General features: G+C 29.2%; 5 protein-coding genes across 14 annotated transcripts in view; all 5 read right to left on the bottom strand.

Annotated features, from left to right (window-relative positions):
* The window catches only part of LOC132942790 (uncharacterized), a 14,680-nt gene extending 4,100 nt beyond the window's left edge, over positions 1-10,580 (bottom strand). Inside the window, exons 1-4 of one of the 7 annotated variants that reach the window (XM_061011430.1) lie at positions 10,336-10,580; positions 5,486-5,591; positions 5,326-5,417; positions 140-249 (exon numbers count right to left, since the gene is read on the bottom strand). In XM_061011430.1, the coding sequence (XP_060867413.1) occupies positions 140-249; positions 5,326-5,417; positions 5,486-5,591; positions 10,336-10,497 (470 nt within the window). In that variant the 5' untranslated portion in view covers positions 10,498-10,580. Of the gene's footprint in view, positions 1-139; positions 250-5,325; positions 5,418-5,485; positions 5,592-5,709; positions 6,104-10,093; positions 10,223-10,335 lie in introns of those variants that run through there. The other 6 variants (XM_061011432.1, XM_061011431.1, XM_061011436.1 and 3 more) reach the window with 6 other exon arrangements.
* Positions 10,581-15,674: 5,094 nt separating this feature from the next.
* LOC132942403 (E3 ubiquitin-protein ligase RBBP6) lies at positions 15,675-31,379 on the bottom strand. Of its 3 annotated transcripts, none has more exons than XM_061010731.1 (18): positions 31,106-31,379; positions 30,781-31,003; positions 29,922-30,009; positions 28,789-28,831; positions 28,669-28,713; positions 28,517-28,605; positions 27,659-27,776; positions 27,470-27,594; positions 27,259-27,413; positions 26,955-27,185; positions 25,784-26,264; positions 25,546-25,709; positions 25,304-25,466; positions 24,927-25,133; positions 24,670-24,840; positions 24,493-24,591; positions 23,370-23,483; positions 15,675-18,377 (listed from the first exon to the last, which is right to left on the bottom strand). In XM_061010731.1, the coding sequence occupies exons 2-18, from the start codon at positions 30,944-30,946 to the stop codon at positions 16,028-16,030; spliced, it is 4,809 nt and encodes a 1,602-aa protein (XP_060866714.1). In that variant the 5' UTR covers positions 30,947-31,003; positions 31,106-31,379; the 3' UTR covers positions 15,675-16,027. The 3 variants fall into 3 exon arrangements, with proteins under 3 accessions (XP_060866714.1, XP_060866713.1, XP_060866712.1); XM_061010730.1 differs by having other exon boundaries at positions 24,670-24,861; positions 30,781-30,997; positions 31,106-31,378; XM_061010729.1 differs by having other exon boundaries at positions 15,676-18,377; positions 24,670-24,861; positions 31,106-31,378.
* A 786-nt stretch (positions 31,380-32,165) lies between these two features.
* Positions 32,166-35,192, bottom strand: LOC132942810 (uncharacterized). Its single transcript, XM_061011461.1, has 2 exons — positions 34,914-35,192; positions 32,166-34,201 (listed from the first exon to the last, which is right to left on the bottom strand). The coding sequence occupies exon 2, from the start codon at positions 34,100-34,102 to the stop codon at positions 33,443-33,445; it is 660 nt and encodes a 219-aa protein (XP_060867444.1). The 5' UTR covers positions 34,103-34,201; positions 34,914-35,192; the 3' UTR covers positions 32,166-33,442.
* A 1,629-nt stretch (positions 35,193-36,821) lies between these two features.
* LOC132943094 (myb-like protein Q) lies at positions 36,822-50,218 on the bottom strand. The gene is made up of 5 exons (XM_061011899.1): positions 50,059-50,218; positions 42,088-42,414; positions 41,009-41,152; positions 38,720-38,917; positions 36,822-38,607 (listed from the first exon to the last, which is right to left on the bottom strand). Exons 2-5 carry the CDS (start codon positions 42,409-42,411, stop codon positions 38,065-38,067), a joined length of 1,209 nt encoding a protein of 402 aa, XP_060867882.1. The 5' UTR covers positions 42,412-42,414; positions 50,059-50,218; the 3' UTR covers positions 36,822-38,064.
* Positions 50,219-64,709: 14,491 nt separating this feature from the next.
* LOC132942879 (mucin-2-like) overlaps positions 64,710-72,089 on the bottom strand; it is a 16,277-nt gene continuing 8,897 nt past the window's right edge. For both annotated transcript variants that reach the window (XM_061011571.1, XM_061011570.1), the window contains 3 exons: positions 69,908-69,982; positions 69,736-69,788; positions 64,710-69,663 (listed from right to left, as the gene is read on the bottom strand). In XM_061011571.1, coding sequence (XP_060867554.1) covers positions 67,045-69,663; positions 69,736-69,788; positions 69,908-69,956 — 2,721 coding nt within the window. In that variant the 5' untranslated portion in view covers positions 69,957-69,982 and the 3' untranslated portion in view covers positions 64,710-67,044. The remainder of the gene's footprint in view (positions 69,664-69,735; positions 69,789-69,907; positions 69,983-72,089) is intronic.

Genomic DNA, 72,089 nt, shown 5'->3' with positions numbered 1-72,089 from the left:
TATTATTAGCACACCAATAAATATTAAATAATTATAGGTACTATTAATACCACTATATTATTATGTATGAATATAATATGTTATGTTCGAAATCAATCCGCTATAATATATAATATATTATAACATAATATGTACTTACGAGAATGTATCCTGTTCTAGTCCACGCAAATACTCTTGAAACACGTCTTCCGGCAAACACGTCTTTCCCAAACTATGGGTACGTAGTGGATTTCCCAAGGCTGTGGTGCCCTAGAATAATTGAAAGAACGGTGTTAAGTACTAAACGAGAGGAAGTATATATAATATCCACTGAAAGTATGCAACGATTGGCCACTGCGTTGTGTTAGAATTACTGGGTACCTATTTTTAGACAGAACAGAGTGGGATTTAGTCGAATTGGAATGGTGTCAAAATAGTGATATGTGGGATAGACTTTCATAGACGAAGCATTCAGCAAATCACGATATACCCAAAGATAATTATAATATATGCATTATGTTATACACGCTCGTGTATAATGCACAACAATGTTTGATTTTTCTGTATAATCAGTCACGTTAATATTGATAATGATTGTTGATTAAATATTTCCCATGAAACCGAAAACTCACGAATTTGTGTTGCCACTGAGCCATTTTATTTTATCGTAATCTACAGAAATAATATAGAAAATATTTTTTAAATAAAACACAAATTAAGAAAAACTAGAGAATTATTATTCAACATTTCTTCTCAAAAATATTAATCGTGCCACTGATTTAATGATAATATGATATATGAATTCATTAGGTATACATGATACATTATTTGAGACAACTATCTTTTTTATTTTATGTGTAGGTATATACGTTGAAATCTGTTAAGAAGTTCAATCACTGGATGGATTCTTCTTTCAAGCCTCCAACCCATCGACTACCACAGCGCTTGTACTTACTTATTATTCATTATTGTAAACAAATTAATTTACAGATTGTATAAATAAATTAATAATATAACAAAAAAAAGAAGAAGGTATATACGTACTATTTAATGTTTGGGAGTATAATAAATGTCGACACATAAAAAAATTAGTTTTTATTATTATCATTAAAATTAGTTGTAGCCTAAACGTAGTAAAAAATATTTATTTTACTCTAAATAATGCCATAAGACATACAATTGAAATTTAAAACATTAGGCTAGTCACTAGTCAGTAATACTTCAATATATACAATACGGCGTGTTCACCAATGAAGGTACCACATAAAATTTCGAACGCATGAGATTGAATTTGGTTAATTTATTTGCACTTATAAAGGACTTAAAAAATTGCTATCGTTTTTTATTCACGCATGCGTAGAAAATAATTGTTTTTATTGTTTTACTATTACATTATAGTTTTAAACAGCTAACTAATAGTTGTAATGATATACATATAATATATATATCATATATCAATATATACTAATCTCGACAAAGAAGTCGTCACAAGGATCAAAAAGGTAATATGTAAATATATAACATAATTCAGTAGTTAATGATTGTATTAGTGACGGTAACCGTTTACGGTTATTTCTAGTCATTTTCTAATCATTAGTTGTTTTTTTTTTTTCACATTTATTTATCGCATCGGCCTACCCACAATTTTACAAGTCTACGTGATTTGTTAAAACTTTTACTCACTCTCATACAGTCAATCCTCATAAGTTGATGTTAAAGCAATTTAAAATATTAAAAATACGTAGGCACATTTTTTTTTATAAGCATTTGAAGTTCAAATTTTGATAAAATTTGCCAAATCTATATTTTTTGCAAAAATAAATTCAACCTACTGTACCAATTACTAACAGTAACTCTACTCAGAATCGTTTTTCGTATGCAATGATTTATCATTGAATTCAAAAAAGACTTCTAGTACAGTGATCCCTCTACCCTAGATACCTACTGAACGGCCGAGTGGTACCCACTTTCCCACCTATTATAGATTCTGAGCGGAGCGATAAATGTATTATCCAATTGTACACAATGGTGTTATTTATGTCTGTTTACCGTTTACACGATAAGTAGTCGAAATAATGCTTCGATTATCAACTTTAGTAACTTTTATGGTGGAAAAGTGCATCAAGTTAGTAAAAATTCTCAGTAAGTACCTAGTTTTCAAAAGCGTTGATAAAACAAAAAAAAAATATGAAAAGGGAATTTTTACACAAAACCAGTTTTCAACAAAATCGGTTTTGTTTTTTAGGTGTAACTAAAACAGAAATACGGTAGATACATGATTATTTTCACCAAATTTTTATGAGTCTATTTTCCTGACATGACGAAATTTTTAAAATATTTTAACTCTTTTTGGTCATTTATAGGCATGAGAAACTTTCGAGTTTTATTAATTTTTATTTAACTGATGTCGATAAAATATTTTTCACCCGGTAAAATTACTGGAAAATTGAATACAAGGTTTTTCATAAGTCGTTATAAATTAAATTTAAAAACTCTTGTCATTAGTGGGCCGCTTTCGGGCCGGGTATGGGCTAGTTTTGGGCATTCATTAGTAGCTGATAGGTAATATATTTAGGTACCCTCTACATATTATATATTAATTATTTAGACATTGTTGTCTCTCAAAAAAATGGGTTATTTATGACTAAACTAGTAAGTATAAAATTATGTAAAAAGGCTATTGAGATAAAAATGCAATTGTAATGTAATTGTTGGCGAACAGTTTTCAGTTTTATTATGGGCCGGTCAAAAATTTTGCCCACCCCCTCTCAAAAAATCAAAAGATGCCACTGAATCTACGCATTTTTATTGCTCTAAAAAGTGATGACGGACATAAAAAAAGCCTGCAGTTACTGGATGTTTTCTCTGCTTGTACTGCGAACTCAAAAATCGGTTAATCGGTTAATTTGTATTTAACTATTTATTTATTAATATTTGGTTGCCATGGTAACTATAAAGCAAAATAGGTAAAGAAAAATTTGATTCACCAAAAATGTTTCCGCCCCCACCTTATTTAATTTATAATACTAAATTAATATTTGGCCCATTATTTTTTCTCTTGAAAAGACAAAAGAGGTTTAAACAGCTGAGGTTATTAGTCTTGTACATACAATATTGTGAGTGTTACATTAAGGATTGCATTTAAAATATACAAGTTTTTAACATTTAAAAATATTTAAATCATATAATATAAACTATAGTGCTAAACATATATATCGTTTATTGATAGATTAATATAAATTACTAAAATGTTCAAATTACCATATCCCTCATTTTTCAAATTCACTGGCAATGGACCTATTATTAATCTATCATTTGTACACTAAGTTATATAACTCAAAAATAACTTGTTTAAATTTTGATTTTGGTAAGTACATCATTGTCCGCTAAAAAATGTACAGTACAAAATTGGGGCCAAAAAACCGAAGTTAATGCCACAAACCATTCCTTAATTAGTACTAAAAAATTAGGTGCCTTCATTTAAAATTTCAAAAAATCAGATTTTGAATAACTGCATTATTGAAGAAGAAAAGAGGGTGAGGAGCATGCTTGGTGCATTACCTTGTATATATTAAAAAATACATTTTTATAAGATTAATACTCTTATCATTCCACTCAGAATGTTAAATAGTGGTTGCAACTTTAAAAAATTGTTTTTATGCTCCGCAGTTAAAAATTTGAAGTTTTCAAAATTGTTCCTTTATAACTTTCTACAGTAAGAAAATCATGAATTGAATTCAGTGGCATACATACAAAATATTTCCTGTTACCTTGAACACACTATAAAATATACATACAGATTATTTGTTTAGAAAATTATTCAACTCCTAACATTTTGATTTAATTCATAGCTCGTAAAATCCAGACAATAAGTGAAACAAGACAACTATTTTGCGATCATACCAATAACATTATTTTCTGGCTATTTTAATGAAAATGCAATAAAAAAAATATTACACGCATATACCAGTTTTTTTTTTATTTAGAAATGTTTTATGTAACAGCGACAATAACATTAGATATTTCCATCATTGGGTTATTGCCAATTACAACTTCAATTACACTTTTGAAATACATTAAGGTCTGTTGAACATTTTATATTAATTGAGTTGCAAAATAATAATGCATTTGATAAGTAGAAATAATATACTATAAATTTACCTTTTTCTATATACGTATATAATATTTATCAGTCTTAATGGTGGGGGGGCAGGCATTGGGAACTTTTATCTTTAATCTTTGTAAAATGTTGGGACATGTACTCACATATTAATTAGTTTTTATTATAATTAATGATAAATAATATACATGAAGCGTGGGCTCCAAATAGCTTAACAAGGCTCTGCTGGTATTGTATTATTTAATCTCGAAATGTAAATTATCTCTTTCATAATAAAATAGAATCATTGATTCATTTACTAAAACTATAAAATGAACATAAGTACATAATATTATCTAATATCTATATTACAATACAAAATATTGTAATAAATAAAAACAATATTTTATTTCTATATTGTCAAGTGTAATTAAACATAATAAATATTTTGCCATTTTTAAGTAACAAACAAATAGATTGATGATATAAGTAATTAAAATCAAAACATATCATTGAAAAATAAAGATAATCTGAAAAATGTTCAGGTTGCTTGATTTACATATAATATTATATAAATTGTCACAATACGCTTTATCAAGACAATTTCTGATAATAGAAATTATTATAGTAAATGTATGTAAGTTAAATATTATAGTTAAGGGTATTTTTATTATTTTATAGAACTTAAATGTTCTTTAGTGGATTCTTCAATGTTGTATATCTATTTTATAATAGATTTTGGATATTATCAATGCTTAAAATTGCTTATAATATAGAACATATATTATATAAATAATCCTAAATACAAATTACAAATTTGATTTCTGAATATTAAGTAAGTATTGATGATATGTGGGTAGTTGATATTAATATATTTTAAAAGTAAAATAGGTACCTACTTAGCAAGAATTATTTTTATTTTTATCAAACAAAGTTTAAGTTGAATAGTATAATAATACCTATGGTTATTACAATATCATACCAATTATACCTATACCTATTTAGAAAAATTATTTTAAAACTGTTTTCAATTCAAGTCAAAGACAACATTTATCAACAATTTTTTTTTTTTTTTTGAAGTTCTAATGAGCCCATGTATACACATATTTTAATATACTAAATATAGTAAAATAAATCAAAATAAAACAAAATTTAATTAAATTAATTTATAACTTATATAGGTATTTTACTTAACCTGAACCTATAAATTACATTGAAATAAAATTCATATAAAACATAATACTCACTGGATCACATACTGATATCCCATTGGAGCCAAAAAAATACTCTTTACCGAATACTATTATTGCGGTGTGCCAAATACCTTCAATATTTTTTTCTGCAAATCATTTATATTTTGTATAGTAGAGATAGGTAGTGTTTATTATGTATTATTTAACATCTTACGTAACAGTGACTGGCCCAGGGATTTGGCCATACCACCGGTCAAATCGTAAACATATAATTGGACTTCTTCGCCTGCTTCTCCCATTGCTGCACGTACAAATCCACTCTGGAAAAATTTGATTTGGTAATAACAATAATATTCAGTACGCGGAGCAGTTATAAATTTTCAGAGAAAACATTCAACCGTAAACGCGAATGGCGGTAGTCGATTCGAAAAAATTTACCAAAACAGGCAGCCAATTGGTAACTTGGACACTTACCAGGAAATTTGCAAGTCAATTGAAAGGTCAATATATTATATATGGTTCAATAAATGTTTTGATCTGTACGAGTTTAAGACCGATGGGCAAAAGTGGATATCAGACGGTGACGCAATTCACGATGGATAAGTAGAAAAATGTGTTCTTAAATTTTTGTTCAAACGCAATGACTAATGGCATCGATGATAATCAATTCACAATCTACTGCGGAGTACGTACTGTTCGGTTCGGCGGTCACGGATGTTACTTGTTGTATATTTGCAACTATTCTATCACATCGACGTAATAAGCAGACAAAGATCGCGGGGTCCGAGGAGTGATATGCTAAAAAATTGAATGGATCATAATCAGGGCGCGATCACACACCTACGAACTCCAAGGACACTATAAATCGCCATTTAATATTACGCGCCAAAAAGTGCACGTGTCTAAACGCTGCCGTCGCATATATTATTATTATTATTATTATTATTGTTATTATTAATATGACTATATTTTTACTTCGTCTGTCTGTCATGTTATTTTTTTTTATAAATTATATACGTATTATGTATACTTGAATACCTATTATAATATATAAATACATTCGCCTTGGATTTTGCTGCGGTCTGCCGCCACCGAACGACCAAAATAACAACCATTATAAAATACTCTTATGATTGAGGTAAAAATTAAAATCCTCTTCAATCATCACAAATCACTACATATCAATATATTATTAATTAATAGGTAAACAATAAAAAATTATAAAATAGTTCTTTAGTGCTTAGATGGAGGTTTGAATGATTTTATGTAAAATATTTAAATAGCTATAAATATTATAATAATGTTATATAAATGTTTGTATATATTTTGTTTGTATTACTATTGTTTTGTAGTTAAAAATGTATAAAATGTTCAATTTTTATTGCTAAGACTTGAAAATTGAATGCAAGGTTCTTTATGAGTACTTCTAATTGAAACCTATACAAAACTAAAATATATACCTATATAATTTTTTTTTTGCAGTCAATTTAAGTTTAATTATTGACAAAATTAGATATATTTTAACGAAGAATAACGGTTTTAGTTAGTTTATTGTAGTTAAAATATATTATTAGTGGGAACTTCAAACTTTTACGATGTACCTCCTCAATGATATTTTAAAAATATTTAGATTCATTTTAAACTAGATATTGCCTATTTAGGTATACCGTATATAATACATATTTAATAAACATTATCATAATTCATAATCATTAAATTATATATACCTATTGTATACTCAATGGTATTACTAATAATAAACTAAATTACTTTAATTACTATAAAAACAGTATAAGTAAATAATAAAATGTAGCCAATGTAGGTACTATAATATGCTTAGCAATATAGGCTAACGATCATCTTCGCTCAGAATCGTTTTTCATATACAATGATTTATTTATTTATGTATCATTGAATGCAAAATTAACTCATTCAAAATTACAGTAACTTAACCACCTAGGAACTTAATAATGAGGTACACTATAGACTCCTACTGTGCAGAAGAGCAGTTATCCTAGCCCCTAGGTACTTATAGCCTATAGGCTATAACGCTTGATCGTTTTTTGCTTTTACTGAAGAAAATGCTGCGTTCAGAATTAAACGTTTGGCTTTAGTTGCTTTAGCCTAACTTACTCAAATTGTTTCAATTTAAAATAATATTTTAAGTCTTTTTTGTTTTAATTTTAACTTCTTTATACTTTAAAATTATTATAAGCGTAAGTAAATACAATTTTTTAACTTTCTAAAAACTTCAGGTTTTTAAAGAAATTTATTGTCTTAATATTTTAAAAAATAGCTGGACAATATTTTAAATTCAAGAATTTTTAAAAAATGTGTATTTTTTACATTTATATGGCGTGCAGTTTATGAGATTATATAAGTTAGTTATTAAGCAGTAATTGTAGACTATATATCTCTGATGTAACATATAAATACGTTACAATGAGAAGTTACATAATAGAGAGCAGATACTCATAATTACTATCTCTGATATAGTGACGTATTATATAATATATTATGTTGGACGTTGGTTGATCTAAATCATCTAATGGTAGGGTATTTTTAATTTCATTTTTTGTTGCTAATATTCTTTCATTTTTTTTTAAACCATTTATTATTCCTATCGGTAAAATAGAAAAGCCTTTAGTTGACAAATGCAACATTAATGTCTATTTAGAAACAAAGATGAACACTTGCAGAGGAAATCAACAATGCACTAATTTAGTCCGACGACTGAAACAAATCTTACTCGCGCAGATATTATAACCTTTTTGTACTTTTGTAGTTAAATTGGCATTTAACGGAATTTGTGTTGGTATTTATTTTCTGTAACTCTATGTATATCAATATTGTATAATAATATGTGTATAATTATTGCCGTGTATTATGATTATATTATGATTTTTTTATGATCGAAAAGTCGATAAATCCAATTTCAGGAACTATATAGGACAACATGATAAGGAAAAACAGAGATATAGAAGAAGATTACAGAGAACCAATTAATATAGTAGGAAATCTTAGACGTCATGACTCAGGACTATCATGAGTAGATAGTAGGCTGAGCTGGGCCAGGCATGCAGAATGGCTCATTGATTTGGCCAAAAGATGGGAACCAAACACAAAACGGCCAAAAGGATGGCCTAGGGAACAATAGAGATCTCTACATTGAATTGGCAAAGCACTTTTGAGAGTAGAAAATTGAAAACAACTATTGAATGAATGGGATAAATATGGGAGTCACTAGCCCATTTGTAAAGGGTAGGGAGAAAACTCAGTATTGTTCTATTCTAGGTATATAGTTTTAAATTGCGATTTATAAAATATTTGATTATTTTTATAAATTTGTGTTAAGATAGAACATTTTACACACCCATATATTTTTATCTGTCAGAAAATTTTAGATTCAGTATAATTAATTTCTTCAGTTTACTTTGTTATTTTCAATATTACGTTTACCAATATATTATCAAATTTTAAGGTAAAAATATTACTTTGGACTCCCATAATCTTTTTATTATTTTAATTATATACATATACCTTATGTTAGACTTTTGAAACACCGTGTATTATAATTTTACAGCAAGATATGAGTACCTATATTTTCCTATTTTAAAATTAAAAAAAAATCCAATTTTAAAATGTTCATAACTTGTTTTAAAATTAAAGTATAAAAATAAGCCTATATACATAAGCTTTTAATAATATTTTAATCTTTAAATTTAAATAATAGGTCAAATTAATGTATAATATTAAAAACAATAGAGTAAAATGGATTATTTTGTACGTAAATTGTCTATGTTGTATGTTTGACACTTTGATGGAGACAATATACTTACGGGTTGTCGTATACGACGTCCGCTTGGATAATATGTATAATGGATAGACAATTTTAATCACATATTAAGACAACAAAATATAATACAAATGTATTAAAATGTAACCATCTAAATTGATATACGAATTTAGTAATAACTGATAAGTATGAAGTATCTATATTCTATAATCTATATGACTATATGTATAATAGGTATACAATGTATACTTAATGGATTAGCCGCGCATTAATATACAATTGTATTGATAGGTAGGAATTAATGTAGTCAGAAACAGTTTAGGTATAGACAAATTAACAATATAAACTAAGACATTCTTAAAAAGATATACAAAGCGTGGGGGTGACATTCCCCTTGACCCTCGCCCCTATACCCTGGGCTGAGATGGATTCAACTAGTGGTTGCGGTTGAACCTTAACAGCCCGTAAAAAGTCAAGAAGGAGAAAATAGCAGTAATGAAAATTTGAAATTGAAATCCGGCGGCAAAACAAACGTAGGCGGTAAAGTTCGTAGATAATATGATGGTATATATAACTACCAACTTTGTGTAGGCGGGACTACGCTTATCGGAGATACACGATTATATTACGCGATTCGTTATAGGGTCTATAAATTAGGATAGGTAGTTGTTATAGTCATGGTTATTATTATCGGAGAAAAATCGTATTAAATAAGTATAACTACGAACGTGTAAAATATAAATAGTAAATACATAATATTATATATAATATAATATTATGTACATCAGCTCTTATCTCTATTATATATAATTATGTTATTAAATATTTTAATATTAGGCAGGTATGCTGCGCTGGCTGGCGGATGCTGGGTACGCGACACTATACAACCAAAATATTATACGATTGTGACTTATGAACATGGATCAACCGAGCAAGTGAAAATTAAAAAAAAACTACAACTCGCACCGATCATAACACGACGAATAATACACATTTATAGTAACGTTATATTATGATATTACATACCTATGTACAGTATTGCACTAGGTTAGATATCTTTCATCCGGTTATCTTAAGTCCGCGAGTAGGATCAAACGCCGTCGTAAATAGTTAAAATGACGCGAATTTTACGATATGTGTCACTGCCGCAACACTTTGATCTGCACTCGGGCGACGACGATCGTACAATAAAATATATCGAAAATAAATAAATAGCAGGTAGCTACGTAGGTATATTAAACACTATATAATATTATATAGTACGTTACCATGAGCGTACAAGTGGGCGAATCGTTCAGTGCTCGTTCGGACATCAGAATGTTTGCCATTTTAGTTAATTGCACCGGGTCGAACGCTGCCGTGGCCGAATATCGATCGACGACAACGCTCTGGAGCAGCATACCGCTGAAGACGATTAATGTAAATCGCATAATATTATCGTACCCGACGACGCCGACGGCCCACCGAGATTGCTTGTACTTACGCGATAATAACGTACAAAATATCGGAAATAAGTATATTATACATTTATGCGTCTTAAGCCCACGTTGTCATAGATCGCGCGTATACCTCTCATAGATACGTGTACGTCCATTTTTTCGTTATTTTATCGATTCGCATCGGCGCAACTGATCAAATATTTAGTCTAACGTAGGTAAACAAACACGTGAGTTATTACCGTTTTCTACTAAAAAGTTCTATAATAATAATAGTTTATATTGCATTCTGAACAGATCACGTCATAGCCACATGCCCACATATATATCTAATGTAAAATACTAAAAATATATATATATAATACAATGTTATAATATTAAGAATACCTACTTTGAAAATGGGTTCAAACTGTTTAGAGGAATAAGTACTCAAAGAAAATAGGAAAAAAATTCTCCACGCTTACAACTATGTATACGTGCCTACTTTAATATAAGATACCTACCCTACCCAGGGGGGCTCTACTGCCCTTGGGTCCGCCCCTCCAAGCTGTATTCCTAAGCAATTGTATACTGTTAAAAACAAAATTACTAAAAAAATTTAAAAATCATATAGTAATATCAAAATTTTCTGAAAATTATGACTAATGCTCCACTCCCAACCATGTCCCTGCGGAGCCGTCCCTGACCCTACCTATATAATTATATTAAATTAGTATTTATAATAAATGTTATTACTTACATAATACATTGATCAAATATAAATTATTATATAGTCATATAATACATATAGCCATATAGGTAAAAAGAAGGTATAAAATAATAATTTTGATAGTAAAATATGTCAAAATATTAAGATTTCCGAGTACATTAAACCATTTTATTGCCAATTATTTTATTTTATTATTTTTTCACTCAGTTTTAGGTAATAATGTTTATCAAAAAATCACATTTTTGGATACAATCATATTTAATTTAGTATAAAAATTGTTAAGTTCAGTTGTTATAATTGTAAAAAGAACAGTATGTTTTGGCCGAAAACAGTGACGCCCAAAAATATATAAACCTAACTTCTTAATAGTGTTATAATAATTTATAATATATACCTATTTTAATTAAATTAAATTATTTATCTACACTACTTATTAAATATAGTAGGTACCTACATACTAGTACACACCACACTACCACAGTACTACTAAAATAACTGTCAATTTCACTAAAACTATTACGGATTTAATTTAATAAAAATGACAAATCCTTAGATTATTTTCTAATACCTTAGTGAAACACAGTAGTTTGTAATAAAACAATTTATTCAAAATAAGTGAAATAATATTGTAGTAACTAGTAATACCTTCTAGAAAATTAAAATAGAACTAGGTAATCTTGATCAATTTGGTGGGCCAGTTTTCTATGTTTTTCAGATGAAATCTGCTTTAAAATATCGAGTAGTCTGACAGACATAAAATTTACTTTCTCTAGAATTAGGTTATACGAACATTTGCATGCGAAAGATTTTTAGCATGGAAGTGTTCCACCCGACGGTTTTTAACAGGACGTATATTCTCGGTGATAGTATGATAATAATAATATAATATATATGCACGAGTGATCGATGCAGTGACCGCGATAACATCCTTAATTATTACCTACTAATATAATTTTTATCCATGGGGGGACTTTTTTTACGTTCTTTGGGGACAGTCTTAGCTTCTTTTGTCATATTCTGATATTCATAACTTTAAAGCGGGACTGTCCCTCCCAAAGTCACATTATATAATAAAGTCATAGGCAAGGTGGATTGACCCATAAGTTAATTAGTAGTTAGTACTCACAAGTCACAATCGTATCGGTGCGTTATGCGTAGATTGGCCTGCAGCCGTTGGTATAACCGGCTACCTTATATTATAATTTTACAGTATGGCTACAAAAGTCCATATAAATATATAATATACGACATAAAACAAACAACAATTATATATTATAAAACAACCGTGGCGATCATCGCATACGATGTATAAATAATAAATATATTAATATACAATTTAAAAAAATTACTGAATGTGGTACATGATGCATACCTTAAAGCAAGGTCCTGCAACAAACTATCCGACGACATATTATACAGCAGCCTAGGACCAGATCTTCCAACACCAAACATATTCGCCTTTCTTCAGCAGACAGTATTGGATAAACAAAATAATTATCTTTACTAATATAATAATATAGTAATAATATTTTATAAATTCCAAGCATGTATAACTATAATAGCAAAAGCTATTAGTTATTAAACAATATCATAAGATAAAGTGGTGATTCGCACACACCATAAAATCATAAGATAAATTATAAGAAAACGTACAATTAGCGCCTATAATTTTTATCAAAAAGGAGAATACGATTTGTTCTCACTCGAATAAGCCTAAAAAACAGTTCGCACTCTTTAACGAACTTGAAGTTTCTTGAACAATTGAACCCAACTGACTAATACTATCTATAGGAAAATATAATTTAAAAATTTAATATATTGCATTACATAATAATTAATAATCATTAATCACAATATTTAAAATAAAACACAAATACGGACAATGAGGAAGGTGATATTGTGTGTGTGTGAGCGTACCGACATTCTGGCCCATATCTCGTTATGGTGTGGCAGAGTGGAGCGGAGCCTATTACCGATACTTATCTCTTTATAATAAAATAGTTTAATACAAATAATAATAACTATACTTATTTTAAATAACAACAACAATTTTATAGTTATATAATTATAGGTATATTATTCAGTTTTAGTATTTTTAATGTATGAATAATTATATAGTTGTTTAGTATTAAATTATAAATACATCAAAATTTAACCTATTCCTTCTTCCTCCGCTCATCGACCACAATATCGCATAATATAAGTCTGTAGTTGAATATGGGTAAAATAAAGTGTTGTAAAATTAAATAATGTAGGTTTAAATAAATAAATATATACCTAATATATATTATAGTGTAGCCGCTTGCGCTCACCCGTAGTGCGTACAATAGCGTTGTCCAGATTTAAAATGCTAGAAAACACAAGTCGTCAATGCGACAATGCCATAATATATTAATTCTATCATAGAGTAATACTCTATGATTTCTATAAATTTTTCGTAGAGCCATTAAACAATGATCGACATGATTACATGAATCTTATCTTAGTAGGGATAGTAGTATAATACTATTATATGTACTATATGTACTCAAGCAGTCAAGCACATTATTCAATTATTGCATGATAATCGTCAGATAAACTTCGTATAGGCGCCGTTTTCCCTTGATTTTATTTTTGTTTTTCCCGGCGCTTTTGAAAACTACTGGAAATTTTAAACCTAGGAATTGTGACTTCTCGAATGCACCAACTAGATTCGCTTTCCCATCGGAAAAGTAAAGATACTGAAGTTGAAAACCGAAGCATTATTTTGGCCTACTTATTATCATTATCGTGTACACTGCAGGCACAAAGTATAAAAAAAATAAAAAATACGTATCATTGTAAAATCAATACATTCATTGCTCCGCTATTTTGAACTATTTATAGACATTTTTTTTCTCTATGAATGTTGATAGTTGATTAATAAGTTTCACTTGGTCAAAAACGTTGGACATTTAATCCAAGGCTTATAAGTTGTTTATACTGGAATTAAAAAAAAGGTTGGTAAGTGGATGTTGTTCAGCTGTACAGTAGGTTACAAGTGGGTCACTGTATAATGGATGGTATTCAATTTGAATTCAATGATATAATATAACATACGAAAAATGATTGTGGGTAGACTAGTGGAGACAGTTATTGTCAGAGTGGATATTCGTATTCTATATTGTTATAATTTATTACTATTACGTATTATTAATAAGTTAGCCGGTAAATTTAATTAATATTACCTATAAAATTACAATGAAATAACTAAATCGTTTTTCTTAATAATTTAATATGTAATTTCGTATTTTCGTCCAAATTTGTATATAAAATAACTATAAAAAAAACTGTTTTTATATTTTTGAGATATTTTGGTTACAAAATAACCTAATTACGTTGAACCTTGTTTTAAATTTTCCATCCTCAGCTATAAAAGTTGAACTTTTTATACATTTTTAACTACAAAATCATTTTAAAATTTAATAAATGTTGACAAAAATCGAACTTTAAATGCTTACAAAAAAAATTGTGCCCATGTATTTTTAATATTCTTTTTAATATTTCCACACTTTTTGACCCAACAAATAAAATTTTATTGACATTTATAGAAAAAAAAACTAAAAAAATTGAAACAGTTCGTAAACAGCTCAAAAACAGTCAAAATATTTAAAAAATGTTATCAAGTATAGGAATTGATAAAATAAACTTATGATATAAATTTAAAGTGTCTACGGTTATTCTTTTTTGAATTGCAACGAAATAAGAAAATTGCTACTTGAGAAATTGAGTGAATATCGTTTTGTCAAAATTCGAACTTTAAAGTTTAAATGCTTATAAAAAAATGAATAAGTATTTTAAATATTTTTCATCTGTAATTGTAACAATATATTAGGAGCCTTGTATTAAATGTTTAAGCTTTTTGACCCAACGAAAAGAATTGCATTGATATTTATAAAAAAAAAACTAAAAAATTGGTAACTGAATATGTCCGTAAAAAGCTCAAAACAAATCAAAATATTTTGAAAACTTGATCGTATATAGAAAATGCTAATATAAATAATCAGTGAAAATTTCATGTACCAATCTACGTTAATTTTTTTAGTTACACAAAAAACCGATTTCACTTATATTTGATTTTGTTTTTCCTTGCGCTTTTGAAAACTTTTGGGAATGCACCAACTAGATGCACTTTCCCATCGAACAATTAACAATAATCATTAATTAGACCGTCTCCGCTCAAAAACGTTTTTCCATATACAATGATTTATCATTGAATTCAAATAAGGCATCAATTATTATAGTAACGGCTCACTCAATGATGAGGTACACTCAACGCAACATTAACTATAGGGTACTTGCTCACTTTCTTCTTTTTAAAAACACATATTAGTAGTTGATTGTGATAGTAACTTACTTAAAAAAAATCACTACTCATCTAAATAAATATAATATATTGTACTATAATATTATATGAAAAACATACCATTTTACTTATTAATATAGAAGTGGAAAAATTGGTGTTCAAAATTGGAAAAAATGGTTATCTAGTACACAAATTTATTCAACATGTCTTTAACATAATCACAAATATATAATGTCATCGTCCATATTTACAAAAATAATAATATATATAATTAAAATAATAGTTATAAGTGATGTTCTTATACATAGTTACGTCTTATTTATAACGATATAATATGTAAAATTGAATAAACGCAGTTTAAATTAAAATATGTACTAAAAGACATTTAGTAAAAAAAAAAAAAAAAATTGGAGTAGGTAGATAATATGTATTTTTACAATCAATGACTATAGAAAACGTAATATTTGGACATAATAAATCGATTTTGTTTTCTATCTATGTTTAGTCTTTTTCTTCTTTTTCAGTGGTTTTTTATGAACTTTGTGTTTACGCTGGTCCTTCTTCTTCTTTTTTTTATGTTTACTACTATTAGCATCATCAGACTCTGATGATGAATCTGAATCGTCAGAATCTGAACTACTGGCTAATTTCTTCTTTTTAACGTGTTTCTTCTTTCGTTTTTTTGTCTTCTTTCTCTTTTTGGACCGAACTGGTGACGAATCCGATGAAGAGCTTGAGCTGCTAGAGCTACTTACTGAATCATCTGATTCTTTATCTTTAGGTAATTTTTTTATTTCTTCTTCGTCATTATTGTCGAACCTCTCATCACACACTTTACGGTCTGGTTCAAGACGACGGTTTTTACGTTCTTTTTTCTCAGTTTCTTTTTCTTTTGGTTTCAATTTTTTCACCACCTCTTCCCGTTTTTCTTCTTTTTTCTTTACTTCTTTTTTCTCTAAACGATCTTCTTTTTTGGATACATTTTTATGTTCTATTGTACGATGATGTTTTTCGTCTGGCCTTACTATTCTACGAGTTTCAGTTTTCTTTTGTTGGTCTGATTTTTTCTCATCGTCCCGACGAGAAGGTCGATTAGAAGAAGTCGTTCTTTCAGTTTTAGCATTCCTGTCTTTTTTTAATGAATCCCTTCGAGTTTTGGGAGACGCTCTGGCTTTTCTAGGCGGTGGCTCTGGAACGATAAGTGTAGAATGCACTCGCACAGGAGACCTAGAACGAGAGGCTTTCCGCTTTTCATTTCTTGACTTGTAGTGCTTATCATCTTTATCTTCTACTTTATCACCAAGTCTGTCTTTAGCTGATATACGTTTTGCACCGTCTTTATTTTTTTTATCATCTAATAAATCTGATGGTATTGTTATTTGTATAGAATGACCCAATTTTCTAGCTTCTCTCTGAATAGATAATGAATCTGCTGCAGTATCAGATTCTAAATTCTTTTTATCTTTATGTTTTGATGCGTAATCCTCTCTTCTTGACGACTTTTCAGGTACTGTTTTTGTCTCTGATAATTTATCATTAGATCTCCGTTCCCGGTCAGTTCTTCTATCTTTAACATTTTCCAATTTTTTATCCTTCACATCAGGTCTCTTATCTTTATCGACATCAGTTTTTTTATCTTTAGAATCTTTTGAAACATCATGTTTTTTATCCTTGACAATATCTTGTTTTTTATCTTTAACATTGTCAATTTTTTTATCCCTACTAGTATCAATAATTTTCTTTTCTTTTACATATTCAATTTTTTTGTCTTTAGAAACTTCAGACTTCTTTTCCTTCACACTATCTGGTTTTTTCTCTTTAGTTAAATGTTTTTCAGATTCAATTTTCTTGTCTCTAATTATGTCTGGTTTTTTATCTTTGATGCCCTCAGATTTATCTACAACAGTTTTCTTACCTGATATATCTATTGTTCTAACAGTTTTTTGGAATATAGCGTTTTCAGCTCGTTTTAATACTTCATTAGTTACAGAAACTTGATTACAATCGTTATGGGATTCTGAATTGTCTACAAGGCTTCCTTCTTTTTGTTTTTCCACATCAAATTTATCATCTATAGTATTAGTATCTTCTTCGACTTCCCATTTTGATCGTTCTGGCAATTCTGCTAAAACTTCTGGTTCTTTTGGTTTTTCTTCAACTGTATCTCCCAAAGTTTCTTCTTTTGATTTCATATAAGTGTCAGTTTCTTCAGTTATTTTAAAACTGCCCCAACTAGTGTCCACTGGTGCCACCTCATCTAAGTCCCCATAAAGACCATCTGAGACATTTTGGAAGTTTTTAATTTTAACCTCTTCTTTAACTGCAACAGATTCGAAAGGAAGTGGCGATTCAGATGTTCCAGGAGCAGCTGGTTCTTGGTTAGTTTGATTAGCCCCTTCAATTTCAAGTTTAATATCACCCTCACTGATTTTATTTTCTTTTTCGTCACTTTTTTTACCATCATCTTTTTCTTTTTTCTCTCTACTTTTTTTCTTCTTTTTCTTGTCTAAATCTACATCCTTTTTCTTTTTTCTTTTTCCTTTATCTTTTTTATCTGAGTCTTTATGATTCTTTTCAGGAGATAGTTTATGTTCTTGTCTTTGTTTTTCAAGTTTATGATGTTTGACAGGGGATTGGCTTTTAGATTTCTTTTTTTGTTTATCTTCTTCCTCTTTCTTTTCTTTTTCTCTTTCTCGGATTTCTTTGTCACGAATTTCATCCCAATCACGCACTAAATTTGGATCCATTGCATAGTGTGGATCAAACTGTGCATAATTGTTAGTGTACTCTGTTGAACGGTCAACGCCTATTTCGTAATGCCCTTCAAATTGCCCACGAAACCTGTTAAAAACAAAACAAAAGTAAATTTGTTAATAAACTATGTTATATGTATCTCATTTTCAAAAAAAAAAAAACTCATTCGAGATTTTAATAGGCTTAAATGTTCACATAATATTAGGCCAAGATGTCTCTAAAAACGATATGATTTAAATATTTTTTTTAGTTTATACTCGTTGAAGCCCAATACTCAATACAGCATTATCTGATATTTATTTTGATGTTGTAACAAAATATGGAATTTATTTGATCCTTGCGACTAAAGATGTAGAATAATGTTCGATGTAAGGTACTGCACTGTTGTTGTACCTGTAAACTTCTATGATTTTTTAGGCCATTATTTAAGTAATAACATAAGTTTTAGATTTATTTCTAAATGGCTAGAAAAGAGAAAAGTTGATATGATTTACCTTTTGTCCTAAAATGGTTCCAAAATTGGCTGGAACATCTGCATTATTTTGACAGGACAAGATGATTATAAAATGGATAAGTATTATTAATAAGAAATGTAATAAGGACAGTTTGATGAAGGACTTATTTGGTATATTTAAGTATACATTGAATAATCATAGGCCAAAAGTACCTAGTATGACTCAAAAATTACTATTAGTATATGTGCATTTAAGAGTTATCTCTAACTTAAAATACATATTTCAAGGTGTCCAATATTGAGAATTATATTATTCCTGTATAAATTAAAAGATTTAAATATCAAATATATAATTCAAAAGTTGAAAATAATCAAATTAAAATGTTTATGATTACGTATAATGAATAAGAATTAAAATAAGAAAATTATTTATTGAACAATGGACACTTGAAACATGCGGCTACTATGTTAAAGGAAAACTTAATTTGGATAAAAACAATTGCATAGTCTACGATTACTAAAATAGTTAAGAAACTAATAGATTAAATATATTATTAATAATTTTTAATAGTTTCTTAGTATATTAAATAGCTATCAAAGCATATAATACAGAAATTGTATAGTATAAATTTAGATTAATTTAAAAGTGCTTATAACATTTGTATTATTTAACAAAAAAAATTTACAAAAAATCTGCCTACACAAATTAATATAGCTTCATTCAAGTGTTATAATTTAAATGATTACAAAATATTTAGCAAAAATATCAATTTAAACTATTAAAAAAAACAAGAATATGAAATACAATTGTAAAAAGTAACCTGTAAAAAAAAAGCATATTATATTTTAATAAAATTATAACAATGTAAGAAAAGTATAACCGTACACAGCTTCATCGTAATATAATTATTGATAATTAGTAATTAATACCAATTTTTTTTGAAATGATAATGCAAATTTCTTAATATTGAATTAAAATATCAATTTACAAAAACCATCAATGTAAAATTTAACCACATTTTATTGAAATCATAAAATAAGATTATCATATATGAAATGTTTATGTATGAGCAACATTTTATAGATATGTATAAAAAAAATCCATTATAATACATAATAAAGTTTACATTGGATTCATACTTAGAATTTTCTAAATTATGTTACACAATCAGTCTTAGTATAAAGTCTTAGTCTTATCTGAGAAACATTTGTTTGAATATATAATCATAACATGAATAAAATAAAAAAATAATATTCTAGCAATAATGGGACATCAAAATTCATTGAATATAATTTTAAAAAAAGTACACATTTATCACAGCTTAAAATATCACAGATACAATAAAATGATTAATTAATACTAATAAACCATACAACATTATACAGTGAATCACGTATATTAAATCAATATATATATATTATATAATATACACATATAAAAAACATAATTAAGCTATAATTATTTAATCAGTCAGTTTACAGTTTACAATTATTATTATTATATTATAACTAGGTATGTCTATAAAAAAGATGTAAAAACCACAAGTAGGTAAAACAAAATTAACTTTATTACGTATTGATATAATGCAAATTAAATAAATCAATAAATATTAGAAAACAGTAGTAGGTATTATAAAAATGTAATAATTACAATTTAAATTTAAAAATAAATCAAAACATTTCTATTAGAATGTGTATTATTTTGTATTTTCCAACTTATGACATTTACCAACAGTTTGTATTATTATATTATCACAATATAAATTGTATTTGTTTTTGAGTTCCATTAAAAATTTAAAGAAAAATTTTAATTAGAAAGGATCAATATGTTAAATTTAAAATAAAACAAATATAATAATTATTTTTTTTTTGTAAAAATAGGACACTCATTTAAATTTCCTAATCAATTTATATTCAATTAACTTTTTTAATAATTCAAATTAAATGACTCAAAGTAAATGGGTGTTGAAACGACAACATACATAACCCAACCCAAATTATTTGGGAATCACCAAAGTAGTTGTCAACTACTAATACCTTATTAAATTAGAAGAGTAAACTAAAGTGCAAGTGGGTATTTGACCTGAGGCGCTCTCTATATGGTAATCTATAAGTTAATGAACTACTGATTAAAGATTTAAAATAAATCAATGTATCATCTAGAAAAAATATGAGTGATAGGGGCAAATGTCTCTTTGCTTTTGTCCCTTAGGCCGCCACCTCAATTACTTTCATGCAAAAGTGGAAGGAGGGAGCATAGTAACTAGTATCAAAATATTCTTCTAACTGATAGTAAGAGTATGAATAAAAACAGAACAGTAATATAAGCCCAGAAAAAAAATAATTTGACTGTAAACGAAAGCCACCTATATATTATAACAAATAAACCACATAGCCTTTTTTTATCACTATTTTTTTTTTTTTGGCTTTGATTGAGTTTTATATGGATGTTATATGTCAAACCTTTATGAACCAAATTTAATGTTTTTTAATAAATTATAAATTATTCTTTAGTGTAACAATACATGTTTTATAAATATTGAACAGATGTCAACAATTATTGTATATATATACCAAAAGGTTAGGTTAATTTAATTTAAATATAAAATGCATAAATTCGGAATGGTATATTATGATTTTACCATATTAAAAATGTATGGATTGGATAAATATAGTGAATGATCATAAACCTCATATTTAAAAAAAAAAAAAAGAAATTTTAGAAAATTAGTATTGTAGTATAATATTTATTTTAAAAACTATGATAACCAAGTCATTCTAATAATTTTAAAATCAATTTTGCAAGGTTAAAATACTTAAAATGCTAACTTAAGATAAGCATAAGACAATTAATGAGTACTAGAGACTGCATTAAATCTGCCCTTCTCTTTTTCAATGATAAATTATTAATACAAATATTTTCAAGTGTAAGCTTGGTTTATCTTAAGATTGGTTATCAACTAGTAAATTAAAAAATATGATTTTGTATGTACCATCTTTATTCAATATTATGCAATAATTTAGACTATTTTTTCTAAATAAAAAAAATTTACAAGTACAAGACAATAAGACATTGACTGAATAAATCAATGTTCCTTCATACCATTTAAAAATTTAATAAAGCAATTATTATGAGCACAATGTGTTTAGGAAAATTACCTTTTCACCAGCAGAATAAAATTTGTTTTTCATTTTGTGTTTAAGACTTTGAGCAATTATGATACAATTTGTTAAGGCAAGAGACAATATTATTTGTGAACCTAAATATCCGATCCTAACCTAAAATAGTTGGGCTAAGACATCTAGATTCTAAATTGTTGAAGAAATGAAAATTAGTACATGTTCGTTTATCACGGTGATTGCATATCATGTTATTTATTATTTATTAACGCAGTACAAATCAGTTTTTTAAATTTAAGTTGTTTTGTTTTACGAATAAAAATGTTTACAAATATTTTAAAAATGCCCATAACATGCAAGTGTCTATAGTATAATTAAATACATATCTGAAATCAGAGAATATTTTCTACCAATGGAATTATTTTATTTTGTAAACAGTGTGAAACAAGGTGTAGATGGTATTTTAATTCTAAATTTGTAATATGTTTGATGTGTTTTATCAAAAATAAAATAAAATTAGCTGCATAATTTGACGATTTTGACTGCATATTTCAATCATTTTTAGTGCAACAAGTTTCTAGCCCTAATTATAACTTAAGAGCTCAAATAGAAAATAAACATTGTAAAATCCATTCCTTGTTTTGCTCAGAATTAAAATCAAAATTATTGTTTACATAGGAAGTACTATTTCAATGCATTTATTAATTATTATAATTTTATTAAATTGATATTTGTAAACTATGTACAGTATACAATTATTAACTAACGATAAAAAAAATATAGATCAGTCATATTCATTTGACATACGCCATATTTTATATATATTATGTTGGCGCCTCATTTCAAGTATTCTAAGTATGACTGTTAGCTAGCTAAGTATTATTATAATTGTTTAAGGAAGCTTTTTTAACTTGACTCATTTGTAAACATTATTTATACACTCTAATACGTGTTCGTTTATTGGAATAAACAAATAAAATCTTTAATGAAAACTTAGGTATTTAAAATGTGTAAGATTTAAAGAATAAAAATTATTGGAAATTATTTCAAGTTATAAAATGCATGTTTTATACAATCCTTTATAATATTCTATATTTACACACCAAAAATTAAACTACAAGTTAAGTAGCTAGTAGATCAAAGAGTAAAAATAAAATAAAACAATTGACAGTGAATATTCTGTTGGACTAAATTGAATAATTCATAAGATTTACAAAAACATAAAGATCACTATATTTTATCACAGAATCGATTCTTGAATAAGTAATAACATTTTCATATAAATTTAAAAAAATATAAAAAAAAATAACAACACCTAATAAAATATTTATGATATTAGCTGATAAATAATTAGATAGTTGAAAATTAATAAAATTTTGAATTAAAAAAATTCATGTTGGCAATAATGATTAATTGGGTTTCCTTCTTGTGGTAATCTACAGTGTTCGAATATGAACTCACTATCGGTACTAGATACTGCAAAAACATTTACAACAAAACTGTACCTGTGTGATTGTTGGTATGGTTGTGAAATTCCCTTGTTGTTCCAGGTGCCTCTACCACGCCAATTTCCACCCTTAGGTCCAAAATTTTCATCTTCTCTGTGATAATTGTTAAATCTAAAATAATAAATATAGTAATTATGAAAATACTAAAAATATAAAATATAAATTAAAGACACATTGCACAAGCACACATGCAAGTGAGATATAGATTAGCTAGTTTAATTCTAAATTATATTTTTTTTGAAAAATATTTATGTACACATTTAATATTACAGAGCAGTTAAATAAAAAGTGGGAAAATAGGTAACTGCTCTGTTGTACATTAGGGGTCTAGAGTGTTGAGTCACTATAATGTATGTGTTAAATTGAAATTCAATGATATCCCAAATGAAAAATTATTCTGAGTGAAGACTTTTTAAATTATAACAAAATAATATTATAACATTATTCTTTGTTAAAATATCTAATTTCAATCTTCAATCCTTAGCCATAAAAATGTAATATTTTGTAATTTAATAACTATAATATAATTTGCAAATAGTCATGATTTTTAAAAATTTGAAATTCAAATGTTTTTTAAAAAAAATTGCACCTATCTTTAATATACATTATAATAGCTATAATAACAATTTAAGAGAAACTTTGTGTTACATTTTAAAGCTTTTCGGATTACCTAAACAGTTGTTATTGACAATTATAGAAAATTTAAAATATCCATAATAGTTCAAAAGTTAAATTAATAAGAAAAATGATACCATGATAATATATTTTGGTGACAATTTGAAGTATCTATAGTAATTTGTTTTTGAATTGCAACAAGATAAGAAAATCAATTTTTGATGAATATTGGTACAATTCTAGTTTTTGCTCATTTCCCCCCTTTTTTTTTTAAATAAAATCACCAGGAATCTTGTACTTTTGATAAACCTATTGTTTTGAAATTCGAATACTTTTAACTGGTGTTTCTTGTACTAAATGGGAGGAAGAAGTAATTATTTTAATTCAATAATCAAACATGAATAACAAATGTCTGACCCCTAGCACCCTTATATGTTTTACCATAGTTGCGCTCATGAATATTAATTAACTACAGGATACTAATTTGTATTCAAAAAATATATACCTAACGGGTGAAGAGTAAAAAGATGGAGATCTTGATCTGAAACGAGGTGATGGTGACATTCGGTTTCTGTGAGTTAGAGATCGAGATCTTGAGCGAGTTCTAAAATTAAATATGTACAAAGTATAAAGTATTGAAATACAAGTATAGGTTATTGTAACTAAAGTGATTTAATTTTACCTTCGATGCAGAGATAAAGATCTGGATCTTCGTCCTTGCACATCACGACTTGGACTACGAGTTCTTCTCCTTGATTTAACTGGTAAACGTTTTACAGGAGACAAACTCTTCTTGCGTTTTCTTACTGGACTACGAGAACGTGTTCGGCTACGTCGTCTAGGAGTTATTGATCTATTACGTAGTAAAGGTGATCTATAATGACCATACAAAATTATACATGTATAATGATATAATAATAATTAATTTTATTTAACTACCTTGATATTGATCGTGTTCTATGATTCATAATCCTAGATGGTGAACGACTCAGACTACGAGAACGTTCCCTAGACCTAGACCGAGATAAAGATCGAGATCGAGATCTGGACATAGAATGACGAACTCTCATGTCCCGACGTTTACTGTCACGCTCTCGAAGTATTCGCTGAAATACTGCTAATGGATCATCTATAGTTCTTTTATTACTAAAATAATAAAATATAAATTTAGAACTTTTGATACTTTAATGTAAGTTTTAGTATTTTAAGAAAATTTAAATACTAAAAAAAAATATACTAAATATTATAATTAATAGGTACATAGAGTTAATTTAATTAAACAAATAAAAATTCTACATTTTCTATTAAAATCTTACTTCATATAATTTCCCCCATTACGATAATCAGGACGATAATTAGAGCCCATTGGCTGTCCACGAGTTGGTCTTCTACTATATCCTCGATGGTAACCTCGACTTCTCATATCGACAGGCATATTATATGGATCATAATTAGACATGGGTGGTGGTGGATAGTAACCTATAAAAAATAATTAATAGTCTTAATTTTAAAGTAAACATTTTATACATACAAATTAAATATTATAGATAATACTTACCAGGAGGATAGCCTGTTCTCATCATTGGTTGATGAGGTCCAGTTTGGTTATCGAATTTATCTATTTGATGACGGTTGGACTCAGGAGGATGCATTCCTTCATCTGATGAAGCATTAGCTGGACTATTGTTTCTGTCTAATCCAGGTGGTGGAGGATTATGAATTCTAAAACAAACATTTGACTTGATAATTTACTTTTGGCAAATTTAATATTTATATAACTGAATAAAGTAACTTACGGTTGCATTTGATTATAGCCATCAGATTGGATCGATGGAGGCGGATGAGCAAAAGGAGGTGGTGGTACTGAAATATCTGCGGGTCCTACGGGCAAACAAGGGCGCATGTGAGGGTGAGGGGGGATAGATAAAGATTGAGAATTATAACGTGCAATATGTTGGCCCCGATTTTCTGTTGACTTTGTAACTGTATGTCGCGTATTTTGAAAAGGATTTACAGGTATGTAAACATTTGTATTATTTGGGCGACTATTATTATTCACAGACACTGGCGGAACTTGGGATTGAACTTGGGGTTGACTGGTTTTAAATGTAGAATGATTATGAGAATTATTATTGATTGTGCCAATTGCAGAGTAGTTATGTTGAGTTTTATCAATAGGGTCACCAACAGCAGCGATTTTTTGATAAATTTCATCTTTGGGTTCTTCAATTGAAGGATCAGACGGTGGTGATTGGGTGCTAACTGGAATGATCACTTCTGAAAGTTAAACTCTAGATGATATATGTAGATTAATTTGGAGTGTAATAAGAAACATATAGGACCAAAAAGAATAGGACCCAGGATGAAAGTGTTAAAGAATATTATACTTAGAATTCCTTTTGCGGGTAGCAACATACTAACATATAAAATTAATATTTCTGCTGGAAAATGTGTTGGAACTATGAAAAAAAAAACTATTATCATGCATATTATGTTAAAAATCAAATATAACCAAGATAGTAACCTGTTATATAAGAAATTAATTAAGCTACCAACATTTAAATTGCATTTAGTTTTACAAAAAATAAATCAAATGCCAAATCTGCATTGTAGTAAGTACATAAAAGTTTACAATTTCTCAACAAAATATATAAATTGAGTTTTAGTTTTTTTAACTTTATAAAACATATAAATCATATAGCATAAAAGATGTTATTTTATATTTAAAATTAATCTTCAACATTTGGATCGTTAGCAGCATAAATTATAATTTTCATTTAACGAAAAGTACACAATCCAGATGTTAATTTGAAGTCTTCAAAATCCAGATTAAAAAGTCGAAATTGAAAGAAATTTAATTGAAAAATTGGATAAATAAAAGGTTGAGAAAGATGAAAAAGTAAAAGGTATGATAAAGAAAATATTTCACTTTGGAGAATGGAATAAAATTAATAACATTTAACTTACCTTCTTTTGGTGGTTGAATATTTATTTTGGAAATTGATGCCTGAGGCTCTTTAGATTGGGTTATTTTTTCTTTTGCCGCTTCTATACGTTTACTATAACCAGTTTTATCTTTGAAACCATTTACAGCATTCCGTAAATATCTATTTGGTATTAAAGTTTCTGGTGATATTTCTTTCCCGTGACAATCTGGACATTCGTTTTCTTCAGATTCTAAAAGAGCATTTCGAATACCTAAAATTGATAAATAGTAAATACTTTTTTTTTAAATTGAGATTCGATTACTGAAATAAAAAAATGTATTTACATTCATCACAAAACGATGTACCACAACATGGCATCATAATTGCATCTGTTAATAAATCAGAACATAACGTGCATAATAAATCTTCAGGAATTATTACTTTCTCGACTTCAGTTTCCTGTTTTTTTTGTGGTTTCATACTTTGTTTATAAGCTTCCCTAAAATAAAATAAACATTAATTAATGAATCAATACACTGTACTTAAAATACATACTGATCAATGCTGGGAACTGCAAATGTACCCAAACCAGTTAACATTGCTCCAGGAACTGTAGGACCATCAACCGGTACTAAAAATCCTCTTGGAATGCCAGTAGCTTTTTTAATGTCAATTGGATCCTAAAAAAAAATGTATTATATTAGATCCAAAAATAATTATAGTAATAAATATAATTGATCTTACTGCAGTTGTATTGTTATTAGGACAATTTTTTATCCAATGACCAGGATTATGACAACGATGACAAACATAATTTAAAGGTACTTCACCATACTGATTTCCACCTCGAATTTTCACAAAGCTAAAATTAAAAATTGAATTAATTTTTGTCATCTTTTATTTTTGTAAGTACATAAAAAATTAAACATTGAACTAAAAACTTACAGGAAAGCAGAAAAGAAGTTACCTATTGTCGACTTCATGCCAAATCTCAATATCGGTAAAAATTAAATTGTTGGTAAATGGCGTTTTAAATAATTGAAAAGTTTCTTTAGGATTTTGTTTATATTTGTTCCTATGATACCTCGTATGATACAAAGGCATATTATATTATTTTTATTGTTTTATATCATATAAACTTATCACACTAACCAATCACATCAACGATTAAATGAATTCTTACAGCTTACAATACAATAATAATGAATATTGAAAAAGCTAAAAAAACAGTTTTATAGAGATTTCGATATTAAGTTATAGCCTCTACACAAATTATAGCTCAAACTTAAGCGCTTTAAAAAAAAAAATTGAAATTTTGCCGTTAATGAGTTTTGGCAGTAAGCCGTTGTAAGGTTGAAAATATAAAATTATCAATTTAGAAGGAATGGGTGAAATCGATCCAGGACATAATGACAAGTAAAGAAAATGTAGATGGCCACAAGGATTTCTTTAAGCTTTGATGCCAAAAATAAGACATAGTAAAATATATTTGAATATGTTGTGAAAAATAACAATTAAGATTTGACTACCTATTTAAATTTTATAAAAAAATTTTTTGTTTCTATGATAATTAAATATTTTTTTATTTAATTATATACTTACTTAGATGGGTCATATTCCTGTGTAGATTGTGCCATCATAGCATTGATTTTATCTTCTTCGCTTGCATTAGAACCAAGTAAATCTGCACCCTATAGAATTTCAAAATTATTATTTTAATTTAACTTTACATTTGAACTAAAACAATATATTACCTTAAGTTTAGCAGAATCTGGTTCATGTGAATCTAAATTTAATATCTATTAAATTCAAATTTCAAATTAATAAATTATGTATAACAAAGAAAATAGTTAAATATATTATATAAGATATACCTGTTTTGAAAGGACTAATTGATTGTTTTGTTCGGCTCTTTCCCTAAAAAAAACACAAGCTGTTATAATTTGATGTCAATTATCCATTTGAAATTTAACTGAACTATTAAAATGTTAGGTGTGTATAAAGACTAAAGTTTGAATAATTTATCAGCAAGACAATTAATGGTGAAAAATTCATGATTTAAATCATTTAGAAATTCCTTGTACCTACATATCCTATTTTAGAATAAGACTAAAATAGTTGTACACAATTAAAGATATCTTAAATTGGATAAAGCTTCTTGAAGTTCGAAGGTAGAGTACTTTCTTAAGATAACACCACAGCCGCTTGTGTTATATCATTCTTAAAAATGTACAACATAGCAAATTTGTATTCAGCAGTTCCAATTTGATGTTGTTAGCTTTAATATAAGAGTGAAACAACCATTTATCAAACTTAATGGTAAGAACATTATCTCTAGTTAATTTATTAAGGTATTTAAATTTTTAAGCAAGTTCAGAGAATGTAAAATACCGTTAAGTTTGATTATAGATTAATTCACTCTATTGTTAAAGTGAACACAAATGTTTACCACCTAAAAGAAAATTTGTTATGTTATCTGTTTATAAGACTTAAGGTACGGTTCACTGCAGTGTCAAACACTGCAACAGCACAGCCGCGTTAAACACTACACTATGTCCAAACAGGTAGTGATGCTAGCCGCCCTGTGTCCAGAAACTGCAGGAAAAACGTACCTCAAGGTACAATATGTGGATTTGACATCTTAACGCTTTATATTGACGTATATGTACATAATATAGTTTGTATGTCCTATAGAAGAATGGCATATATTTACATCATTCACAGGTTGTAACACATTAGTGTTTCGATATTTAGTGTTGTACTTTAGATACATATATACAAATTAAAAAGATGAAATTAAATTTATGCTGAAATCTATGAATTAACGTCTTTCATTCCAACCCAGAAACACATGAAATAAATGTACTTTAGATAAATTAAAAATGTATTATTAAATAATAATACATTTTAAGTTCTATAAAAGTTATAGATACAAATAATTAATTTATCAAAGGGTTCATACAATTTAAAATTTTCATTATCAAATGAAAAAAATAATAATACATACCATGCTTTTTTTTGTTGTGTTGTAAGTGGTATTCTTGAAACAATTAATGACGTATTTTTTGGAATTAATGTTTGGTCATCAGTATATTCTAAAACAATAATTTAGGATTATTGAAATTTGGTTTATTATGTATGCTAATGTAAATAGAACATGACATGAATAACATTTGATGTGTTAAAGTGTAACATAATACTAATTAAAATAAAAAAAATATATAAATATAAATATAAACTATATAAAATGTAGGTATCTAATATTAACTATTAAGAGAATGCTACAATTATATTTTTTCTTGGTTTATAATTAGCCTATGATTTACAAAATCATCAGAGGTCCCAAAAATTTTTTTCCATCTAATTTAGAATTATGAATGAGGTTAAAATTAATTATTACAAACCTTATTAACATTTAGGGGTTTAAACATTTTAAAGATAAAAATATAATAGGTACCTAAGTTTACCTATTTTTTTCAGTTTTAACCAACGATGCAGCGGGAATTGCTTTCGCATTACTTCCGCGACGCCACCAAAATTTATTAATAAATCGATACACACCGGCCAATGGCGAAAATGAGGGTAAGTGGGACAATCCCCCTACACCTAAGTTTACCAATATTAAATTGTTAACATTTAAAACAAAAAAGTTCAGACGTAAATATAGTTTGCCCCTTAACACAAATGATACCCAAATTATGATTAAAGGTAATATTGTTTTCAGACTTAACTATTTTACTTTTAGAGTTATACATCAGCTGAACTAATTTAATATTATTCAGAAAAATTTTAGAGGCAATTTTTACACCCAGGCATAAAATAATTAATACACAGTACCTATATAGATACACTGTTGTTAGCCTTACCTTCATTAGTCTGGGCATTGGTGACCTGTAGATCGAAATCCGTGTTCTTGCCGATCTGTTTCTGATGAAGTATAGCCTTTTTCAAATCTCTCACAGATATGTGGAGACCATCGAACGTGATCGTATCATAAGAAATGGCGGATTTGAACTTGTAGTGGACCGACATAATGGAACTAGTAGCACGCGTTCAGGCCACAGTGTTCGATTTCAGTTGTACCTAAACCTTTCGACGTAATTAATTATTTATTTATTCATACGCCTGACACTTGGAAAATGTTCAAAGTATCGTTTTAAAGTGGTAGAATGAAGCCCCGAGAAAACTCACCCATCGATAAGGCTCGCCGGCCGGAGGAGCTCAAAGAAGCTAGATCGGAAAATCAATCCGATAAACACAGATGCACAGCTGCAGTCAATAGTCATAGAAAAGATATTGAAGAAGGCTACAGTGAACGAGGGAAGAATTCGGTCGTGTACTTATGTAGCGTTGACGCGTTGCAATATGTTTAGGGTCGCATAATAATAGTAATAATAATAGTAACAAATAAGTAGGTATAAGACTAAAGCCCGAGAAACGGAGTAGAATTGAGAAACGATAAAAAAAAATCCGAAACATGTAAACAACACGAACGAAACGTTTTCAACTTTCGGATATTATGACAGTGTTGCCAATGTGGGCTTGTTGTGCGACCACAGAAGAATACGTTCTGACACACGTAATTTTGCGATTACCGCGCGGTGTACACTGCTATTGAACCGCCAAAATTAAATTTCAACATTTTGATCATATTATATATATAATGGCTAAATATATTAAAAATAAAAAACTTAATATATATTTAGCCATGTATAATTTATCTTGAAATTCTTCACAGCTGTTCACTTAGTAGAAACTGGGATAAAAATTAGACATTCACATTATTGAATATTAGTTATTACTCAAACCTTACTATTACTATATAATAATCATATGTAACGGGATTCACTAAACATGCCCACAGCTCCTAGCTCACCACTATTTTTCATTTAACAATACATGTATTCAAATTCTGATTTTTAGATTTTTTAAATAGAGTTATTTGTCCCATCTAATATGTACCACTAAATATCTCAGCCCGATTACCTTAGATTGAAATACAGATTGCTGATACATAGAGTACACATTTAGGAAAACTTTTAGTTTTTATTAACTCATTTTCTTTGAGCCAATTCTAATATTTTTAACTGATATTAATTACTTATGAGTGGTAAATCTAAAGGTTTAATTATATAGCCAAATACCTTACAAAAATCAGTAACTTCTAAGGATTGTAAATTTTCTTTTTGCTAATTCTTTGAATCTGCTTCTGGTAGTAATTTAAATTATCAATAATTTATAATACAACATATTTAGCAAAAATAGATTTATTGTATTAACAAATTTTATACAATGATACATATTTTATACAATTTTTATATTTAGATTTTGAATAAATAAAAACATAATTATATAATTCATAAACATAAATGTTTATAGAAATAATAGAAAACACCACAAAAGGATAGCGTGTGTGCATTTAGACATAGAATAGGACTACAGAGGATCAGTTATCAATGAGTTATTTTTTTGCTTCACAATTAGAAAAATATGTTTTGAACACATTTACTGAGTATAATTTTTTCTACATGCCAATGTTATAATAAAATTACATTTACAGTGTTGTTCTTATTTTATAATTTTATACATAATGAAAATTTTTTTTAAAATTATTGTTGAGCATGGTTACCGTGATGTTTAACATAGTCAACAGCTTATTTTACTACAAGTATTGTAAATCATAGTAACATGATTGAGTGAAAATCTAGTCTCCATTTTGATGAAAGAGTTTATCATGAATAAAAACTGTTTTAACTTACTATCATAAATTATTATTATTTCCAATGATATAAACGAAAATTAATAATTTTAAAAACCCTACAATGTTTGTATAAGACATGGGTGTACCTACCCTATAACACATTAGAATACCTTAGAGAAACTCTCAAAATTCTACCATTGACTATAAATACTAGTATTTATAATCAATGGTTCTACCTACAGTTATTAAGTCCCTAACTAGGCCACAGACTTCAGTTACTGAGTATAATTATTATTTATACATGATAAATTGTTTTTTAATAAAAACTTAATTATTGACCAATTTTAATGATTCAAGGAAGGTTTAGATAATATATTGAATCAGTTATTTTAGATTGGCTTACCTCGCTTATATATTATAATTATATATGATGCAATATAAAACTACATTTTAAAATTTTACAGTTAAAATCATATAATATACCTATCGAGGTTAAAATATATCTATTTAAAATATAAATATCTTTAAATTAACAATAATTTCAACGATAAATTGGTTGGTAATTTATATTTGGTATATATATATATGTAGGTAACTAACAAATCAAAATGTTAGTCTATAATTTATATAAGAATACTATATACATTTATAAGATATTGTAGAAAATAACTGAATGTAAATTATGTAATGACCTTCCAAAATTCCATATTATTCATCATTCATTTTCACTTTTTTCAATAACTTATAGTCGATTTGTCAAAATAATACATTTAACAGTATCAAAATCACAAATAATTTATTTTTAGAGCTCTTTATGGTTAAAAATGTTACTTATTGGGCATTTGTCTAACAATATCCATCCAAGATAACACTAATTCATCTGGAGAAGGGGTGTTAAATCTGAACCCACAGCTTCGCGTTTCGATTAATACATTACAGAGATAATTATTCATTAAGTTTAAACTTGATTTTGGGTATTTCCGTCCCAATGTTAAGCTCAAACCTGAATCGGGTTTTTCTAAAGGTGATTTCCGAACCTTTGCTAATGATTTAGTACGGAATATTTTGTATTTTTGAATATAGCCACCTTTATTTTTTAGAGTTGGCTTAGAGGTAGTTGTATCATCACATTTTATATTATTTATGAAACTTGCACTTTTTATGTCAGAAAGAGGTAGTTTTGGTTCAACATTATTCTCATTTTCAACAACTGAAAGTTTAGGTTCATCTGTAGATAATAATGATAAATGTTTGCTTATATAATCTGATATATTTTGGCATTCTCCAGTCACTTGATTGTTAAGATGTAGTTGTGACATTGAAGATGAAATGTTTTGGTCACAAGAAAATAACTCATTGTCATCAAACATTAAATCATTTAGACCAAATGATGATTGTAAATTAATCTTGTCTGTTTTTTTTGTAAAATTTTTATTTTCCGATACATCTGCTTGTTGAAGAAGAAGGTCTAATGATTGAAAAGACATTTTACTTTTTAGTTAACGATCTTCAATGTAATGTTATAGTATTTGATAAGATATTATGTTTGTAGCCTCCAATCAAATAAAAATCTAAATGAAAACAATCTGAAAAAATAGAAAATATTGTTTATAATGAACAATGAATTAACAAAAATATTTAAGTATGAGAACTAAGTAGTTAAATAAACTCAAATAAAATGAAAACCTCTGACACATATTAACATAATAATATGTTAATATGTTATATTGCTTAGCAATATTATAGCATTTATTATTATAAAATTTATAGTATATAGGTACCTAATATTTATTAATTACCACCTACAATAAAATATATCTAATACCTTTTATTTTTAATAAACATACATAGATTATAGGCATAACTAACAAATTTACCTATAGAATTTTTTATTTTGATAAAAATATGCATCAAAATATTAAATATAAATTAATAAAAAAGGAAATACAAATAAAAATATTTGGCCTGCCAGAATATATTTATTGATTCTTGAGTTTAGACAAAAAAATAATATCTGTCTGTAGATTATACATACTACTATATTATACTATATTCAGGTACATGGTAAGTATGTTGTACATATCATAACAGGCTTACATTCACAAACTTTCTTTCTTAAAAATAGTTTGCTATTTTTTTACTAGCAAAAATCCATAGACCTATAAAAGAATTGTTTTATAGGTCTATGCAAAAATCAAACTATCTGTCGATTTTAACCTGTTATGATGTCAGCTTATTAGAATAATTGTTATAGCGTTGTAAAGTATATAATCAAATTACATAAATAATATAACTCACAGTATTGGTAATTGTTTGACTTGAGTACTGTAATACTGTATAGTTTATATAAAATATATTTCCTTAGTATTTAACTTATAAAATAATTACTAATGACTACACAAATAATTTACTAAACATACACAATAAAATAAAATGTAAATTGTAACTGTTAATGTCAATAAAAAAGGAACTTAATTTTTGTTCTGCTTAAAGTTCACAATCACAAATCACAATTCGCAATAATAACAACAAAATATTATTAATCTAATTTTTCCAAAACAAAACAATCGAGGTCATTTGTCTAGTCTGTAGTATCAGCTGCTTTTTACACATATTTCGTAGTAAACCGAATTGATAAGAATAATAGTTGATAACAAATTGATAATAAATTATTACAGTCCAAGGTAACAACTTATTATTTTTTTTATAGTCAACGCATTTTAGGCGGAGCCCTAAAATACATTTTTTTTAGGAATCGAAATCCATACGAAATATTTTGATGTAGAGCACGATTAAAGATATACCTTTAATCCTTTAAAAGGTATATCTTTAATCATGATGTAGAGGTTATTTTTTTTTGTCGGTTCCGATATCCAATATATATTTTATCTATAGACTATAGCAGTAGGTATAATAAAATATATGTTAATAAGTTTAATAACATAATATAATTATAAAATTAGAGATCAATAAAAGTTTATCAATAGGTACTAACTTCCACAATTTAAGATAATATCAATATATCATTGATTATAAATAAATAATAATATAATATAATCATCTTAAATCGTGCTGACTACTATAAGAAATAAGAATATTATTATATGTACAACAGAATTGTCATACAACAAATTCCAAAAATCCAAATTCTATAATTTCCATGTAATCTATAATAAGCCCGGTACCTGCGTTCAATTATTATTGAATCACAAATCGCAATTCGCAATAACTAATGTAGAATTTCTAAAAATTATAATAATTTGTACGGTTATAAGTGTTTCAGAGTAAATTGTCTTATAATAAATTGTTACCTAACTAATATGCCTGCAGGGCTGTAGTAATAATATTAAATACCTAATGTGGGTATTGTTAAGAGGACGTGATACTCGCATATGTATACTCGCATGTCTTTCAAGTGCGTAACATAACAAATTTTACGCTCAGCAGAACACGTGTAGTTCCGTTAGATTAAAAATTAGAGTGAATTGACCTCTTATAAAATCTAAAGGTAAGATTCTTATTATTATTATTATTATCATCTAGGCAACCTCTTGGGCTTTTTATTATATTTTAATTTTAAAGTGAGTTATGAGTATTTTAAGAAAAACAAACAATTTACAATTTTAAAATACTCATAACTCGCTTTAAAATTAAAATATTATAATAAGCCTATGAAGTTTCATAGATAATAATCTTACCTTTAGATAGTAGGACCATTGATTATTAATAGTATTTAGTATTATAGTATTTATAATCAATGGTAGGACGCATCGCATCGTAATGTTAGTGTCTAAATCACAGTAGATAGTTACTTTTTTAAATCAAATAATTTTCATATCGTTTTGAAATTTAATTTATGATATTATATCATTGGCCGAGATTATGAGAATGTATAGGAATTGAAAATAATATAATATGTAGGTATGAATATTTTATTCTAATTCCTAAAGTTTGTTAAGTCAACTTTATATTTACTGCCTACTGGCCAGTGGCCATTTAGTGCCATACGAATAGGTATACGCTTAATAGAGCTTACTCAAAATGTAAGTATCCAAATTCCAAATAGTAAGTGCATAAATGGTGAAATACACTTTATAAGTTCTCTATACAGATATATCTTGATAGTATATAGTGTATACCTATTGTTCCTATATTATAGACAGAAGGGTTGTAAATGGAATTTAATATTTGTACAAAATTATAACATTTCTTCTTCTTTAAATCACAAACGTTTTATTAACGTTAACATAATATTTAATAAAATTATAAAACACAATAAAATTATCATATAATTTATAATTTATATGATTACATTTGTATTATAAAAGCAATATTGGCAGCATAAAGCAATTTAAAAGATTCTGTAAATTAAATTTTTTGTATACATATTTAGTTAAATTACATTAAGTATAAACTAAAATATGCAATAATTAAATGAATCAAATCGAACAAATACTTCTAGTTCATTAAAAATAACTTCAAGAACGTTTGAATCTGGACTACATACAAGTTTTCTATGACATATCAATTGTCCAGCTTTTATGATATGTATCGGTACTTTAAACATTAATTATTAAATAACACACAATTTAAAATGTATAAACTAAAGTTTTTAAATAGCAATATAGCTAGCATAATAAAAAATACAATGAAATAATTAAAAATAAACAGTTGATAAGTACATAATTATTTTTGCATAATGGCATTTGCAGAGCATGTAAAAAAGAGAAAACATATTTTTTTTTTAAATATCAATTTATGATATATAAATATATTATATTATTATAATAAACTTTTAGTCGAAAGTAGGTATTTAATTTTTTCAATATGTAATATTTTTATATATCATTTATTTACTGAAGTGCAGAAATTGTGACAATTTCCGAATTAATTTTACAAATTGTGGAGTGCACTTTTAAAAATTAGTTGATAAAATGGAGTCGTCAGTTTAAAAATAAAAACTCCTAGTAACAGTATGTATTCCATCGTGTTTTCCAATATAGGTACCTACGCATACAGTATACACGTCGTAGAGGTATTGAAGTTTGATCATTTAAGTACAGGTTATGTGCAGTATAGGTATTCGATCGATATAATATATTTATGATCATAATATGAATTTGAAATAAAAGATGTTGCGTGTTGTCGTATTATAGTTATTCGCAAACTGTAGTGATGCTAATAATGATGAATCCTATCCATTGCTCTCCTTCAATATCATAATACAAGTCCTATCATCAAATGATTTCGCGTTGATTTTAACCTAACAATATAATATATATGTACAATAGAGTGTGACTCGCTCTAGTGTTACTAAAAAAAAAATTATAAATATTATTTTTTTTAATCTATTATGTAAACGATATACATTATACATAATATGTATATGGACACGGACGCTTTTCATCGGTGATATACCTATCGAAACATCTATAACTGTCGGTCACGTCTACTTCCTCCTGAAATCAAAGTCGTTTTGCTGTTGCTGTTGCTGCTGGAGCTGTTGCTGTTGCTGTTGGAAGCTGGGTCGCTGCGGCTGCAACACTACTGGTCGCCTCTGCTGCAACGGTATGTTGATCTCCTCGGACGTGTGGAACACTTGGTTGGGGGATGGTTGTCGGGCGAACTGTTGCTGTGGCTGTTGCTGATGTTGGAGTTGTTGCTGTTGCTGCAATTGCACCGGGCGTGGGGTAGACAGAACGTGCTGTTGGGTGGGCTGGGGCTGTTGCTGTTGAATGCGCTGTCTGAGGACCGGCTGCTGTCTGAACTGTTGCGGTCTCTGCGATGGCGCCTCCTCCTCGCGGTCGTATTCCTCGTCCGCCTCGAAACTGCTACCCGGGTAGTAACGGTCTCCGTACCTGAGTGTCACGTTCGGTCGGGAGTTGGCTTCCTCCGTGTTCACCGGCCTGTACAAGAAGTCGTTGACGAAATGGTACTGCGTCGACTGTTTGCAAATGTTCTCACTGCTCGGTGGCATGCAGATCAGATGCACCTACGGACCAAAAACACAGGCTTAATTATATTTGTTTTAAGTAAAAGTTAATGGAAATAATAAATTATATAATTAAATTGAAATAAACTTTAGGTCTTGATATATAACTCACCTGGTGGAAAACGAAACCTTCCGGGCATATCCAAGAGTGTCTAGCACTGTCTTGACAGTAATGGAACACTTCGCAGTCCAGACCATCGTCAGCGTAATAACCGGTTTTTTTACCACCGCATGTGAATTTAGACTGGGGCAACAGTTGGGTAAGACGGTCGGGTTCTTCTTTTTCTTCTTCTAATTCCTGGGCTTCTTCCTGTAAAAATATATAAATTATGTTTTATGGTAATAGGCCAGATACTTGTATAATATATTATACTAGACACTATAGTATATACTATATAGTATCCATAATATAGTATAATAAAAAAAAATATTTTTCAAATCAATATATCCAATCAACATTCATAGCATCAATTAATATTATTATGCATTATCATATCTATTACAGATTAAAAGAGTTCCGAAAATAAAGTAATACATGTTTGAATATCCAACACACAGAAGAACCAATATTGCCTATATTGCGCGCCGTGTGATCGCTAAACAAAAATAATGAAATAAAATAATATTGTTCCCATATAATATTATTATTACTTCTTAGTTATGATCGTCGCTAGTAGAAAGAGTCGTGAAATTTCTTATTTACCGGGAAAACAATGTTGCCTGCGTAATTAATATAGTATATATGTATATATTATATTATTAATATCTCTCTAGAGCGATCGATTATTATTATATTTTTTTTTTTATTGTACATTATAGCTTCGGCAGCATAGGCCATTAGCTTTTGAGGTTTATAAAATTACATATATAGTTTTGAAGAGAAAAAAAAAAGTTAATACAATATTGGTGACTTATTTCTATTTAATTATCACATGCTCTTTTCTAATTATAGTGCCTTGAGGAATGATGTGGATCGATTATTATAGGTTAGGTTAGGTACCTATACACACAAATTTAACTATGTGACTCAGTTGTATGAATAATATAAAATACTTATAATAATACGAATTTTTTAAATAAACATATTATATTATATTATGTATATTATATTACAATGAGTTGCGATGGAATTCAACGTGTTGCGTAAGAACATGCTATTTAAAAATAGTTGTTATACCCCACATTATAATAGTATATGTATTCAGATATTATGTTAACTCTTCGCCGTTTCACATTATTCAACACAAACATATACAATATTATTTATTGCTGAACGAATCGCATTGTAATCAATAAAATAAAAACCCGTTGCTTAGTGATATATCGTATACACCATAATAGTACTATACAGTCGATAATATATATATATATATATTATCATTCGTGTTGTTGTTGTTATTGTTTAGGCTATTGATGACGTTATAATATACATTGTAACACGGATTTAGGCACGGTGTCCACTGGAAATGCGTCAGGCTCGGGTGACATAATAACAACGTCATAAACAGTATTATATCATTAAAAATATTTTCGGGAATGTCGATTTTCGTTGCAAATATAATGGACGCGTGGTAGTTATTCAAACACCGATTCACTTTACGCTAGAATGGTTTGTACGATACAATATAGGTACCTATATATTGAGGAAAAACGGTATTGAAATCAGTAGAGGTATATCACCGCGACCGCCGCCGTTCCATCAAAATCTTAGCGGAGGACGACCGTAATAATACTATATAGACTTTGTTTTAAAAACAACTGGCTGCACTGTTACATTACCTATGTTTTCCGCACAATCATTAAATCGTGGTTTTCCGGGCGGTTTGGCGCTTATGTGCATAATCTTTGCACGGTTTGCAGAAAACCCGCTCATTCATGTTTTTGAGTTTTGAACGCATTGCTATATATTATTTTTATAGGGAATTTAAATTTTCAAGTTGATTCGTTTGATTTCGAAGCGTGTAAATATTTATGTACATGCAATATAAAATCGATATGAGAAAAATAAAATGAAACATAAATATTGTAATAGTTCTAAACTTTATGAACTTAGTATTGAATATTGATACTAGCCGTAAATACTAAAAAGTTTAAGCATTTGGACATTTCGAACCGGATTATTATGATAGATCTTGGTCAATTCACAGATTAGACATCAGTTTAGAGAGCTCGCGCGATATACTCACATAAAAATATTATCAGTATAGGGACAATAACCGGCATGAAATGTTTTAAGGTGAACAATGTTTACATATAAATTGTATCCCGAATATCGTTACGTATTAAAAATAAGACGTTATTTAAATAATATTAAAATATTATATGTTAAACGTTAAATAATATAGTCTCCATCAGTCACCAGTCAGATGAACCGTATGGACATAAAACGTGTGCGACTTACCGACAACGGTTGGCTGGACAACGATTTGAACTGCGATGGCGAAGGAGGCTGTGGTCTTCTGATTGGAGTTTCGGTTGGCCTGTTGATGCGGATCGGCTGCAAGGTCTGCGGGGACGGCGACGGAGAAGCGCGGAATTGACTGAACTGCAAACGTCATGTTACAAAACACACGATGGTTAATAATATTATTGTATATTTACGATTCGGACCAATCGATAATCGTAAGTGTATACGATTTACGTCTTTTTTCGTACGCGGTGCACATTATAATATTATTAGATTGCATTAAAATTTAAAAGTAACTGCGTTGCGAAACCACGTTTGGTTTGGTACATTCAGAAACTTGTGGGTCGACTCGGGTCGACTTGCGTCCCATATAATATTGTGCAGTAAAATGCTAACGAGCGCAACCTTGTGACGCGTAGTTTTTCCACGTCATTCGAAAGAATTAAGCTAATTATTATATGTGTATTGCAGTTCAAATGATGTTATAATTAAGTTCATTGCGCTGTGCTCAAAAATGGATTTGTCGAATAATAACTACGACGACACGACAAGGCCGCTGTTTCATATAGGCTTCGTCTGCAGCGCAGTAACTACCTATATAATTAAACCACATGTAATGTACCTATATGTACCGTACGTGGTAATAGCTGATTTGATGCCACGCTGCGAAGTCTAGAAAGTCTCGAAAGGTATAAAACATATAGGCATATATATGCCTAGGTAATATTATGGGGTAACACATCGGCAGCGGTGGCACACATTTTATCCAAAATTTGTATATGACAAAATATATTACACTACCAAATTTAAGTATGGATTGTGGTGGTGGGAGATGTAAAAATTTGGTTTAGACTGTTTAGAGGAATCTGGTGGTGGTCTTTATCTATAGTTTGACGGTAACGTGCCCGCACCTGTGTAGGTACCTCCGAGTTCTGATTGCAGTATATAATCTATACATGTGTTATACATTATAATATATTATAAAATAGTAACTAGTAAGTATTAAGAACTAAACATACTTATAAGCAATCAGTATAATAATATTATAATATTGTGTATATATACTACGGTACCTGTGGCGTCGGTTGTGGTCTGAACGGCAGCGGTGTGGGAGCGAGCACGTTGCGCTGGTGCGGTTCGTCGTCGTTGCGTTGTTCCTCGTCCTCCTGTTCCTCGTCCACCTGCGGTGGTACCGTGCGGAACGCCTGCGGCGGCTGGTTGCCCGCGATTCCCACGAATTTGGGCAACGGGGCGCCGGGCGCGTTGAACGGTCGGCCCGCTTGGAAGAACAGCGGTAACTGTTGCTGTTGCTGGCGTTCACCGCCGGCTGCGGTCGCGCACATGGCCTGCAGCACCAGCGCGAAAGCTGCCACGCACAATACCGGAGCGGTCTTCATATTCTGAGGAAAAACAAAACGAGCATTTGTGTAACGTCGACGATTTAATGGTAATAGGTAACGCATAGGTAATTTATTTATTTATGACCTCCATGACCTCTTAATATTATGGTCCGCAGTATATGTCCCGTCTTTCGGACTCACGGATTTGACCAAACGTATTAGTGTATTACTATATACAGGAACTTAAATATCTATGTTTGTTTCACGATACAAATTACGATTAGAATGACAGCCAATGATTTTTCCTCGCCGGTAAGAACATTGTTATATAGCACGATTTTAGGCTTAGTGGTTGAACGTAGAATGCAAATCCGGGACCTATCTAAATCACACTTATGGACGAGACGAATACCCGTCAAATTAGGATTTCTGGTTTAGAAATCCGCAGTTTGCACGTGCGAATCACACCAACCAGGACGCGTTGGAGAATTGTAGATCAGTCTAGGAAATATGGGGAAAAAACACTAGATGATATAACTTATAAGGGAGTTGGAAGCACAGTATATTATGCGCAGATGTACCATAGTCACCGAGTTCTGAGAACCTTCACCTCACATGACTATATATATTTTACCATTACATTTAAACTTGTGTCTTATTTCAATAAACAACTATTTTAACTCAACTGATGGAAATTATCTTAATTAGTTATACATCTGTAATTACTAAGACCAATACCTTGATCGCTGGCAGAGCATGCTGCAACAGTCGTATCCTACAGCGGTGAGTTATACGACTTAAGGACATTATTATATGAGTGTAAGGTGATCATATGACGTCACTTTATCACTCCACTAGGATAAAGATCTTCCCCCTCATTGGTCTTATCTTATTATATTATAATGATTGTAAATCACTGACTATCTAAATCCGTAGTGTAAATTACATGAATTTAATTCATTTAATATTGTCACGCGATACTTTGTAGAATTAGCTACCTATATGAAGTTGGAATCAATCTATACGTGTTTAACACCTCCTTCTCCTCCTCCTCCTTCTGTGCACGCACCTGGTCTCAAAATATTATATAATACAGTCAAATATATCCGTACCACCCATATATTATATATTATTATAATATTACATAATAATATATAATATATTGTATAATACTTTAATGTAGGTACCTTCCTATATAATAGGACTGCAACAGTGACATAAGTTGCTTTATCCTGAAATTTTCTGTTTTATTGTACTAAAATGGTAAATCAAAACGCAACGTGAAGTATGCTAATACGACTTTAAGACCTGTAACCCGCGTGTTCTTATATAATATAATGATATGGCGTATCATAATTATAATTGGGTGGTCGTCAAAATTGTCAAAATTTTCACGATAGTTGTTTGTAAATCTATAATCATGTAATAAGCATTTAACTCTAGCTAGTGGCTAATACGTCTATAATAAAAATTCAAAATTATTGATAAAATTCGAGTTCATATTTTTGTTGTGTTTCCCTATTATTTGACTATTACAATATCACATTATCGCGTTTAGGTTAGAGAAAAATTATTTAATTTTTAAATATACTAAAAAAATTCTAAATTATTTTGTTAAATGTTTAAAGAAAAATCGATAATTAAAAAAAAGTTGAAACAATGCGTAAGCATGTGAATAGATCATCAACTAAAAATACAACCCCAGAAAAAATAAGGGTATTAAACCTGAAAAATTGAAATCATATTATTATGATATTATTATTTTAATTATTAGGATACCTACATTTATAGTTATTTATGAATTACACATAATAAAACATATAAAACATACCCCCTCTGGAAGAAATATCGTATCTCCATCACTGCACTGGCGTAGGTATACAGTACCGGCATATACGCCACGTTCGCGATTCGTATATAATAATAGCATGCACTACGACGCGCGAATATATAACCAGCGAATGAAAATTATACGGTCGAATCACGTTTTAAACGTACTATATAGGTAGGTAGCTTAAAGTAAAATTATTCAACAGATTATTTGCATGGCGCACATAAATCTCGCCAATCTCGGGGATACGCGGTCATAACCATGCCATTCTATATAATACGGGACGACGAAATACCAAACGTGACCTGCCCTTTTGAATTTTATGCACCGCGTGTCGTGCGCGCGTATTTCTTAGCGGCGTTTTCCGATAAGCTTATTTTAATGTCGTTTGGGTTACAGGATTATTTTGGAATTTGGATCCAACCATTATATCCCGTGTACAACGTAACGGAAAAAAAAAAACGAAAAATATATATAAAGAAGGAATTTTTGCTTACTCCGAACACCCTAAACGTATGGACACGTAGTTATCTATATTCTATATATATTATATACTATAGCGTTAATTGTATCAACATCCGAGTATATAGGCTATACACCTACATCACCTACACCTGTTTTGAATCTAAATTAATATACGTAGGTATCATTAATATAACAATCATTTTATTATAATTAAATTATGTTTTAAACCAGTTTATAATATTTAGAAATGTATTCTTATTTTATACATTAGTTCCTATAGAGCGTATTATAGGCCGTAGAATATCATTATACATTAAGATACCATTGTACTTACAAATATTATTATGGTATAAAATTAAAAAACTTATTATTGATGGTTAAGCAATATTACAATAATAAGCGCACACAATATATGTTAAGTATTCATTTATGATTTTTCAAATAACTATGTTATTTGAAATCTATTTTTTGTCGCGCTAACACGAAAATGCGTCGAAAATTGTGCAAAAATTTAAGCGATGAAAAATAATGTTTTTCGTCCAAGGGTCAGTAAAAAAATGATTATACTTTTTTCCACCGGGTGGGTGGAAAATAGTTACTGTCCAGATCAGATTAAATGTATATGAACGTATTGATCGGTCACACACGTGTTGTAATATGAAACAGTTTGGATGAATCCATGTAAGTAGGTACCTACCTACCTACCGATAAAGGCAAGAACAGTTCATTATTGATTACTGTAATACCGATAGACGCGATTTCGGAGGTGGTAATGGCGTGACAAAAAATAGTAGATATGCGTGGCTCGTGCAGTAAGGCAATTTCCGCCCTTGCCCCACAATATATATATTATTAGTATTTAATATCCAACATTAAATATTCAAAACAATTTCGTTTCAAAGTATATTTTAAAAACAGCTTAACTTCTTAGTAACGAAATAAAATATAATTTAATTTAAAGATAAATAAATAATTGAAATTGCACATGATTATATAGAAATTACATATATTATGTTTTCGACGTTCTCGCACACATCATAATAATCCTTCGAGAATCTTTTTTTAGTCACGTTTTCCTAGATTTTGTGTGTTGAGAAAATAATGCATAGTTTAACTATGGCAAACGATGTAGAATTATATTATGTAATTTGTATTTTGAAAGGCGATTTCGGGCCATAAAATTGCATTTTATAGTGCCTAGTTAAATATACATTCTTACAATATACGAGCATTACATATCATACAAAATAATATTATACATACTATACAAAACTCGTCTTATTCCATAACGGCTGGTAAACAGCACGCAGTGACAAACGAGATTTGACGACAAAATTATAACGACATAACGTTGCTGCACATAATATATTATATATACGTATTAAATCATATATTATAGATATATATCGTAGGTATACCAGCCTGCTATTTGACGTTATCGAAAAAATGGCAGACAATGCGTACATTGTATTACGATTGTTCCGTTCTTCGTTAGGTAGGTGTAAATATAAATACGCTTGCCAAAAATGGTTGCATAGAAAAAAAACAAACAGAACTATGACGAATGGAGTTTAACGATGATTTTTTTCTTTTAATTTCGCAGTCTCTAAAAATCGGTGCTAACGACGCGATCACTTCTGAGACTGCAAAATTCGACGAAAATACTTAATCAAACAACGGGTAACGTTTTCTCGAATTATATTATGTTACATTATGATACGAGTGATTTAGAGATTCCACGCGTGTATCCGATGGGAAAATAACATCGTTTTATCTATGTATATAAATACAATATCTCTTACGTTTCATCTGCATGACGTTATTTTTTGTTTTGTTTTCGTTAATCTTGATAACAATATATAACGTGCTTTCTCTGCCGCGGCAGTGATTCGCTACGGAAATAAAAATCGCTTGTGTGATCTACGCGTTTATGCGACTTATGGTCGAAAATAATATCAAAAACACGTACAACAGGCGTTGTACATACATCATTACTATAGGTATACGTTAAGTTCGCCTCATAGACGTAATCTGGCGAGGAGCAAGGGGGGGAACTGCTCTCTCAGCCCCTCAGATATTTAACCGAGTGGGCATTAGTGCGTCATTTTATATTATAGATTTTTAGTTTTACCACAGACTGCCCCCCCCCCCCAAGAATTTACACTAGATTACGCCTATGATTCGCCCTATAAAAACCCTTTGCCGTCTGGCGATCGTCTCATTGCACTTGCAGTTTAAGTATTAATGTAATGAGGTGTGATTCCGTTCTATGCGGGACGACGACAAATGCGAGCCGAGCTGCGGTTAACGAGTTTCAATTTCACTCGATGAGCAATTTTTTTCTCATTTTGTGGGTCATCGTTGGGGCATGAGAAAACTGTTATATAATAAAATTGACATCGGCTATGTAGGTACCTACTTACCTATATATAATATATATACGAGCGAACCCTATAGTCACGATCTATAGCCATGGCACATACTATACTAATACATTCATGATTCATGCATATAGGTACACATGCAGAAGCTCCGATGATGGTATTTACGATACATGATGATTGTATATTTCATCCGATGATGTGAAGTTTTGCAACCATCGTCGAAGACATGGACATAACTCAATTAGACACTCACGAGCGGTAATATGTACATCAATCAATCAACACAAATACAGGTTAACATATAATATATTATTATTTATAATATTGCAGTGGCATGTTTTGTACGGAGAAGTGAAATAAAAATTGTAAAATTAATTGACTCTGTAAGAGAGAATGTTGGGACGAAAATCAACCGTTTTGTTCACGTTAACGACATTTTATACGTGTAATGTTTAACGATGCGCGTTGTATTTTCGTTCGATTGAGGAAACCGATGGCTCGAAGTGTGATTTCTTAAATATATTCTAATATAGATGTGAGCTCCAACCAAGTAGGCACATTATTCTTGTAGGCGCGACGGAAAGGAAACAATTAAAAAAATCAATGGCATGTTGCAGTGAGAGTTTGAAAGAATGTGGTTTAAAAACAACAAATGATGCATACAATAATGTCTATTAATTGTTCTTACAATATTTATGTGGAAAATCATTGGTTAGATTAGTCTGCTCTGTTTTCTTTTAAATTGTCAACATCATATCAAGGTTGTGGTCATGTTTGTACTACGTCGTTAGAGAAAGTGTTGCATTATATCCATTAAAAAAATTAAGAAAAATTATTTAATTACATCACACGTAACATAATATAATATCATATTAGAACACGAATACTAGTTTTTAGTCTACAACATTGAATTTGAATATATTATGTTACATAATCGAATCAAAAAACTTGAAAACAAATAAAAAGCAACAAAACTCGCGTTTTTAAACTATAATTAGAAGGTTCAATTTCATAAATAGTTTTTAAATAGGTAAACCGTTATTTATAATCTGTTAGGATACTATAATTAATGTAGAAACCATGTTAAGAATTAGAATACATTTTTTTTTTACTCGAAGTTAATTGTGTTTAGTGTTCTTTAAAAACACATTTAGACTTATATAAAATATTATAAAAGTATTATAAAATGTTTAGTGTATTTGTACATTTTAATTAATTTAAAATAAAATCATATAACTAGTTGACTATAATTTCAAACATTAAGTATACAACACAATATAGATAGAAAAACAGAAAAATATTATTTTCAAAAATTAAAATTTTAAATATTTATATTATTATGATGCTTAAATAAATGACAATATTACTCATTAGTATCGTACATGCATACTATTACCTACCTACATTGGGTAGAATAATTAAAAATATCATACCTGCATGATTAAAAAAAAGGTTTCATAAAAAAAATGTACCTATCTTAACCAATAACATTTAATACCGATAGTAGATAAAATGCTTACCAAGTTAAGCAATAAGCTTCCATTGTAACTTGTTTTAAATTTTCGTAGTTTATTAAAAAATTAGAAACCACAAAAAAATGTTCATTCGATAACTCTCATTCTCGTAATTGTTGCAATTTTTAATCATTTTAAGTCTCGTTTAGTAACATAGTATAATGCATTAATTGCTTTCTACACATATAATCATTATCAAGTATTTTTTAGCTATTCTCTGTGAAAAGTTCCTAATCTTGAAAAATATTCATCTCAATATATAGCAGAAATTAAAATGTACTAGTGTAAATATAGTATAGGTACTATATTAGGTACCTAGTTTAAGTGTCCAGTGGATATATACTTAAAATACTTATACAATTATTACAAATTAATGTTCACTTATAAAAAATATGATTATTATCAATATGTTATTTTTAAAATATGAATGTCTTATTTCATTAGGATCTTTTGAACTATGTTTTTCTTTATACATTCAAATTCATGAAACATCACGAATATAGTAGGTATCTGTAGAACTTATAAAAAAGTAATTTCGTATAGGCATATAATAATATACTTTTCGCATAATTTGAAAATAGATAATATTATTATTATTAATTATTATATTTTGTAACTAAATACTACGTGAACGAAATTTGTCTCGAATAGGTGACTCTACCTAGGTGACTAAACAGTATATGTATATTCCGATCTCACAATGTTATTATGAATTATAATAGTACGTTAATGTAAAATTTATATGGTCAACTCAAAATTACTATACTTAAACAATTTTATTTAAAATTCTAATCCCGAGAAAAAAACATTTTTTTATTCAAATATAATCTGTAGAATAAATAATAAATATATATAATAGAAAAAAATGTATCAACATAATTAAAAATTAAAATATATGTAGTGAATCTAACAACCGACTTTTCCCCCACGTGACTCCAGATATTATAATGGATAAATTAGAGTTGAATATTCTATAAAAACTAAATTACCTACCTACTCAATATTGTAAATTATTGTTTAAATAAAATTGTTTCATAATGTTAATAATATGTAAAGAAAATTCAATATTTTACTTTTAAGATTTAGTTGTTTAAACCATAATTGGATTGCTTTACAAATCTAATATTCGAAATAATAACATGATGCATTTACCATACGTGAATTAAATTAAATGTTTTGTGTATTTATTTATTTAATGAAGTGTCTTAGATTTAAAATAAAAACGTTATGATGCTCCGTCCGATTTTCATGGTGGACATGATGCGTCCACTAAAATATCGTTGGTATTATACATTTATACCAACAGTTGAAGTCGAGCCACTTGAGCGTGATTCAAACGCAGACTAACCACAGTAATACAATAGCTAGGTAAAGGCACATCACATGCCATTTTATAACTAAGTGCAGGTAATATAATAAACGAGTAAACGACTGTAATGTACGAACACGTTAAGTGTAGGTAAATTGTACGGGACACGCTATAGGTACAAATAGGTAAATAGGTACTCACGTTGAGATTTCGGTCCGTGTTCTCGTGTTACGGACAGGAAGACGACGTACTGTTGACTGACTGACAAGAGCGGTCCGGTTGAGCACGTTGGCAGTCCGTTTCTGTCAAAATAGTACGTCTTGCGCTCGTGCGGTTCCTTACTATAACCGCCGTTTTACTTTCATCCGGACACCATTCTCTTTTTTTCAGCCTCCCACTATATAATATAATATAATATATTCGGCCGCGGCGATTATTTAATAACGATTATATAGGTAGAAGTACTTTTCATTATTAAAATAATATTATTTATCATTATCATATACCTACCTACCATTGCGCCGCGAGACTATAATATGTAGTGGGTATGTATTTACTATTTACACCGTGCACGGTGGTGGTGGTGGTGGTGACTGGTGGTACCAAACATTGGTCATTGGTGTTATTATAAAACTATAATATGTGCTACGTAAACTATATTACATTATAATATTAAAATAATAAAAATTAATTACTTGTTATTATTATAACGAATATTAATGAAAGGAACATTACTAAACAGCGGTATGGTATAGTTCGTGTATGAATATTATATTGCGAACCACCTGCGGCATTTAGTATTGTCACATTATAATGTATTAATATAATGTTGTGTTCGGACCTAATATATTGGATTGGCTAACCGCCTTAATGAGAGTATTTTGAAAATGAAACCGTTGTTTGGAAAAACAATCTATTCTATAATATATTTTATTATGCCGCTTAAAATATTATTTTATGCAACGCTTTATTTATTTTATAATCCCGAACAATCGGCCTATATTTTATACCAAACATTAAATAATACCTACATCAATGTATTAATTATACGCCGTCTATTATTATGTCTAATCAGATATACCTAATAATAATAAGTAGGTAATAACAATAACAATAATCATAATGACAGTCCTTGACCTAGACGTGCAGTTCAACAATTTATTAGTATTGAACTTCAATTACAAGATCAATCTAAAATATTAATTATTTTTGTTACTATCATTATCAATACCATAGTAAATATCGTCATTCATTTTTGATCAAGTGTTGATTTTATAATTTGATTTGAGTCTTACAAAAACAAATTGTACACATTTTAATATACTTTCTGATTGTCAAGTTGCGCCATCGATGATCTAAAAATCAAATTAATATAGGTACGTTTCAATATGAATGTATCTGTAGAAATTCATATACCCCGGTTTGTGGTTAACATATGGTTAATATAGAACTGAAAAAAACTAAACATAGTTCATTGAACATGCAATCGATATAACTAAATATTCATGTTGGCATCATCATATTAAATTAATTATTATAATAAATAATTTAAATTTAAAATATAATATAATACATATCATTAATTTTAAATTATAATTTATATTATATTCTATAATATGTATGCACTACATTATACTGTACTACTTTATAGATGCATGTGTATATTATATAAGTCATTCACAAGTTTAGCACCTCTAATATCTTAGGCCTAGTTGCCCCAATGGATTACCAGGTGTTTGACACTCGTTTCGTTTTGCACACCTGGATATAGTGTTGTTCAATAGTATAATACTATAATATATTTTTATAATGTTATAGCCTACAAGAACTAAAATAATGATTAATTTAATTGTAATTTCCAAAAAACAATTTATTAATTTAAATGGGATTGGATAAGTTAAAACGACAGTCACCCGTTTCCACCAAAATTTAAAATTCCTGTTTCCAGCACCGCTGATTTCCGCTAATATTAAAAATTGATTAAACACAGGTTGTACAAATTCTTCACAACACACATAAATATACATAAAACTTAAATTGGTTGATAATAAAGTAAAAAATCAAATAATAATGTCTTTTACGAATTATCCGGTGCTCAACATTGTAGGTATTATATTGTGTGTTAAACTTTTAATGTAACATGAATTATCTCGTTTGAACATCCTATAGCGTTTTGTTCGTGGATTTTTCTTTGGACAGAGGACGTTTAAATACATCATTTGATGAAAAATTAATTTTTAACCCTTTTTATCTACGCATACACAGTAAAATACAATTTTCTTGAATAGGGAATTGTATCCTCATTTTGGGGCAATGATTTAGACTTAAATATTTTTTTTGAAGCAACTTTGACTCTTAAAGTTATTTATAAAAAAATCAATTTTTCGAGTGGTCTCAAGTTATACAATTTGCATTTTTCTACAGTGTATCTACATTTTTGTACATTTCCTGAGTGATTTAACTTGATTTTTAACTTAATCTGGTAACTTTGTTCTGTCTTAAAAAAGCCAATTTTGAATGTATAAAAACTAGATAAGCAAAAATAAGGAAAATCCAAATTTAGTCTCAAAAATGGAGGTCTTTTTTCAAAAGAATTTTATTTTAGATACATCAATAAAAAAAGGTTAAAAATTATTTTTTATCGAAATACTAATGTGTATTTTAATGTCCTCTATTGAATGGAAAACCCTGAATAAAATGCAATGTTATTTAGTTGAAATATAATTTGTATTATCATGAAATTGAACAAACGGCAATTTAACTGATTGAAGAAATGTCAGCAACATTATCCTAGCTAAAACCAAAAATTTTAATACCAAAACTTGCTTTTATTGGATTCTAAAATATAAAAATAAAATATTCATTGGTTTACTCATAAGAAGTTGAAATTAAAAGAGAGTAGATCTACTGTCTCGAGACACATTTTTTTTTTACCAATTTCAATAGAAGAACTATTGACTTAGATCGAGTTATCTAAATTTGATTATTCCAGAATTTAATGTCAGTTAATTTCCGTAGAACATATATTATAATAAGTAATAATATGTAAATATAAGTAATAATACTTATTAGTTATTACTTATATTTATACAAACCAGATTTTGTATTTTTTTCAAATGAAACCTCAGTAATAAAATATAATAATACATATTTATATTTTGTACCGATGGATTATAATTATAAATTTTATTACTACATAAAAATAGTGAAAATAAAAAAGTGTGCGTATACGTTTAGGTATACCTACCACCTTCATGCTTGTGAAAATATGTTTTAGTTAATTTCACTGACTATTGTTGGTGATTTTATTACTTTAAATGTGTGAGTTGTCTATCTAAAATAATAATAACATAATATAAAAACCATTAAAACTACTGTGCTTAAAACTTTCAAAGAATGTGATATTTAATTTTATTATGCAATTAATTATAATATATTTTGAAAATTCTCTATGTCGTTAATTTAAATTATATTACTATTTGTATTTTATATTGTTGTTTACAGCATTACCTTGAAATGCATGATCCATTTTTAATTCCTGTCTTCTAGCGGTGTATAGGCTAAGCATCAACATACAATGTTTTGTTCAATTTACTTATTTAATTTAAATATTTCTAGTTAAAAGTAAACTAATAACATATTTACCTCGAGCTAAATTGCACTGGAAGGTACAGTATATACAGGCATTCTAAAACATTTTAACTAAATTTAACTATCGTTAATAGTGTTGTATAGGTACACTGAACGTAAACTATTTGAAAACTATTTAATATTTTTATTGATGGACTAAGACCTAAAGACTTAAGTGCTTATTTCTTAAATTGCTTTCGATCTATAGGTAATATTAAATTAGAAATTATGAATTCAGTGCTCGTGACCAATTGAACCACGAGTGAATGTGTGATGTATAGTCACTATTATATAGTCTTGGTCCCTTCGAACTATGATGACATTTTTTATTATTTTCTAGATAATAACGAAGTAAAATTTAAAAATTATTGGCAATAAAATTAACGTTTACTCTTTACATTGTATACAGTACCTAACGTCGTAATAATGCTGTAACGTAAATGATACACAAAGTATATAGTTAATACAAAATTGTATATATTTGAAGCTATAGGCGTATAGTAGGTAAGTAGTAGTTAGTTGTTACTTATTAACCTAACCTATACCTAACCCTATCTTTCGTAGACGTTATGTTTTTACGAAAAATAATTCAATTGGATACAGTTTATTTGAATTGTTATGCTAAAGTATAAAGTTTATAATAAAACAGTTTAAACTTAAATTGTTGTAATTTGTTTGTTAAATACCTAAACACATTATTGTTTTATATATTGTTTATACCTACTACAGTATACTATAGTATACTATTTTTTTATTTATTTTTATCATTATTATTTAACAATGTTAAACTTTTACTTTATCGCCGATAAAAATTTTGTTCGAATTATGTTAGATAATACTTACCAATTGTTATTATTATATAAGTATCTAGGTAAACATTTACTACTTATCAGTGTGGAGATGTGAAATTTATTAGTTAACAATAACTATAGTCAATTTACATAAAATTCTGTAAAATTTTAAATTCAAATAAAGAACGGTTAAGTAATATTTTCATTGTTTGATTAGATATTTGAAACCATATGATTTGGTATTATATACAGTTAGGTAGGTACATAGTAGTTGATTTAAATTCAATTCCAAGGTCTATAAAAATCACAATTCAAAATATATTTGTTACTGGATTAAAAAAAACATTTTGTTCATTTAATTTTTTTGAATAATTTTTAATTTCATAAACGAGTGTGTTCTGTTGAATTTATAGTTTTTCATGCAATTTTATTAATGTATTTAATAATTATTAGAACACCTGTTTATTTATTTATTTGTATGGTAATACAACAATACGAGCATCCATTGAGATAATAACTGTGCAACTGTTTAGGTAAATAGGTGGAAAAATAGATGGTAAAATGAACTCGCATTTTTATTTATTAGTAATTCATAATCAATTTTGTTTATTATTATGTAAATTTTAGTTATATCTAAAGAACATTACGGAATTGACAAATCGAAGAGTTGTATTCTAATATATTACTAATGGTATAATGTACCTAACACTCCTTACAGGAACTGATAAATTAATGTTGCAAGTGGTTGCTTTATAATTTATTTCTATTTTGTTTTTAAGTCGATTTAGTTTTTCTTATCATTGAACAAATAGTCAAACATAAATACAATATATAGACGACCTCGTTGATCTTTAAATTATATATTTTATGGCTTGAGAACTTGGTTTTTTAACATTCGTATAAATAAATATATCATTGTTATCTACAATCTATTAGACACTGGGAACGTTTCTAAAGAATTGCTATAATTTAAATGAGATATTATAAATAATATAATAATATATACACTCATACATTCATACTCGATATATGGTACTTGACATAGTTTCTGAAGTAAACATAATAATGCTTCATGAATATTTTGTTAAAATTAGTTTTAAATTCTATTAGAACACAATTATGCATTCACTTTTTAAAAAGATGATTTCCTTTTTACTAAAGCTATAATTTAAATAATTTTGACATTTATAAATGCATATCTGGAGCCGTTCTAAGAATCATATTTTATCGAACGTCATGCAGGGAGATAAATCACCTATCTATATTATTTATAGGAATAATAATTACATTCAAATTGCGATGTGTATTATTTTACATATTACAATTTTAAACTGTCTGCTCCTGGTTTTATTTCATGAATCATAGAGTTATATACCTATGTAATATTATATGCTTTAAACCATTAAACTGTCGGTTGAGTAACAAAACGCGAGCTCTTGGAACAGGTATATATTTTGTATTTACACAGATCAGGTTCGCAGACTCCGTAATTACCGGAAGTATCGGAACTAGTAGGTATACTAGTTGCCAGTCGGTGATCGAATTATAGTTTTGAATTTCTCGAGACGTGCCCATACGTTTCAACCTTTTGTATCTCCTTCTTTCTCTTAAGGTTCAACGAGGACAGAAGTATAGTGACAGTTAAAGTAAAGTAAATATTAAGTGGGTGGGTCGGAGCGGTGGCGGCTCCGTATATGACACATTATGTTAGATATTATTATTATATTATTATATAGGTACTATGTATAATATATATTATATTATATACGTGCACGCAAGTGGTTTTCAAATCGCCTCCATTCGCCCATCATATTATATACTCGCCAACGGAAAATGACGTATACTTATTAATGAATCGGGTTATACAATTTGTTTTCTTCTCTCCCGCCAGAATCTTTCTCCAAAAGGAATTCGGCCATATGCCGTCCACAATGATCAAACAATTTTTTATTTCTATACCCTTCGTCGTCATAACGCGCACCAAATGCACACACACACACACACACATACACACACACAGCAGCCGATTGTTACGTTTGTCAGTGGCACATTTTCGTTCATACAGTATTACGACACTCCTAGTATCGGCTAATATGGTATGCTAGACATTATTTATTATATTCGGTTCATTGTTCCATTGTTGCTGCCGGGCAACCTTATCAGCCACCGTCCGAGTATACTTGGTGTCTTACAACATGTCTGCTGCGTAGGTTAGGAATCTGGCATATCCCGATGCGAGTTTTCCGCCGAGACATCCTGAAGCAGGTGGTGTATGCAATGATTGCAATGATACTCTCCTGTGACGGTTTTGATATTGTACGGTGCAGTGTACATCAATAATATGTGTCGTCCGTATTCGGGGATGACGATTAGTGCCACCTAATATAATATTACTTAAGAGTACCTACCTATAGTATTCTTTAATGAATTTTACTTAAATATAATAAATAAATAACTGAAATAATATCCAATATCCATAATCCATATCATATACATCATACGTATATATATTATATATATATATATAGGCGTGACTATGCCCTAGTAACCCTAACAAATATCTAGTCCTTAGGAGACTGTAAGCGCAACTATAAGGTCAAAATTCTGAGGAAACACTTTTCAGTACAGTATATAATGACCTCGGTTTATCGTCCTTGACACTTCTGGGTCGTTTGTTTAACACCCCAAAAAACAGGATTAGACCTTAACGCCCCAGCGTTCAAATTTATTGCTCTCAAAAATCCAGAGCTTAGTGGAATTTTTTAATTGCATAGATTATTATTTTTCTTACAAACGCGCAGGTTCTCAAATAATCTCAATAGTTCTTTCTAGTTTCTAGAATCTAGATCTTTACATACATTTTAGTTATAACTTAAAATAGATCACTTATCACTGCATGACTTTGTTTAAGTACTTCTAATCGGATATGTACCTATATATAATATATTAATTACCTATACCTAATTCACTCTAGGTATAAGTACTCGTCCATGGATTACAATATCAGATCCAAAAGATACATATTTTATTTTCCAACGAATTTATATTATAGATAAATATTGGGTTCAAATAATGTTTAGTTAACATTTTCATCTTAATATTGTTTGTTAATCTCGTTCTATAAATTAGCTTATTTACACAAAAATCATATACTATGTAATAATAATATTGGTACCTACAATCTGTTAACACAAGCTATAGTATATTTCAGGACTTTGATAGCTTCATAATAAATTCTTTGTTGTAGGTCCCCCTATATGTATTATTTTCTATAAACTATATAAATGTATTTTATATAAAAAATGAGTGTAATTGATAATCGAAATAGCCATGTAACCCTACAAAGTTATTAAGGTAACCATACTTATAAGTTATGATTTCTATTTCTTAATAGAGAGTTCCATATATTACGTCATAATAATATCATATATTGTAAAATAATATGATATTATGCTTGTTGAATATATAGGTACATATGAACCGAATCTCATATACCTACCACAAACTCGCTTAGGTTTGAGATTACATTTGAAGTTATACAACAATTAATCAACGTTGAAAATTATTTCAATGAACGTATAAAGGTCTAAAATGCAATTCAATTTTACAACTTTCATAAACTTTGATGCAAATTAATACGGATTGATTACTCGATGAAATGTGACTTTCTATAAAAGTTTATTCATCTCGGAATTTTATATGATTTCATTTTTTTAAATTTGTTTGATGAATAACGAGTCCATATACAGGCCATAATAGTTTATGAACTTCCAGTTTTGTTTAATATAATGTGAATAGTTATTCTATAATATCTAAAAAAAATTATCCATACCTACATACGTCATAATGAATATAGTTTAACTGGAAAAATATAATAAATTATGTACACAAAGTTATTTTTAAAATATCACGAATCTCTGATAATATATAGGTAGTAATATAATATATATAATAATGTAATATTATAACAAAAAATAATGATTTTGTGTTTATTAAAATGTATCAAGTCTAAAATTATCATCGCATTATAATCTCTCTTCATCAAGAACTTTATGACGCTAATTTTTATGTAAGCAAATAAAATCAATTAAAATTTCAGATTTGCATATCCCGATCATAAAATTTAAAAGTATATATAATTTTTAGATATGAAATTTGATAAGAACCATTATGTGTACATCTAAACGTGCCCAAGTTTATAATTTAATTTATTATATAATATTGCAATTTTATTATTACGAGATTTATGTATTATTATACCTACCTATTCAAATTTATGTGACAACATTTCCAAACAATTATTATATGGTATGCTTTGTATAATGTATAGGAGTAATGCATTCAATGCATTGATAAAAATATATTGTTTTCATAAATATTTTCTATCAATGTTTCAATTAGTTTTCTCAAATCACTAAAATCAAATTCTTATGCGTGATAAAAAAAAAAACTAGAATGACTTAATCTTTAACAACCAGCCAATTTAATTTCGTATAATATATGAATTTCGCATATGCATTATGCGATATGTGTACGCGTACAATAAAACATTTAACGAGTGAACAATTCACATATACACAAATAACGTGTTAATCTGGTTAAATGTATTATTTAACCGTGCCTAGCCCCAAGTCTCCGCAATGTAAGAACTAACAGCGTACCACACCCAGTCCAAGTATTGGCCACAGCGAATGCTTTCTCTACGAGTCCGGAGCTCCAGCAATGTGCATTATTATCGTTTAATTCTGGTTCACATCACACTGACCCAGTCAAGGCTAAACTGTAACCTTTTCCTCTGCAATAGGTCAAATTTTTCACACTTAATTTTTTTTTCCTAATCGACGGTGTTCCATGTTCGAAACGACACCTAAAATTGCACTGCTCACGAACTGTTCATGAGAATTGTACACAGCAATAATTATAATATTGTCTACAAGATATCGCAAGAATCTAAATTATATATTATATATTTACATAATGTATTGATGTAGGCATATATACATGTGAACTTGTAGGCATAGCACGATACGACGGATGATAAATATGTTTATAAGCACAAAATACTTAACTTTAGACGTATAATTTAGTTGTTCAACAGAAAATACCTTTTGCTAAAGTAAATAAATGTGAAAAAGAATTTAAAAAATAAGATTTATTTCAATTAGTTTTTTTTATGTACGATCTAGATTATGATTTGAATTTTACACGCATGCATGTTTAATAATTACTGTCGTAAGTTTAATGGAATGCTGCAGTAGTGCGCAAATGATCATAAAAATGCAAGTGTGAATATATAGATGAGCACATATTAAGAAACAAGGGCAATGCGGTAATATATATGTACGACATTAAACATTAAACGTGAAACTGAACGAATACATTTTTTTCAATGCATTATAATATGTAACATATTATGATTATAATATGAGTATTGAACATTATCGTAATAACAATCGAAAAAGGAAAGTAATAGTCTAATAATAATTTTTCTAAATAATACTTTCAATATTAAATTGAATTTAAATGTTAATTTTGTCATATTCAATTTAATAAATGTGATTTTATTAATGAAAACACATGATAAAGTTTTTCACAATGAAAATAGTGTTCATAAGTCAACTTTGAAATTTAGGAATTCATCATTGCTATAGCCTCTAATAATATTTTTAATGTAAAATCAAAAACGTCCAAAAAAATGTGTATTAAATTAAATTAAATATATTATGTAATAAAATATACTGATGCACGTTTTTATTTAATAACTAGTTACTGTGAACTAATATAAACTAAAACTAAAATCGTAGGTATAATATACAATGGGGATCTATTACTATTTGTTGGGATTTGTAACCAGACGTACCGGATGAACTTAAAGTTTACTAAATAAATAATAAGTAGTTACGACGTTGCAGTAGAAAATATAGGAAATTTTTCACAAAAATAACAGCGTATTCGCATGCTGTAAAACGACAATATTAGATACCTACCGCAGTGATTATAGACTTGTTGACTATATACATATTATAATAATATAGGTAAGTGTGCATAATACGTGGAATGTATGGAATTAACAAAATGCATAATGACGACGTCCACTTGTCCCGGTTTCAGGTTAAAATAAATGCCCCATGGCCGGGCTCGAGTGTAGCATATTGCATAATTACACTATATATCGGTTACATAGAAAACGAAACGCTGCACCGCACTAGATTGCGCAACTCGGAAACTGTACTGTTTTTATCGGTCGTCGGTCGTTTCCGTATCGGCCATTTTTCGATCGATGTAGATCTATCGATAGTTAATTTTCTTAAAACAATCGCGGTATCACCACTCGCATATTACCTAACGGCGAGGCGATTATACCTACAGTCCGTGAAAGTCAATCTGTATATTGATTTTAAGTATAACATTAAAACGGGGACCCGAAAAACAATACGCTCGTATGGAAAAGTACACACAAACACACACACACACACACACACACACACACACACACACACACACACGCCCACGCACATACAACCTATATAATAGAGTACCTACTAGCTATTACGTGTTGCTCATTTTTAGCATATCAGTATTATTATTTATTATAAGTATTGTGCACGCAGCATTTTATTGGAATTAAAAATAACAACTGCGTTTAAGTCCTAGCAAGACAACAATACAATGACTTCAGCTTATACCTATGGTATAGAACTCTACAGTTTTGTAATCCTATTAAAAAAACGTCCCATTATTATATCATATTACAATTATTAAAACAATTATTATATGTACAAAAAAAACTCGCACACACTCACACACACATGTGCATATTGCATTTTGTCTATTATTTCGATTTAAACAATGGCATTAAACCGTTGAGCCCGTTGAGGTTACAGGTTATAATGTAAGGTTCACGTGAAATGTGAATAGGCACATTTAAACGCGTTATTTTTTTTTTTTGTTCCTTATATCAATAATGAATGCGTCTCTACGGTACACAATTTAACAACATTACAAGAGAGTGTGACAATCGCTCTAGTTATAACACATTATATTTTATATTACATTATTATTATTTGAGAAATGATAAGATAATTTATGTGCTTGAAGGTATAGGTAGGTATTTAATATTAATTATTTATATACTTACATACGAACTGTGGACAGAAAGTTTCATAATACAATTTTTGGTAGTTTTACACGGGAGAAGTGAGAGTCGAGTCACGACCGCGACCACCGTAAACAAGATTAGTCGGAGAGATAATAAATAATATATGGACGAGGGTCACAGCAAAGGTATCCACACTCGGTCGGGGTTGTGTATACAACAATAGAATAAATCGTCTCTAGCTAATGAAGATAAATGGCTTTTCATATGCATCGTAGGTACTAATCGATAAGATTGACATCGCGGGATGCATATCACATAATACGTATATTATTACATCTGTTGTACATCGGTCGCGGGATGAACCCGGAGAAATTTATAGACGCGCACATCAATATCACGCAAGTACTTCCAACTAGATCCAAGTCATTGGCACTCCAGCAGTGCATTTAAAACGGAAATAATTTCTTCGAGTGTTTGGATTCGTATACAGTGAAAGCCATTTTCGAGCAAACGCACCGGAGAAAGTATAATATACTTCGAATATGAAATAACCTTGATGGAAAAAGCCTGTCTCCCAGACGATATATATACATGGATTTAATTGGACTATAACTTTTTACAAGTGTAATTATATTTTAGTAACAATTATCATAAAAACGTTGACGTCTCATTAACTAACGCTTTTCATTTCGAAACCGTCTTAATGGCTACCGTTGGCCGGTTTTGCGTATCATATTATATTATTATATGTATTATTATTAATTTCCACTCATATACCTACATGTATAATAATATTATCTCGACTATTTGCTTACCTATAATATTATAAATTTATAATGTTCACTAGCTGCGTCAATTCACATGTGGAATGAGTATAATTAATATTTCAATATGTTTGTGGCGTAATTTTCTTCTTTTTGTACAACAATATATTATAATATGAATTATGATACTTGTGAAAAGAAATCTGACAAAATGCATGTTAGCTCCAAGCTGACTCGCGCAATCATTGTAATTTCATATTGATATATCTTCATAATACAAGTTACAACTACACAAGTGTAATATGTGCAGTATATTATATCAGTTTATAGCTGCACCATACCTAATTTTATTATATTGAATACATAGGTAGATATTAAATAAACAATAGATTTAATACGTCATGTCATGTGATATTATTAGTTTAATAATATAATATAATAAATTATAATATGCGTCGTGAATAGGCGTTACGCATTATGATGTCCGTTGACCGTTCATAATATTATGACTATAAATAAAAAAAACCAGTTAGGTGCATCTATACATTATAGTCTTTAAACATGAACACGGTGTTTTGGATAGAAACAAAATGGTATGTAAAGCCATGTACACACTTGTAACATTTGCGCGTAACATCCTTTGATGCGGCCAAATTTACCGACATCTAGTGGAACGGTGTTACAGCTTTATGGCGAAGGTAACAGAAAATGTTAGAAGTGTGTACGCGGCTTGATAAGTACCATTTAAAACGCGCATTTAAATAAGAATTATAAGTATAATATCGTAATTGGAAATTGGCTGATCGTTTAGTTGTACATAAATTAAAATTATAATCCCAATATCTAATCAACAGATACAATTTAAATTGATGCCTTGTCACAAAAAAATAAATAGTTTATAGGACACATACCTAGTAATCGCTATATCAAGGTATTATGCTAAAAAAAAACTTGTTATGATTTCTTATAAACGCACAAAAATAGAACGAGTATATTATGCAACAAAGTTTTAATATTTTCTTAAATTTATTGTGATTTATAATTATGTGGAGAAACGAAAAAATAATAATATTTTATAAACCTGGTCACTTTAACAAAAAATATAATACCAGTTGGGTTGAATTGTGATAATGACGGAAAATCGTATCCACGGTATGTCGGTATACTTATCATTTAGGATCGTCCCGTCACTCAATTTATATTTTTAATGGGGTGTTTACAGCCCCCAACGGGGTTCGAAATTTTTCATGTAAACATAATTATTTCTTTATAAATATGTATTTATTTTTATACAAACATTTTCTGTATAGACCAAATTTAATTCAAATTTATGACACCAAACATGTGCACAACGCACAAGTATATTAGTGTGCCTACATAATATCATTTGTACAATTTAAGCTTAAATAAAACTTAAATTGTTTGAATAATGTCAACAAAACAGGCACCTAATTTTCATTTGTGGTCGGATCTTCAATACATTTGATTGTTGAATCGATGAACTGATATATTTTTTCTATCTTCAGCCAAACTATTTAAGGGATTTTTAGAAGCATTATATATAGTATATACTATAGTATTCGATTAGAATCAAATAAATATTTCATTCATCGTTATAGTCTATTGAATAATAACATGTTATTTTAGAATCAACGTTTATTATTACGTCGTATTTAGAGTTCTACCTAATTTTATTCTTATGGAATTTCTATTTTATTCAGACTAGATTTTCTACAGATTTATTACAGAAAATGGTAAATAGGTACTGTTAAATAAAACTGGACAAATTATTTACTTACTTAGTACCTAATATGAGTAATAGACAATAGTATATGCATTTAAAACCATAATTAGCTAGTAATGAACTAATTTAATTATAATATGCCAGTATGTCATTACTCATTATGAATCAAAAAGTTGAATTTTTCTTTCGTGAATTTTTAATTTAATAGGTACCTATACTTATATTTTCATTAAAATTGTAATTGTATTTTTATCTATAAGTGCCCGTTGTTTTCAGTTTTTCTTATTTCTTCTTTACTTTTGAGCGTTCAATCTAATGAACAATATTACTTCAATTTAAAAGTACAAGTCTTTGATTTTAAATTACCTAATAAATATATTTATTAATAAATACATTAATTATTTATTAAATATGTTTGATTATTTATAATATTGTATAGTACAAAATTTGGTTTTACAATAATAATGTTGATTATATTCATTAAATATAATAACATTTTTAGTAGGTACCTACCTACACTAATATTATTTATTTTTTATTATATTTTTCAAATTATAGGTACTTTATACATATTTTGTTTTGAATGATCGCCAAATTATTTCACCTTAACATACAAAATATTGTAAAAGAAAACACTACGGTTTAATTGTACAATGTACATATTATGTGTACCATTGTACTGCGAAATTGTTCAGAGTTAAGATTTATTTTAATAATTAATTTTTTTTTTTTTAGTCAGCGACTGATTCATATATCAAATTTTTAATAACGAGGTAAACTAAACTGATGAACATATAATAATAATACTAATAACTAATAAGTAATACAATTGTCTGAAATGTTTAGTATATTATTTTTATAATAAAAAATATAAATAAATATTTTAACTATAATCTATACATAATATATATTAATATTTTATATAATAGGTAGGTATTTAATATAATTAACATGTTTAGCTGGTCATCAAAGATTTCTACTTTTGACGAAACATATTTCAAATTTGAATTATAGTTTTTATTAGAATTACGCATTTCCTGTACAACATTATTGTGTTTTAGTTTGAGTATAAAATATGTTGTTTAACAAAAAAAAAATAAAATATACATACAATAGAAATGTAAAATAATTACGTACGAAAAAGCAATAGTTTAAGCATATAAATAATTTTGGACATTTTAATAAATTTAAATAATATATATTGTCACTAATTAATTTACTATAACATTATGTATGTACGATGTACTTAATACTTAAAGCATTTAATTTTGACATTATTATTTCAATACTTTATTGTCAGTAACATATTTAAAGGAGGACGGCTAGAGGCCTTGATCACCCCGAGCGTAATTTTTTTAAGAGAGGTATTATTTTACATGTTCAATCTTCTGTTAACTAATAATAAAGTAAATCATTTAGGAATAGGAATATTAATTACAGTTTGGAGAGATGAGTCGTAACGCTATAATAAATCAAATAGAATACTTTAAAAAGTTGATTTAGAAATTGGAATATAAATGTATAAGTATAACTCTCTAATCCAGTACATCAATGATCTTAGAGAATGTTTAATCACCATGAACAAATTGGAATAACAAAATCTGGATAATTGAATACAAAACTAAAAGACGAAAGAAAAAATTCAAAATTGGAGAAGTTTATTTGAGTTCTAAAAATCATTTAAAATTAACACTTATATTGGATTCCATAACGACTGTGATGATAAAAATACAAATTGCATAATATGACCTGGTAAATGAGAACTTTTCATTCTTCTTTAATAAAAACAAATACGGTTAAAAAATTAATATTCAATGGATCTGGATATTTCATTTCCAAACGTATGCATATAATTTATTATAGCCATTTAGACATTTCGTTACTTTAGCTAAAGACTAAAGAGCAATAAATTATGAGTACCTATAAGTTATGGATATGTGTCTGAAACTTAAAAACGAAGGATTTAAAGACACATATACGATGTACCCTTATATAAACATTGCATTGAAAATGTATCTATTTATTATCAAATTGTTCTTCAAAGTGATTTTTACTATCGTTCACTCAGTAAGCTTTACTGCATTAAAACGAATAAAATGTTATTTGCGGTCGAGAATGACAGATGAACGGCTGAACAGCTTGCTAATGATATAAAATATTAAATCAGACAATACAAGTTTAAAATATGAAGACATAGTCAATGAATTTAGCTCTAGAGAAACGGTCATAAAAAACTAATGTGACAGATAAATAAAGATAAAAATGTATTAAATGTGTTTATCTTTAATTTATTATTATAAAAAAAAAATTATAATTTTATGGGTGGGGGCACCAGGGCGCAAAATATCTGATTATGTCTCTGTCTATTATATATAGTATCTATTGGACGTATCATAATCTAGGCTGAACTTGCGATTAATGATTGTAATATGTTTTTATTATTCAAATAAATAAGTGTAAATAGATACACAATAAAAATAATTAAATACAACACTATGTGTTAAAAACTATAAATATTATTTTTTATGTACAGTTCTAAAAAAATAAACTACGTACTACAATAATAATGTCACAACGAAATATTAATTAGATATAATTTAAATAGGGGAGAGTGGTCAACAATGAGACTATAATACTTCTATACATATGAGTATAGAAGTGTACCTATATATTATTATGTCGTAGTACAAAATATAATATATAGCTTAACGACGACGTTGTAACGCAATAAAGATAATTACAATTATGGTATTGAATTACACAAAAGCCTAGAAATATCCGATCATCCAATACACGCTCGTTTCGACGAACAATTTATAAGTAATTAATGAAAACCATTAGCACGAAACAAGCACAGGGGTGAATACCTAGTTATGAAAATCTATATTGACATCGATATGATCATATTTTTTGTACTACAAAAGTATATTTTCGATCACTATTGAATATAAATAATATATATTATTATATTATAATAATATATGTAGGACTGAGGGTCGAAGCGTACGTATTATAATGCGTAACGACCATTCTGCGTCGCGTGGTCGGATATTTCTCGGCTGTTTGTCGTGAGCACCTGTGGCGATACGGTTCTAATAATAAGGTTATCATTATTATAATATTATTATGTGTTGAGCAGCTGCTATATAGCACCGGCGATCATCGCTGTTCGTTGTGGTGCCGTTTACTAGCCATTGACGACTGGAAGAACGACTCGATGGGCAACAGCGGTCTGTCGGCCGAATACGAGGTGTGGTACTTGTGCCTCGGTGCCGCCGGAGTTACCGCGACCGTGGTTGCGACGTAGTCTACGTCTTCGGAAGACGCGGCGTCCATCGCCTCAGAAGTGTTCTCGTCGAGTGGCGACGCGGAAGAGCTCCTCCTGAGCCCGTTGTGCTCTTCGGCCGCTGTGACCGTGGCTGGCTGCACCGCGGCTGTCCTGATGGTCGGCACCGTCCGCCGTTTGGCCGAGTACACTGCCGGTCTGGTCGGCTCCGTGGCGGCTACCGGTTCGCTGCCCTCGTCCACCACCGCCACCGCTGAGTCAGTGCTCGTCCTCAGCCTGTTGTAGTACTTGCCAGGCTTGTACTTGCTCCGGTACGCACGTTCCGTGGTGGTGTCCTGTTGCTGTTGTTGTTGCGGTTCGTCCGTGGTTGTTGTTGTCGAGGTACCAGCCTTGTACCGGTTGGGCCGGGCCCGCGGTTTGTACGACTTCCGGGCCGTCGTGTTGCCGGACTGTTCAACGGTTTCCGGATCCGTGGGTGCGGGACTCGCGGTGGTCGTCGTTCTCCGTCCTACTGTAAACGACGCTTTCTCCGTATTGGGTGCGGTGGTGCTCGTTGTAGTGGTCGAGGTTTTATAGTCTTTGATACTGAATCGCGGTCGTGTACCGTTTCCGTACTTAGATTTTATCTTTGCCCGCGCGTCCGCCGCTGCAGCATCTGAAGCACTCGGCTGAGATGCGGTCGTGGTCGTCGTGGTAGCCGCGGTCGTGGTCGCTGCGGTTGTGGTAGTGGTGGTCGGCGCCAACGTCACTCGTTCAGGCACGTTTTCGTATTCGACTGCCGGGTATGGTTCTTTGGGCCTGGATGACGGCAAAGGTTTCTTTTTCTTAAACTTGTTCACCGAAACCAGGACCGGTCGTTCTTCTCTGACCGGCGCGTAGGTCGTCGACGCTTCAGTCGTGGGGACAATCACCGTTTCGTAATCCTGGTGTTGTTGGTATTGCTGTCGTGGTCGGTAGTCCTGTTGGTGTTCTTGTAACTGTAACTGTTGACGATTAGGCACTGCATACTCATCGTAGTCGTCCGGCACGGCAGTGGTCGTGGTGGTAGTCGTCGTCGTGGTTGGTTTTCGCTTACGCGTTGTCTTGGGCGCGACCGTGGTCGTAGTCGTAGTTGTGGTCGAGGTCGAAGTTAACATCGGTTTGGTAGGACTTTTCAATATGTCATACTGCTCGCTGGACTCGTTCTCGTCCTGTTCCTCACGAGCGTCGTACTCTGACGAACCACCCACCGTGGCGTCCTTGAAGTACGGCGCCTTCGGACGTCCGTCCAAGGGTTGCTGGTGGCCCAGCGTAACCGGAGTAGGCAGAAAGGCGGGCAGCGCGTTGACTTCCTTCACCGGGAATATCCGATAAAGCTCTTCGTTTTTGGGTGTCGGTGTCTGGTATTTGCTGAATGGCCGGGTCGCTGGGTGCGTAAACGCGGTCGACAAGTCCACGGTCACCGGACGGGTCGGTTGGCTGCCGTGCTCCTGGCCGAACCGCACTTCTGTGCCTACGTTCAGGTTGTGCACATACTGATTGGGTTTTATAAATACGTTTTGATCTCCGTTCGTCTGTTCAAACGGTCGTGCGAAATTCGAGATCTGAGGGTACAAGTTTTGGTTTTCGACGTGACCTGGATACTTTTGGAAGTACGCCGATGGTTCACCTTCTGTAGACGATTTGTACTGCTGCTGCTGTTCCTGCTGTTGTTTTAGTTGTTGTTGTTGTTGTTGGTTGTGGTGGTGGTGGTGGTGTTGGTGTTGGTGTTGGTGTTGTTGCTTATTTTGCTGTGGCTGTTGTTGTATTGGATCTGAGGGGCTCACTAAATAAGGTTTTGGCCGTTGTTCCGCGTAAACTTGTTTGTTATTACCCTGTGGTCTCGGGAAAATATGATCATTGGGCACATAATATGGTGTCAGTTTTTTAGGGGGGTCTTGTACGATTGGTGGCTCTTTGAACCCAAAGCTCTTATGGTTGTTATGGTTGTTATTGTTGTTGTTGTTGTGATTGTTGGGGTTGTTGTTGTAATTGTTGGGGTTGTTGTTTATGTTATGGAATTGGAAGTTTTGGTAAAATTGTGGAGGTGGTTGTGGTGGTGGTGGTTTTTGATAATTTTGAGGGTGACGTTGTTGAGCGTTGAAAACTACGATTGCGGGAGGCTTTTGGTCTTCTGGTTCATTGTAATCATTCTGTTGAAAACGTCGGTCGTTAGTCTCTTCGTAATGTCTGTCAAAGTTGTAGCTAGGCCTGAAATTTAAAGTGTGTGCTGGCTCTCGTGCTTCGATAGTTGCATGACCGAATTCACTAAAAGAACCTAATATAGTGGGTGGTGGTTGAGCGAACACTTCAATTTTGTTAGAAGCCGCTGGTTGTAAGTTGAGTGGTCGGTTGGTATACCGGACGGGTGGCGTTATGTGCACTACCTGTGAAAATCCATTGTTGACTCTAGTTGACCTTTTATCGATACCAGATACAGGTACCCAGTCGTCTTGCAAATCATTAGAGAAATCCTAAACAATCAATAAATATGTGAAACATGAAAACGGACAATTATTTTTAATACAATTAAATAATTTACTTACATTATTTTCCTTGGGTAAATAGAAATGTTCACCTTTAACGAACAAAATGAATCCTGAAAGAAACAATGAGTATTATTAACGCTGTATAATATATATATATATAATATAATAGTTATGAATTATAATATACTCATAAATAATTAAATAGTTTTAAAAAAAAACTAATATTTACCTAAAAGGATACTCAAAGAAATCAAACAAGCAGATGTTCTTACACTCATTGTTCAGTCGTAAAACCCATTTACTCCTGAAATACATACAAAAATCATATAAAAAACATTTATATAAATTTACCTTCACAGCGTAAATACGTAGTTTAAAATTAAGATCGTGTAATTATTAATATTTTAAGCATAATTAATTCAATTTCATAAGTCAATAGCTGTACGGATGTATGAATTAAAATTCATTGGAGTTCCTAAATGTATTTACTTTCTATTCATTACATCACATCGTTTAGTATCTATTAATTAGTTTATTATACTTTTTTTAAAATTATAAATTATGAATTGAATAATTTAAACTGTTAAATATTCTAGTTAATACAACATATTATATTATGGTACTGGAATAACAACAGAGTAAGTAGAAAAATCGAGCGGTTAAAGAATAATATTTACTAATAAGTTAATGAGTGTGGTTAGTCAGATGTTATGTTCCTAAAATCACAAAATTAATAAGATATCATCAAAAAAAATAAATATTTTTTTAAAATATACATTAACAAATAACAATGTTTTTTTAAATATATTTTAGTTTTTTTCAGGCGGGGAAGTGTCTTAAATAAAAAATACCCATATAGAAAAAATATCTAAAATAATTAGAGATATATTATTATAGTTTTAAATATTTAAACAGTTACAACTTATAACTTATAACTATTAACTATACTACGAGGTAGGAACTTACTCATAAACTAAAACGGTATTTTCTACTAGAGTGCAAACGTACCTTTCTAACATACCTAGGTATCAAAACAACTCAACAGTTGTAGTACTGTACCTACTTATATTTTAATGTTTAACTAGTAGAAATTATAGCACCGATTTGTTAACAGGTATGTATTATTAGTTGCATACTCTATGTTTAATAGGGAGCTCACAATAAAACATTATATTACGTATTTATTTAGTTGTTTGTTCAATAATTTAATATACTCCAACAAATCCACTTTAATTTTAGAAACCAACAATTCCGAACTCATTTGACAAATATATTATATTTTACATTAGACAAGAACATAATACTACAACACCAAAATTCAAACAGTTTGTTTCAAATTTCAAACAGTTACTAATTACTATAAAGTGAGTTACATTTTATAGTTTATAGTTTTCTGTTTTATATTTTATGATTAGAAATCACATGGTTATCGGATTTTTTAAAATTGGAAATATACAGTATTTTCCTCAAAAAATGCAACTAAGTACTAACATATAACATATTATTGTACCATCATAGTTGTATTACCTATATGTTTTTGAACAAACAATTCTATTTTCCGAATTCAAGTATTTTTTTAATTCAGTAAATTATCATTGAGTTTTAAATGTATAAGTTGTAACTTATAAACATTGCAAGTGATCTTCTATCATACAATAATATTTCTGATATGCCGCCATCCTAAATCAGGTAATATTATTGTAGATAATGATTTGTTTTAATACATGTTCTGGACTAAAAATTAATAGTTTTAAGCTTTTTAATTAATTTGTATATTATTTGGTAACTTATAATAATTTTGTTTGGAAAAAAACAAAACTATTATTATCTGTACTTTCGCCCTTTGAGGTAGTTCATGTTAATAAATAAATAAATAAATAAATAATACATAATATAAATCTAAAATCATCAATGTTTGCCCCGAATAATCTCCAAGATTACTAACTCCATATTATACAAGTGGCTTTTAAATTTTGTAGATAATTTTTCAAAGAAGAACACTGGCATGCTTATTTTTTGATTTTAGTTTATTATTATATTATATTGATTATTATCCTTATATATAAAAACAATAGGCGTATTTCATTTTTATGTTCTGATTTTCTGGCGAGGCAAATAAATATTTTTTCATCGCTATCCATTATATCGTATATCTATATAAACAATAAACATATTATCCGTTTTATTGTTTATCGGTGTTTACAACTTTAATAGTCTGCCCAGTATTAGTGTCCATTTTGACAGTGTTTCTAAATAATTCTAATTTATATCAACGTTTTTCCGTCAACAAAAAACAAAATTTCATTTCCTGTTCTTTTGTCTTTTTACTTAACAGTAGAATGTGTCATTTTACATTCATCTAGTCAAAACGTTCCACGTACGATCGTAAAAAAAAGGAAAGTGTATGACAC

The sequence above is a fragment of the Metopolophium dirhodum genome, chromosome 4 (genome assembly GCF_019925205.1).
Source record: "Metopolophium dirhodum isolate CAU chromosome 4, ASM1992520v1, whole genome shotgun sequence".
NCBI classification, from domain to species: domain Eukaryota; kingdom Metazoa; phylum Arthropoda; class Insecta; order Hemiptera; family Aphididae; genus Metopolophium; species Metopolophium dirhodum.
The sequence above is the reverse complement of the archived record's forward strand: the minus strand, read 5'-3'. Positions and strand labels throughout refer to the sequence as shown.

Bases quoted from the DNA above. Each gene is read 5' to 3' on its own strand.
- LOC132942810 (XM_061011461.1), bottom strand. From the start codon at position 34,102: ATGTCTTTTCAATCATTAGACCTTCTTCTTCAACAAGCAGATGTATCG.
- LOC132942403 (XM_061010730.1), bottom strand. From the start codon at position 30,946: ATGTCGGTCCACTACAAGTTCAAATCCGCCATTTCTTATGATACGATC. The intron at 26,265-26,954 runs GTAAGTTAAATG...TTTAACTTTCAG, and splicing joins TATTCAACCACCAAAAGAAG to AAGTGATCATTCCAGTTAGC. The intron at 18,378-23,369 runs GTACAGTTTTGT...TGTTTTTAACAG, and splicing joins CCATACCAACAATCACACAG to GTTTCGTGGGCAATTTGAAG.
- LOC132943094 (XM_061011899.1), bottom strand. From the start codon at position 42,411: ATGAAGACCGCTCCGGTATTGTGCGTGGCAGCTTTCGCGCTGGTGCTG. The intron at 41,153-42,087 runs GTACCGTAGTAT...TGACGTTTGCAG, and splicing joins GACCACAACCGACGCCACAG to TTCAGTCAATTCCGCGCTTC. The intron at 38,918-41,008 runs GTAAGTCGCACA...ATATTTTTACAG, and splicing joins TGTCCAGCCAACCGTTGTCG to GAAGAAGCCCAGGAATTAGA.